The 72,089-nt window shown below is 37.8% G+C and overlaps 1 protein-coding gene across 1 annotated transcript; it reads left to right on the top strand.

The window, feature by feature from the left end:
- The first annotated feature begins 14,478 nt into the window (after window positions 1–14,478).
- minar1 (membrane integral NOTCH2 associated receptor 1) lies at window positions 14,479–64,981 on the top strand. The gene is made up of 4 exons (XM_073859016.1): window positions 14,479–14,840; window positions 15,606–17,884; window positions 27,304–27,558; window positions 63,667–64,981. Exons 2-4 carry the CDS (start codon window positions 15,644–15,646, stop codon window positions 63,862–63,864), a joined length of 2,694 nt encoding a protein of 897 aa, XP_073715117.1. The 5' UTR covers window positions 14,479–14,840; window positions 15,606–15,643; the 3' UTR covers window positions 63,865–64,981.
- Window positions 64,982–72,089: the final 7,108 nt, after the last annotated feature.

Below are 72,089 nucleotides of genomic sequence, written 5' to 3'. Positions count from 1 at the left end.
ACAGATGTCGCACATTTTGAGGGAGCGTGCAATTGGCATGCTCACTGCAGGATTGTCCACCCGAGCTGTTGCCTGTGAACTGACTGTTAATTTTTCTACCATAAGCCGTTTTCAAAGACGTTTCAGAGAATTTGGCAGTACATCCAGCTGGCCTCTCAAACGCAGACCACGTGTAACCACACCAGCCATCGTAACTGACTTGATTGGGCAAATGCTCACATTCAATGGCGTCTAGCACTTCGGTAAGGTGTTCTCTTTATGGATGAATCATGGTTTTCACTGTACAGTGTGTGTGGTGTTGTGTGGGTAAGTGGTTTGCTGATGTCAATGCTGTGGATCGAGTGGGCCTTTGTGGGGGTGAATTTATTGTATAGGCAGGCTTATTTGGGTGGGAGCAGTTTTCGTGTGTACCTTTAAATGCAAATGAGCTACTGCCCCTCACTCGTTTCACCAAGAGACTGTGAGCGCTTTCAGTTCAAATAGATCTGATTCTTGTGAAAACAGTCTGCGGCAATGGTATCGTTAGCTGCATTAGCGTGACAATGTGCTAACAAACACATTTAAAAAAGCTTTTTGGGGTAAGATTAACCAGTCAGTCAGTGGCAGTGGGTGGGGCTTTATCTGTGTGATGTCACATTAACAAGAGAATCAAAATAGCATGTATAATGAGACTGTTGTTGTTTAGTGGGGATTTTAAAAAAGGAGTCTGCGAATTCTTCATTGCAGGGTGGTTGTGTTCACACACACTGCCAACACAAATGTATGTCCACCTTGTAAAAGTGGATTACAGGTAGCCTTTAGGTTCAAACTATTTCATCTGTGCTTCAGCATTATTGTATAATTAGTGGAATCGCTCAGTGACAATCAAAACCAAATCAGGACAATCTAGGAAGTAAACATTTTATGAAGCTCTTATACTGTTTCATGTGTTCCCTGCTGTTCTTGTGATTAAAATTCAATGTTTTCACACCCCTGCAGACTGGTTTCCTCTCACAGTCAGAAATTTTGTTTTTATTGAATTTTCCTTTCATAAAATACATCTGCTGGTTTTAGTTTGCTGGTTTGCAGTTTGTTAAATTCAAGTCCAGTGATTTTATTACACACAGATAAACATAACAAGAAAAGAAAAAAATAACCTATTTACTGACATGCATCTACATGAGTATTGCTGGTCTTTTAAATTGTTCATGATTCATCTGTGTACATCAAAGAAAAGAAAATAATTGTCTTCTAAATAAAAAAAACATACTCGTATGCATGCATAAGACAAGATTTCATTAATGCGCTTTTTTTGTTTCCCCCATGCATCGGCCTGTGCGGACCGCCCTTGAGGTTCACAAGCTAAGTTTCCATCCACTTGTCAATCGAATTATCTGAAGTTCGGTTAAAAAACTTATGCGAGTAAAGCTGGTGAAAGTGTGTTTCCATCCAACGGCTTTAAAGCGAATAAAAACCTGTGCGTAATGACGTCACATGCTGGTTTGCGATCAAATTGGTATATCGAATTGATTTGAGACATTTGAAGGTGTTTCCATTCATTTTCGCACTGAATCGCACAATATTCAAGCAAACATTTGCGAACAAAGCTTTGCTAGACAAATTTGCGGCATTTCACAAGTTATAAGTGCTTATGTGCCAGCTGAGCTGATAGCGACATATCAAGCTATAATAATAAGAAAATGACGTTAATTGCTATGACGACAACGGAGGCATTAACGTTAAATGATAGTCCGGATCAATTCTTATCGTAGCCTAAATGAGAACGAAAAAATATCTTTAGAGTTGTTAATATTGGAAGCCAATGAAGCTACGAGGGTTCTTTGACCGAGGATCCATCTCATCAAGGTCAAATTTGCTTTTATTTTCCCTCCGGCACCGTTGCGAGATAACTCTCTTTTTTGAAACACGTATCGCTGTTTGAGCGCCTCATTTACTCCGGAGGACGTCCCACGTCTTGACATTTCCTTCGCCAGTTCCTGATAAATTATGGCATTTCTTAGATTTTTGCTATCTAAAATAGAGCTGTAATCGGGCCTGAAACGACCGGAGCCCGACAGAATGCAGCCCGAACCCGAAAGTACATTTAGATTGACAGCTTTTTAAAAGCCCGAACCCGTTTACAGCCATACATTATTTAAATTTGCGCACACAAACAGCTTTTATCAAGAATGAGTAATTTACACAGGTTTTAACATTGTTTATTAATGACTAACTGGGCTACACGTCACTTGGAAGTTGAAACAAAGAAAAAAAGTCATCTGTAACATCGTAACATCTCGTTCTAAATAGGCATATGCAACATTATAGGCCAACATGCCAATAAAAACAATTATTTCTTAACGAATTAAATTAAGATAATACATTCTGAATAAGATGGTTATTTGGGAATAACGAAATTAAGATAAAGGTTCCGTGGTATTTGCTTCGGCACTTTCTTTACATTAATGCCAACATTAGTCTATATCCTCTGTCTAAATTATGTATTTAAGACTAAGTAATATTTAGTTATACATTAAAAAATCTTTACTCACCAAGATTAGGCTACATTTTTGTTGAGGAAATTATTAAATCCACTGTAAATGGCTTCAGCGTGGTCCTGCGCTTAGGCATTCAGCAGCAGCATTGAACTTGACCGCTCATTTAGCCTACCGTGCAAAGGCGGAGCACGAGCCTGTGTAAAATGTTAGAAATGAAGCCCGAATCCAACCGAACCCGTTGGGTTCGGGCAAAGATCTTCAGCTCTAAAATAGCCGTTATTTTGGTAAATTAAATTTAAAATGAATCTCGTCTCGTCGTTTGTCTACTTACATCTGACTTTGTTGACACACGCCATGTGTGCTACCAGAGCGGAAATGACCTAAAACTTTTTCTTCTTTGCAACCATAAGGACCTTAACCTTAATTGCAAATTATTATTTATTCGGCAAATAACGTTTTCATCAGGGTTTATCGAGTAAGCCATATATCGATCAAGATAAAATCCGATGAGATCGAACGTATTTCTTTTGAGTCGATATTCATGAAATTCAATCGAATTTTACTGTTTCCATAACGCATTTTTCATTCGATATCACTTAATTCGGATAAAAACATGTGGATGGAAACATGGCTACAGTCTTGCTCTGGCCAATAACTGTCCTTGACCCTATTATCTCTTTGCATATCATTAAGAAAGATTAATTTAATCTTTAATTTTTTATCATACCATTAATAACACACTGAATTTAAATGGGACATTAAAGGATCCCAGTACACACAATATTATTGAAGTGAATTCTCCAGTCAAATATAATAAAAACTGCCCATACACTCGGGTAGAAACATTGTCATTCTGGTGTGTAACCGAATATAGTACATACAAAGGTAAGAAAATGCTGGCCAAACTTAATAACCCAGAGTTCAAAAGAAGCCATAGGTCCTGCATGAAAAAAGGAAGAAAAATGACAACATCTACGGCTACTGAATTATTTAAAGGAGTGTATTTCAAAGTCCCCCATTAAAATGTTCTGGTGCTTAGGTGTGCAAGTATATATTCAAATATCTTTCTTCAGGGGAATATCATCACCTTGATGCAACTGTATAAAAAATCTTGATGGCAATGTATTTGAGAACATAAAGTGTTATGAATACCTGGATTGTAATGACATCCTTAAATGTGTAATAGGTGATTATCAGATAAATATTAGGTCTACAAAATGTACCTATGAGGTACTAATATGAACTCTTTAGGTGCAAAAGTGTAGTTCTTAACAGGGTTTTTTATAGGGACCGTTTTTGACCATCTTTTTGACAGTGCATGCAGTGTTTTCCTTACATTTACATTCAATGATCAGAATTATTCTATTTTTTCTCTAAATTCTCTAAAAAAGCTTACAGGAACATCAAAAATAAGAGCTGAAATATTGAGTATAAAACATGATGTCTGAATGAGACATTAAAATCTGTGCTAAATTACACAAAATTATTGCATATTATTCTCATAGGATAAGCGGAAGCTCAGGTATGAGAGCGCGAAGACAAAGAGAACGATTTAAGAAATTACATTCTCATCACTCAATGATACAAATGTTCCATATTGTGAAGAATTATGTGTTTGGCTCATTAAAGCAGCTTTCATGCATTTTAAATGACAATATGCTAAATTCACCTGATTACCTGAGTGTTTCCTCTCACTGCCGGTTTATGGCACTTGGCATTTGAATTACTTCACTTGCAGCAAATCATAATCAATTGAAAGCGCATTTCAATAGACCTGAGCTCTAATCCAAGCAAAACTAGTGATTTCCCAAAGATTAGTTCTGAGATGTCTTCTCTGAGCACAGTAATTAGTTTAGTGTCAGATCAAATCACAACTTTCCAGTCCTGTTTGCTTTACTCTTCTCTTGTCTGCTAATGATATAAACAGACATATCGAACTATGGGTCAAAAATGTTAACCAGCAGAGATGTTTGATTTTCACACCAAAATAAGAATTGCAGAGACAAAACGTGTGTTATGGCAACCATTCAATTAATGTTAAAAACTTTTGATTTGTCAATGTTAATTGTATTGAATCAATATCACATTTCCACCCTCCATTAACGTTGAAAAATATTGAAATTTCAACATACCACCATTATGTTGATCAGTATTTGAAGAGTTTGGTTCCAAAACGCGATAAACGCCATTTTTGAAAAAAATGAGTTACTGCCAAAATCAGTATTATATCAGGTCAGTAGTTAAAAGTAAATAATTAATTTTACGCAAAATCCAATACCCGCCGTGATATTCTGTCATCTTTTCTTCCTTTTTTCCCAAAATGCGACAAACGCCACTCCTCCTTTTTTACAGAACGCAATAAATCCATTTCTGATATTACAGCGGACCATTCACGCAATGTAAACAAACATGGCGGCGCGCTGAGTACACGGAATCCTAATTTTCCTCATCTACTTTGTACTTCGTGATCAACAAACAAAACAAAATAATACTTTAATAGCATTGCCAAACCTGTGATGGTTTTCTGTGACGGGAAAGAAACGTACGCCATCAACATCTAATAATTTCCGCGAGAGGCACTCGGTTGCTTGTTCTCCAGACAGCATCAAGCTTCTCATGCTAAAACATTGTGTTCTTAATATAACAAAGTAAGTGTTTTGGTTAATGCCATTAATGTTTATTTTTTAATCATTGTATACCACTAGTCAACTAAATAAATATAAAATGGTAAAGATGAATGCACATTTATACATTGATTTAATAGATTTATAGCATTTTGAAATAAAAAACTGTCATGGATTTATTGCATTTTGTGGAAAAAAGAATTCGTTTTTATAATAAATCTTTGAAAATCAAGTTATGGATTTAAATTTTTTATGTTTTTATAACCTAAAGATGCTATGTGAAAGTTTGTAACAGAAAATAGTGGTTTTCATCTTGTCACTTTCTTGGTATAGAAAACACGTTTTTACCGAAATTTGTCAAAATGGATTTATTGCGTTTTGGAACCAAACTCTTCATTTGCTTTAGTTAGGCCCATGATTCTTTTGTTTTATTGTTAAGTTTTCTTCGGCTTTTGAAACAGTGTTTTAAAATACATCTGTTGTTGCAAAGGAAACTAAGATCTAATGGGATCTGGTCGATTTAATCATTGTGGATAAACCTTAATAATAGTGTGTTGTGTAAATGATATGTAAATATTGTGTGATACTATAGTGTTAATTGGCAGCAGTGTTATGGCTGTTATACTCTTATGAATTATAAAAATCCACAAAAAAGTTACACTACTGAATCAATATCTGACATTATGAACTCAACAAGGGTGACAATAAAGAAAGCTTCATGCTGCAATGCAAACTGCGTATCAACATAGTACTAAAATCATCCATGACTCCAACATGCAGTTAAATGGTTTATCTGAATTAATTTGATGAACAATGTCAACATTGTTGAGGTTTTTACGATAAGTGACTTTATCTAAGTATGTTTTCTTTGTCACAATGAATTTGCAAAGCACAACATGTATAACAGGTACAAAAGAACAGAGAACAGCTTAATTATATTTCAGCTTGACACCTATCATAAAAATCAACCAACCCCATATTAAATTTGAACAATATTTTTCTTTATCAGCACACATGTGTTCTTATTTGAACGCATACAAGCACTGAAAAATAATTAAAGGTAGGGTTTCACATTTTGAAAAATGCTAACGGTAGCCGCCTAGCAATGAAATCACGATCCCACCCTCAAGTCAAACCGCCATCCAAAGTCACGCTTCTTTCAAAACACATAAACATGCATAGATCAGACGGTCACATCTCATGTCTCATTCACCAGTGAGAAAACTTTGCAGTACAAAGTGAATAAAATTTCCAAAAAAACCAACATAAACAACTGTTTTACATCAGAATTTAGTTAAAGCGCATTTTCGGTTGTGTAGACGTAATAACTATATTGTTACGCTAATCCGTAAACGAACACAAATTTCATAAGCAACACAATGTTTCATCAAAGTAGAATATCTGAATCCATCTCAATACAAACATATCGCGTACCTACCTTACCAAAATAAAAGTGCAATGACCCTTTCAGACCCTTTGCCTCCTGCAGCTGTTTGCATCTCATGGTAAAGCAGTAAAGTTGGGTTTTTGTTCTTTGATGATCCAGACAGTTTTTGCTGTTGTTGTTATAAAAGATGTCTTTTGTTTTGTGGCTCCTATGCAGGTTGTCAATTCAGCAAAATAGTTTGCCATTCTCGCTGTTTACAGACAGGAGGTGAGCGCACATGAACACGCCTATGATGTATGGTGTCTGCGTGGACTAGCTGCGTGGTGGGCATTCAAATTACGCTTACGGATGAGGGACAAAAAAGGCAACGTCCGTTCGGACCGAAATCTATGATTGGTTGAACATTTTTTGGTCCTACACCTTTCACAGATGACATAAATTTCTACAAATACATTTTAACAACTTAACACAGTGATTGCTATCAGGATGTGAGGAGACTTTTAACCAGCATAACTAAAAATGTTTCAGAATCAAATGTGTTACCCTACCTTTAACTTAATCAAAATCAAGAGCCCAACTAAAGCAGACACTGATCACCATAATGATTGTTGGTTGAAATGTTTTATATTTTTTATTTTTACATAAATGGAGGGGTGCAAAAGAGATATTGACTCAGTGCAATTAACAATGACAAATCAATCATATTTAACATTGATTCAATGGTTTCTGTCTTGTCCCTTGCTATCTGGGAAATTACCTCTTTGAACAGAATAGCCAAAATAAATCACAGAAACTTGGTACCTTAGGTAGCTGTTTATTAACCAAAATTAAACCTATAAAGTGTCATAACACAGAGGATTCCTGAGATTTTAACAGAGGTCTTTTGTTGCACATCAGAGAAGACCATTCTAACAACTATTAATTGGTGAAACATTTTGGTACATGTACACACACGTTTTAAATAATTATTCATGAGATGTGTGTTCTTTTCCAATGAGAAGACATTTCTCTTAATTATTCATGACAAGGCATAGTGGCTTCCAACAGATGCTTCACACTGTAAGACTGTCAAGTAGTTGAGAGAGGCATTAATGGGTGGCTAGCATTTGTTGCAATGGAATTAAGATGAATCTAATAGTTTAAAGCAGTGTTGAATATTTACGATTTGCGATCGGAGCGGCCTCGACGTGCTTCCGAGTAGATTCAGATGCTTTTAACACACCACGCACCACAGGAAAACTTTACCTAGGATTGTCATAAGGGGGAAAATTGGCCCAAATTCAGCCTGATTATTCAGCCTGATTATCTGATTATCCAGCTTTAGCAATGCAAGATGTGAGGGACAAATATTGAGTAACTCTTAACACTGAACTATATAGTATTAAATATATTTGTGGTCTTTAAATAGATGTAACGTAAACAAGGGCATTTAATACTAAGATTAATATATCCCATTGCATTATGGGATTATGTGAGTATATGTAATGCTGGGCAGAACCTGGTAAGAAGGTTTATTCTGTAAAAGACTTAGGTTTCATCTTTAAGTTTAAGTAATTTAAATCATTTTCATTTGAAGTCTAAAATGTAAGGCCGCTAAAACAAGATAGCCACCTGCTGTTCCTGTTATTGTAAAGATCCAGTAGTCCTCAAATAAACAACCTTTTTGTCATGGATCATGTGGCACTTTGACGTGTTTCCCCTTGGAATTAGTTAACATCAATTGAACTTGTCCTCATTTAACACTACCACATTTAGTCAGCTGGAAAATTACTTGGAGAGTTTGCCAATAGTTTTAGTTGGCCAGTTTAGCACTGCCATTTCTTCCGTGCAAATAAAAGCAGTACTTGATGACAGCTTTCTGTTAATATATTCCTTAAAGGACATGTATTAGCAGACATAGCATGCTATGAGTGTGTGGCTCTCAACTAGATCTAATATAAGGGCCATTTAATCAAATCAGTGCCATTTGCATGTTGTAACTTGTCAAATTTGAAGTTCATTTTTTAATCTTTTTTCAACACTTAGTCTAATATCACTTATATTATACTATTCAAATGGATATTGGTATATCAGGATACCTGGGGACATGCCTGAAATGTTTTTATCTGAAATATTATGCTATCTGAAGGATTATATGTTTTATATTTAAAGGTAAAGTACAGAGATAGAGAGCTAAAGATATTAAAGTTATTGTTGATTGCTATGTAGGCTACAATATACTATACACTGACAAAAATGATTCATTCAATTTACTCAACTTTTTTAAGGTAAGTGGTTGCAATTAATTTATTTAAGCTACATTTAAACAACAACAAAAAATAGAAAAACAAAACAAAAAACTTTTGTTTAAATGTAGCTTAAATAAACTGATTGCAAGCACTTACCTTGAATTTTTTTTTAAATTTAATAAATAATTTTTTAGCCAATATGGCTAATTATATTAGGAGCAACTAATTACTAGAATTAAAGGTCACATTCTTTCTGATCCCATTTTTTTAAACCCTAGTTAGTTTGTAATGTTGCTATAATAGCATAAATAATACCTGTAAAATTATTTTAGGTTAAAGTTCACTGCCAGGCGATATATATATAACAGAATTCCCCTTTCAAAGACTACAGCAAATTTCCAGTTTGGACTACAGCCCTCTTCCTGCATTAATGACATCAGTAAAACAGTTTTTGACTAACCTCCATCCACAGGAATACGTCAGTCGCTAACGGCAAGCTAAGCCGCTATCGAATCATAACACATTAAACAAGCTACACAATCAGAACTTGATACATATTTCTGAAGGAGGGACTTCATAGAACAATGAAGACTTCAGCCCGTTTTAAGGACAGTAAAAACAGCGCTATACAGATAAGTAAATTGTGTGAAAAATAACACGTTTTTTTACACGTGAAACATGAACACATGTTATATGGCACACTGTAAACACAATCAAAGCTTCAAAAACACAGAAAGAATGGGACCTTTAATAAACCTAATGTAGAAACTAAGTCCCGAATGTGACATTTCCCACGTTTTTGTGTAACAAAAAGTGTATATTCAATCACATTAAATAGTATCACTTTTATATCTTAAAACGGCGCTGTCTCTATATGGACTTGTTTTATTTTTTAATGGGTAAAAAAATTTATTTGCAACAAAAATGCCTTGTGTATAAATTATAGTAATCAGGAAAAAGCAGTAGGTCTACATTTAATTTTAATTTTGACCAATACAAATTAGTACATTTTTATTTATTCATAAAACATCTTAAATTTATTAAGCACATTGCTTTAACGATATAAAATGATCAGGTGCCTTTAATTTAATAGTTCAGGAAATTACACTTAATTTATTTAGGTATATTTCAATCTTACAAACTACTCAAAAATAATGGGCCCTATTTTAACGATCTAAGTGCATTGTCTAAAGTGCACAGCGCAACGTCTAAATGGGTGTGTCCGAATCCACTTTTGCTAATTTAATGACCGGAAAAATGGTTTGTGCGCCGAGCGCATGGTCGAAAAGGATTGGTCCTATTTTTTAAATGAGTAATAGGAGTATTTTGTGTGTAACTTGCAATAAACCAGTGAGAGTCTCAGCTCTCATCCCCTTTAAAAGGCAGTTGCACTGGCGCTATGTCTAATCCATATCTAGATGACGGACTTTGTAAACTGATAAACTAAGCGGAGGAAGAAGATCCCCAGTTTAAGATTAATGTTAAATAATTGTGTTGTTTTTAACTCTTTTTTTTTAAAACCTTTAAAACCCGTTTTCTTTTAGTCATGGTAGTAAAAAAGCAGGATTTTAATTGCTTTAAATGTATGGCTATCCAATATCATCAAAAAATAATTTACAAGTATGTAAGAAACGGTTTGTACTCTAAAAATACTTTATTTGTAACAAACAGGAGATAAAAAATTTACAAACGGCTCTCCGCACGTTTCAGCACTTGGACAGCGTCACAAGTTTTTTTTAAGCATTACTTAAGATTCTCATTTCACCATATCCACAGGTACAAAGTCATCATATACAATAAATCCGTGAGGTAGCATTAAAAAAAACATTTCAAAATAGATGCATTTGTTTAAAGCAAGGCATTTATTTACTTACCAGGCTACATGTGAAGCAGCTCTTTGTGCCTTTTAACGTCTCATAATCGTCCCTCATTTATGTCCAAGAGACGCAATAATAATCTTTTACATTCAATCCTTTAATCTTTCATATTTAAAGGAGTTTTTGTGCTGCTGGGCATTCATGAATGTGATAAGCAAACCCACGTTGTCGTCCTGTTTATAAGCGCATATTACTAATGCACTCTTTAAATAACAAAAAACATATTGCGCCATTGACTTTAGACTAGGTTTTTGTTGATCAGTGGCGTAGTCTATTTTAGTTGCCTCAAAATAGCAACGCGCCAACAATACTCCTGAACACAGGGGGCGCAAATGCATTTGCTATTTAAACAACGTGGCGCTAAACGTGAAAATGATAATTGCGCAGGGTGGAAACTAGCAAAATACAATTGCATCGCGCATTGCGCTTCATTGTGCCGGGTGTAAGATAGAGCCCAATATGTGTAATATTGTTACCTTAATTATTGTTACCTTAATTTTGACCTTAATCTTAACCATTCTGTATGTTAGATCGCCATTTGATGTCCGGTGTAAAAATATGAAGCAAAACTACATTTATGAATGACTAATTCATTCTATTATTTGTTATTGAATCTTTAATATTTTAAAGAGCCCCAGGAAGCTCTTTAGGGAGATATGACCAAAACATTGAATATATATATTACCACTCATATTTTACAATGATGAAATGATGTCATACTGTAGCACATTTTCCCTGCTGTAAAATGTGACCCTTGCGAGCATTGCACTTCTTTAAGTCTTTTCACTGATTGGATTTTTGTGTGTTATTGCTGTCTGGACACTCCCACATTTGTGACTGTCAGCAAAAGGCAAGATCCTTTCCATAGCCACACTAGCCGAATGCTAACCAGCAGGTAGAGCAATGCTGCAAGAACGATAATACATTATTGATTTGTCAGGAGCTGATACTGATGCCGAGAGAGTCACATGCTGAGAGAGTCCCTCATAGTTCAAACAGGTGTAAACCAGCCATCAAATGAATCTAATAAAAACACTTAAGGCAGGGTAAGAACACATTAGATGATAAATCCAATAAATTATTATCCAGAAAAGTGTGTGATATGTATGACATCCTATGTTTTTGCATGCCATTTTAAAAGCACTGCTTTTGCATACAGTATTGGAATTTACCAGTCAATTAACCTTGTTAAGCTACTGTGACAAAAGAAGGTCAACACGCTAATGATTTAGAATTTGTATATACTGTATGGAAATTATACTCATTTATATAAGTTATGCAATTTTTTAATAAATGATCATAAAACATAATTATTATCTGGTTTATTTAAAAAACTGTATCCTGATTAAATATGCTACAATCTCATTGATTCATCTTACAGAGCATCTCAGTTTGCAAACCCTAGGCCTAGACTATTAAAGCACATTGTCCGGTAAGATTGCGATCATGTGGGTGCAGAAACCCAATCATATGTTTTATTTGGCTCACGGCTCATGGGAAATGCTTCTCAACATTACAAAGGCACCATCTAAAAATCACCTTGCAGATTGGTTTCCTAAAACATAAATAGGCCTATAACAAAATGGATGGTTTTGTGAAATGAGCATACATTTAAAGACTTAAATTAAATTAAATATTTTATAGCATTAAATATTAAGCAATTGTAATATAAGCCAGTGTATTTGCCCTTTTATTAAGCCAGGTTGGTTAATTTGGTGCCTTTAAATGAAGACATTAAAGGCATTTTCACCTTCTTTTTTAATTTAAATGATTCACAGACGTTTTAGTGACTTCCAGTGTATTAAACTCCTATATGTTTTATCAATTTGTGTTTTTTACTCAGATAAATGAACTATGGAGGTCCAGTTTGTTCCTAGGGGAACAAAACATTTAGCTGTACCTTTAAAGGTACAAAAAAGGTCCTTACGGTACAATTATTTGCCCAAAACAAGTCATAAAGGTCCAAATGTACAAAACGATACCAAAGGGTATACCCCAGTGATGACAGGTTATACTTTAAAAGGTACAGTTTTGTGTTTTTTTCCCTGATGGTGTACCGTATATGAAACTAATGACCTTTTCATTGCAAGCATCACCAGTTAAGGTTCAGAGTGCAATGCGGCCCCTACACAAATAGGATTTAGTTTCTCTTTTCCCATCTTGTCCTCGAACCCAAGGACACAGAGATTAACAGATCCAGGTCCTGCTGCCATGAAGCTCATCACACCACTGATCTACTGGGCTCCCATTATTGTAATGCTCAGCCGATGTCTGCCCAGCAACAACCGCCAGCTTACCTTTATTTTCTAAATGTTTAAATTATCATTACATTTTATAGTATACCTGTAGTACTTAACATTATTTAATATATAGTAGATTCTCTATAGGATCAACAATATGTTTTTTCTCACTAGGACTTTTTTCCCCAAAGAGTTTTTCTCCCATTATTTCAACTCTTTGGGAGTCAGCTGACATTAGCTTAAGTTAGACCTTTCTTCTACGTTACATTATTACTCCAGTCACTAACAGTTTAATTTTTAGCCACTGTACTTTGCTACTTTTGTTGTCCTCTGATTTTTCTTTTCTTTTTATTAATGTAAATCTGCTTGGAACTATTGTGAAATGCGCTATATAAATAAAACTGAAATGAAAAAAAAATTCATTGACCTTGCATTCATTATTTCCTTTTGTATGTTTATATTTTTCATTATTAATTAGGAAGAAATCTGAAATGTTCAAGTTTTTCTTTGCATTTTATTCAGTATCTTCTCATTCAGTCTCATAGGAAGAGCGATTGTGAATGCCCATGTGTCTATTTGTATTGTATTGACCTTGCGTTCATTATTTCCTTTTGTACCTTTAATCAAAGTCCAATTAATTTATATTTCTAATTATTAATTTGACTCACAATGTCATCAAGTTGTAGTGAGACTACAAAAGTTTGGGTTTGTAGTACATTTGCTAAATTATGTTCAAATGTTGCCTTATTTTGAGCATTTTTGTTTGAAAATCTATTCGTAATTTTAAAGTTATATATTTATAATACTATGAGTTGTATATTTAGGTGTATTAGAATTGTTTTGGAGGAATATAAAAAGTAAAAACATTTTTTCAAAATGTTAAAAAATCAGCAGAATAAAGTTAATTAAAGTTATTCTTACAGTATATACAGTCAAACCAAAATTTTTCAGATAATTAAATATAGCCGATAGCAAAATAAATTAAATTGTGACATTATAAAATTCTTCATACAGTGAACTACTAGCTAAAATTATTCAGACACGTTGACCTGGCCATGTTTTGCTTAAGTGTTTTTCTTTATTTGCTAATGCGACCTTTTTACACCAGAGACTGAACAAAATAAAGCATTGCTTAACTGGGTGACCTAAATTTGTATTATCTAATTGTGTACTTACATTTAACAGCTGACAGCTATCTATTGTAACTCATTTTGAGACAGTTTAACAGAAGGTGGGCAATTAACACCAGTAAAATGTCAAATAGTTTATAGTTTAAATATAGTTTTTTTACCATTATTTGAACAGCGAATAAACTGTAATAAAGTGAGAAATGTTGAAGGTGTCTGAATACATTTGGTTTGACTGTACATATTAAACAAATAATCTTTAAATGATTGCATGTTTTACATAAAAACTAAACCAATAAAAAAATCCGAATAACAATGATCAAGAAATAGAGACGAGTGTTAGATGCGCACTTTGAGCTTTGCTTAGGAGTTTTCCCGCATCCCTGAGCCTAACGCGTCATTCTGCGCATTAATAACTCCAAAAACATATAGCGCGCATAATGCGATTTCACTTCGGATCGTCCATTCCTCATCCTGTCTCCAATCGATCCAGGTTGCTGTTAAGGTGAAATTACGTCATTCTAGGTGGAAACAAAGACGAGTTGAGCATGTGTATGTGTGTGAGTGTGTGTGTGTAAGAGAGAGCGCGAGAGAGAGAGAGAGAGAGAGAGAGAGAGAGAGAGATTATCCTGCTCACCACACTCTCCCCAGCAATCCGGATGAGATGTAGATGAAGAGAGAGGCCATTCCACAGCAATCCCAACTGGGAGGAGAATACATCGCGCGCGAAAGGATATACATGATGCTAATGATGTGCCACGCAACTGTGAAGGAATCTCTGTGGATTAACGCGGCACTTTACAGCGCGTTTTTTGTAGTTAAACGATCTCCTTCCAGTTTTTCAGTCTCGTTCCAGAGGACAGCAGATGGGACCGAATAGGTGTGTGTATCTGGATATATGTTTATATTTTTCATTATTAATTAGGAAGAAATCTGAAATGTTCAAGTTTTTCTTTGCATTTGAATTCTTATATTTAGTTAAGTTATTCAGTATCTTCTCATTCAGTCTCATGGGAAGAGCGATTGTGATTGTGAATGCCCATGTGTCTATTTGTATTTACGCATCAAATCCTTCAAAGAGACGCGGTTTTATCCCGGCATAATCGCAATTCAAATATATTTTTCGTGCTGTGCAACTTAAGCTGCACAATTGCATCTGTAAAAAAACTGTTAATTCAGAAATTCTTTAAAATTAGCATTTTCTTCGGTATGACAGCCTCTGTTAATTAAAAATATTAAATCTGTTATTTTGTTATCTTCTTTGTTTAATTTACGGTTTCTTCCTGTTTTCAAGGACATCAAATATTTAACGTTTAAATTAATTTTTGCTACAGTTACACTACAAAAACAGTATTTATTTGTGTTTGTGTTTTCTAATGTTGCTAGAAAGAGTTGCACAAAATATTTGAAAAATAAATAGCACACTGAAAATTAGAAAATGAAATATGCAGCTGAAAAAAGGCTGTGCCATATAATTGAAAATATGTACCGTATATCATTAAGCTATATGGTTCTGTAAAGAATTAACTAAATTTCTGCCCTCATTGTCTATGGTTTATGATTCTGCATGTCCATTTTTTTTTTCAGAAAACTTGTACATTTTGGCTGCTTTTTTCACCACTAATCATTCATCTGTCTCCTGCAGGCTGTCATTTTTTGACAAAGTTAACAACCAAAACAGCAATGGATGCCATGCCAGAGTATTCCCTCTTCCTCGTGAGGATTTTGGAGGAATTGGATACCAAGTACAATACTGTTTCATATCAAGATCTTTGTAAATCCCTGTGTGCCAGATTTGACCTGGTCCATTTGGCTAAGCTGCGGAGTTTGCTATTCTACACAGCATGCTTGGATCCAGCTTTTCCAGCAACCTTATTCAAAGACAAAATGAGGTGCTCTGTAGAGGACCAGCAGTCCAAGAAGCTGATGGTGGCGGCAGACATTGTCACCATGTTTAACTTAATCCAAATGAACGGAGGTATGGCCAAAGACAAGCTGCCGGTGGGTCAAAGACCTAAATTTCACAAGAACCAGTCTTTCGAGTCCTGTCGATCTGACAGCGACGTATATAAATTTAGCGACAACGACAGGGCGTACAATCTCTTGGACACCAGGGGTCATCATGTGTCTCGGAATTCACCCCGCCCTAAGTCCGACTGTAACAACTGCCAGCGGTTCGTTCCAGCCTCAGACCCCAACTTCCTCTTGGGAGTCACCAAGGATCTAAAATGTAGGGCAGCATCACTGGATAAGCTACAGCATCTGCCTCAGTACTCCAATGTCAGTCCTCCATGTGAGATGCAGAGTACTTACTTTCCCATGGACATTGACAGTGAGTCCACAACGGACCAGGACTCTCTGCGTGTTAATTCGGGGATGAAGGATGCTTTCGTGTCCAGAGGAGAGCCATTTACTGTGCACTCGTGTGTTCAAAAGCGGAATATTTTCAAAGAGGATTTTCACAACCTTGTTGCCTTTTCACCCAATGTGATCACCACAGAGTGCAGAGGAAAATCCAAAGTGGGAGGAGATTACCATCGAAGGGAGCTGAACAAGCCTCCCACCTTCTTTAATCACAGTTTTGAGCTGCCATACAGCAACCCTTACTTTGAACCCGTCAACTCACCCATTCAGAACAAAGGGCGTGTGAAGCACGAGAGTTTGGATGACTTGCAGGCATCCACTTATTTTGGACCTACAACAGTCTCTGAGTGTGTGAGCAACAGGAGGACTTCTAGCAAGCATGGCAAACAGCCAGCCTGGCCTGTAAAGAGCTTGAGCCTTAATACTGAAGAAGCTCCTGACTTTGAGAGGTCCTTCTTGAACGACAAAGTGGCAAAGGACAATCAGCGCCTTAACATTGGCGTCATGAACAACGATCAACAGTTTCAGTGTGCAAAAGAAAAACCCACTGCCTCTCCCTCAGGTTTCTCCAAGAAGTCCAATGGAATCAAAACAAAAGAAATGACTTCGGTGGCTTGTGGTCCCAGTGTTGAGAAAAGAGAGGTTGGGAAAAGGTATAAGGACAAGAACATCAACTGCCCATTGTTTCAGCCAGATAATGTGGACAATGGTATGAGTGTAGGCACACAGACCGAAAAACCTGAACACAGGAAAGTGAAAGATTTCACCAGTCACACCAAATATGGAGAGAGGCCCCCCTTCAAACACTCAGATGAAGATTCTGAGATTGTCAGTGATGATATTAGCGACATCTTCCGCTTTCTGGATGACATGAGTGTGTGTGACTCTATTGGCGTTGTGCAGTCATCATGCTACAACAGCAATGGCTCACTGTCTCAGGTCACAAAATCAGATGGTGACAGCTCACCTGAACATAACACTATCAAGCTGGGCAAAACTGGCATCAAGCTCGACCACCTCTTTCAGACACTGGAAAACTCAGACGATGAACTCAAAGAGAGTGTTTTCAAGCTGGTCCTCAAGATTGGTGAGATTGAAAAGAAACTCGAGTCTCTTTCGGGGGTGCGGGGTGAGATTTCGCAGGTGCTCTCAAAGCTTAACAAGCTGGATGAGAAGATTCAAGAACCGGAGCCTAATGGGAAAACAACCGATAACGGCATTGTGGAGCAGATTAAGACTGATGTGAACCTCTCTCCTCACGTATTCCAGTGTCACACCACAGGACACAATATGAAGGTAGAAAAAAGTCCAGAATGGCGTTGCTCAGAGGCCGACGAAAGCGAAAGTCTAAGGGTAAAAGCATTAAGGAAAAGCATGTTCACACGCAGGTCATCCAGATCGTTGACTGAGGAAAACAGTGCTACCGAGTCCAAAATAGCTAGCATTACTAACTCACCTCGGGATTGGAGGACTGTTTCTTATTCCAGCCATGCAGGGGAAGAAGGAAAAGAAAGAGAGCGACATAGTGAAGGGAAAGACAGACACAGGAAATCAAGAGAGGTAACCGCATCTGTACTTGTTTGGTCTTGCTGTGTTTTATTTGTAAGCATTTCTTGTTTCATTTGGCTAATCAGTTGTGAATACAGGGGTCTTTGGACTGAATTATGGACTCATGGGATTGTCTTTAACTACACACGTGTGATCAGACATTATTTAAAATTTAAAACTTTTACTGTAGATGGGGGGATATTGTTAGCTTGAAAACTCCTGAAACTCTAGAGATTGTGAGACACGTTGTGTATAATAAGCTATAAGAGCTTTTTGAAATCTACATACATGCTCTGTTAAAAACACATCTCTAACAGTACAGCCCCCGGTGGTACGATTATTATGGGTGGAAGAATACATCGATATGCATCGATGCCACACATAAAAAATCCATTTGAGGTACCTTTATTTTGACACTCTCCACGTCCTAATTCCTTGACATAGCGTCCATCTACACATTACCGCCAAAGCACACATTTTTGTTATTTTCATCTGCTAGCATCAGCAAGTGAATGCAATGCAGCAACAAAGCGATTGTAGCAGCGAAAACACAGCGAAAGAGACAGAAGACGAGCGTGTGTTTAGCACTGTGGGTGATATTGTCCATGTCTCTCACACATGTTGATCAGTTGATTTTTTTTCAAATGCTTAAGTTTAACAGCTTTATTTTTTCTTTTATTTTTCAATTCAATTACATTTTTCTAAAAATGCCATCTTATGCTTGATTTTATGTGACATTTTATGTGACATTATGTTCATGTTATATATTTTGGTTGCGTTTGTAAGTAAAAATGTAACTGGCACATAATATTAAAATATCGATAAATTAATCGAATATGATTGAATCGTAATCACATTGAAGAAGCGTTTAATGTATGGCCCAAAATTGAATAGCTGGTGGAGAAAATCAATATTGTATTGCATCGTAATGAACTGTCCGATTTACACCCCTAGAAATTATCACACAATACATTAATTCTATCCTACATTTTAGTCCAGACAGGGGCACAGAATGAGCACAGGGCACAGCGGAGAGTCAGACAAATAAATTCAAATTAATCCCACCAGAGACACAGGGATTTCATTGTAAATTGGTCCTCTAGAGTATTTATGGGCTCTCAAGTTAATTTTTTCAGTGCTCGTCAGCATTGAAAGACATGAATGCATACCGACTCAATGATTTAATGAAACATGGAAGGACTCAAGGTCTCTGAAAAGCAAGTAAAAAGTGATTTATTTTGTAAATACATTTCTAAAAAATAATACTGACATGAAAGAAAGTCATAACCAATGTTTTAGTAAGCAAACTAGAAAGTGTTAATTGTGTGAGTAAAGTGACTTCCGACTCCTATTTCTACAAGGTATTTAGACATCTCCATTCTATTCTATTTGTTCTGATGTATTGTTGTCTTTTCGTTTTTTGACCAATTTTTATTGTTTTTGTTCACTTTTATTTTCTGCTGTTTAATTCTATTTTATTCTGCTCTATTTTTTTCTAACAAACTTGTCTGCTTGGCTTATTGCCCTGGGCAAGGTTGCCAGTTCCTGTATCATCCCCTCTGATGTTATTAGGGAATTGACGAGTGCCCAGTTCCTGTGTCTCTAGGGCGATTCAAGCTGTAGTTAATTTTAGTGAATGGCAACACAGGGAATTGACAGTTAATCAAACGCTATTCACACAAATGAAAAATCCCAAAACATGTAGAACCTGGTCTGTGTTTCTGCCTCTTCTGAGATTTTGTTGTAATTTGAGTTCAGATGCAAAAGGAAAAAAAATATCAGCGTCTTAGGTTCAGTAATTTCACTTTAATGGAAAAGGTTATTAGTCAGTGATTGACGTTTGTGAAAATAAGGCATTTCACTTTAGTCATTTTCTTTGTATTTAACAAATTTGAGTGTTTTTCGCTGTAAAACTCTAAGTGCATACAAGCTTTTTTGGCATTGTAAACAGTAAACGGTTGCAAAATCACTTAAGATGCAAGTAGGAACATTGCAAATAATGACAGTATGTAAAACTAAAAAAACTGAATCACACATTAGAAGGAGCTGTGATGCATGTGACTGCCATATACATGGACCTGGGTTGTATTAAGGTCCAAGTACTCACAAGGGATAGAGTCTGAATGTGATTCATGATCATTTCACAGGCTGTGGTTCATCCATTCTGCCAACAAAGCTGTATTTCTGAATGGCCTGATCAAGGGATTAAGCGAATTTAAAGCAAATGTATTTGATGAACATGTAATAATTGCCGAGAGCATTCGGTCAATATCATTATCTAATATTTGACAGAGGTGACGTTTAGCGGCTTTTGCATCTGAGCTCCTCAAATATTATTACAGAGGTGTAAATTATTTACTGTGGAATACATGACCTGACTACATAAGTCACACCACTGACAGTAATTTCTAAAGGTCAGGTTAAGTAGAAATGTCTCCATAAAGGAGAAGTGTGACATTTCTGCATTACTAGCTTCATCAAGTCAAATTGCGCAAATAATACGTTTCCTCAACAAATAATACTGCCCTATACTCACACAATTGTTTGAGGTAATGTTGCTACTCTACATCATGCTAACAATAAGAACAATGATTTGTAACTTGAACAATATTTGAATGAACCAATATTTGAATGAACCAATTCATGCATATTAATCTAGGATAGGAGAAAGTATTCAACGCACATCTCTGTTGAAGTAACAGCTGCCGTTTCACTTGTTTTGCTGTGTACAAGGTTGATACGTAACCATTTAAAGGCTTTCCTGTTTATCAAAGCTGTCAATGGGGTTCTAACTAAGCAAACAACTCAATTTCTAGACATCTGTTCATCTGGTAAATGTGTTTCTGGGTTAATGCATGTCTTTTAGTATGCATCCTGATGCTCTGTATCTGTGTCATACTGTCTCTGATTCACAGGAAAATGTTACTCCTTTAAGTGTGATTTCAATTTTAGAGATCACTGTCGAGGAAGCACACAGATCTGAACTGTTAATGGGTCAGAAAACCTCTGAGACCAGTCATTTCCCAACAGGCTCTTAGCATAACATTTTTGCTTTCGCACGAAGTACCCTTGATAAAGGGTAATGAAAACTTTTCCTTGAAACTCTGATAAAACTGCCAGCCTGCCAAGTGATAAGCTGAAAAACGCTTGTTTATTTACAGGCAGTACATTATTAGTCACTTCATTTGAAGGTTACCACTTGTAAGAATTAAATAAGACTACATAAGTGTACATATTCAACTTAAAGGTGCTGTAGAATGTAAAACTGTATTTAAGCAGGCATAGATGAATAATAAGAGTTCTGTACATAGTAATGACATATCATGAGCCTTAAACACTATTGTTTCCCCCTTATGTAAACTTCAGACTTAAATGCATCAGTTCTTAGAAAAACATGGTCTGGACTTAAGTTTCTCACATTAGACATTGGGCAAAATGGCCTCGGACTAAAAATATCAGGTGAAATGGACTGTTTTTCTGAGAACTGATGCTTTTAAGTCTGAGGTTTGTAATGCCGTTTTATCTGATGCTGAGTACTGATGCTGAAATATGAGGATGTCCTAAAATGTACACCAATCTCAACATAACACTGACTGTGACGTTACAGTCAAGATGTACGCCCCAACATTAAATTAATTACAATCAGGGTTCCCAAAAATGAAAGTTTTGAATCTGGGGGAAATAATTTAAGGCCCTGGGAAGTTTTTGAAAATAAACATACATAGATACAGGTCATTGAAAGTGCTTGAATCTATTTTATGCAATAAGTTTTCTGGAAAAAAATCCATATTATTCCTTGTGTAGTGTAGGATAATATCCTAAAATTTCTAGCCTTTTAAGCACACGTGCTGAGAAAGGGAACGACACACTGCGTCTCCCTTGCCATACTTCCTGCGTCTCTGTAACGCCGTCTTCGGCAATATTTCAGATAGCGATATACTTCCTGGCTCCCGAGTCACCCTGTCTTTGTCGTAAAGCCTCACCATTGGTTGAATTTGTTATACACATTCAGACGCACTTACCCCTGGAAGCGTCACCGCAGTGACGCAGCGCGAGTTCCCTCGATAGGGAACTGTAACAATGTATCTTTAAAGGTAACACAATGTAACCTTGCTTTCCCTTGAAATGTGTCCCCACATTAGTCCTTGAATTTGAGGGTATTGGACCTGGTATTGGAAAGTCCTTGAAAGGCCCTTGAATTTGAAGTTAACTAAGGTGTGGGAACCCTGTACAATGTTGTTACAGTGCTTAAAACAAAGTTGTGACTGCTGAGTTAGCGCCATAAGCTACTTAATTCTATATGCTAGCGTTTAAACTACAGTTCTACGATTGACGTTGCAATTAAGTTTTGCTGGTCCATACTGAAAAAACCCCCCACAAACTTACCACTCAGACATTAACCACCTCCAAACAATTGACTTTCTTATTCTGTATCTTTGTCTAATACAGGCTCAAATATAAGTCTGTTTACACACACACACACACACACACACACACACAGAGCTACTAAAAGGAGCTGCTCTGTAAAACAGCCAATCAGAGCACAGCTCAACAATATTATTCATGACTATTTTAAATAAGGTCATAATAGTTGTTCTTAATAAAAACATGAAAGATCAGAATTTCTGTGTTATTATTTTTAGACACATTAAGTTTGTCAATACCCTTGACATTTTTTGACAAATTTATTCAGAAAACTATGAAATTCCAAAAGGTTCACATAATTTTTCTTACAGAAAAAGAAATTTCTTACATGTAACAAAACTGTATACATTTCTATGAAATGTAATAGTCAATTTATTTCCACATGTTATTATAAACAACGCATGGAAATTAAATTAAGGGCTGCTAAAATTTAATTGGGCTGCCATTAGCTAATTTTAAACAGGTTATACGCTCTTAAAATGTTTGTAACCCAGTGATGGGTCAAAGATGGACAAACAAAACCCAATCTCTCATATACATATAGAAATATCATATAGACATGCAAAAGTTTTCTATGATGAACAGATGTGTAGACAGGTGTTTAAAACACTTGCTGTGCATTTGTTGAATTCCCCACATCCTTTGCACACTCTCTGTGTAAGCCATATGTTTAAACATTACTGCTTTATTAGCCGCAGGTAGTGTCTGCATTTTCCCCCTACAGTTTAGTAGTTCTTTTGAAGTTTTCTAATACAGTGATGAAGACAGAATGCTGTTGTCTGAGTGAACAGCAAAAATGTGTAGGGGTGAGCGGGGCACAAACTAACTCAGGGTTAATTGTAGTCTCAGCCTCAGACGTCACGCCCACAGAATGTTGGCTTAACGTCTGATGTTTTTCGTACACTTTTCTGGAAACCCTGTGGCAATGTCGAAGTTGTCTTTGATTGGTTGAAATAAACCAGATTTCCAGCAGACGCGAGTGTCACGATTAGTTTCGGTCCCTGGAAAACAAAGCTCTGATGTTCCGTTGAGGAAGAGAATCAGTCGTGTTCACATGGATAGTAAAGACCAGTTATCATCATCAGCTAAACATTGGATTCTCAAAAATGTGCAAAGTTTGCGGCATAGACTCTCTAAAAGATTTCCAAGAGTTTTGCTTGAGGCAGTTAATGGAGTCAAAACGTTTGGTTCTCCTGAATCGCTTAGGTGTTAAAAAGTGAAGAGATATGCTTCAAATGTTTAACGGGAGCGTCTCATTGGTGTGGCTGTTGATAAAGTGCACAATGTTGTTCTATGGTGAGTAATGTTGTTTATTTAGATGCTATTCAGTTGGCTTGTCATTTCAATATCTGACTTGTTGCCATCCGGCTCGTTATTGTGACCCCAGATTTCCACCGACTGCGGAGCGGCTGCAGATCGGCTCCGCTGCGTTACGGCTCCGCACTCGGCCGTCCGTCAATACCCACCGGATCCGTATTTGTTGCAGAGCGGCTGCGTGCTGAAGTGACGAGGACCAGTGAGTTCTCGCAAATTCACATGAAGATCACGTGATATCTAGTTCTGTCTCCGCCCATTATGACGTTGAATTATGACGTTATTACAAACCAGCCCAGATCCCAACACGAGATCTTGCGAATTCAGGTATGATCACGCGATAAAGTCATGGCTCCGCCCTGCGGAGCTGTCCGGCATCCGTCAAAAATAGAAGCTCGGCGTATTTGTGAAGGAGAGCTGCGGATGGCCGGAGCTGTGACGGATTCGGAACGCAGTCAGTGGAAATACACACATTGACTTGAATGGAAACCGATTGACTCCGCCGCCGCTCCGCAACGGATCCGCAGCCGCTCCGCAGTCGGTGGAAATTGAGGGTCAGGAGTCCGAAACGCGACGCTAGACGAAACAAACTTTGATTGGTTGTTTGACATGTTGGTCAAACAGCTCGAAATATGCAGAGTTTGAATATGCAGTACTTTCTAGAATGAGGTGACCTTTAGTATGTTATAGTACAATTTAAATTCTGGTACTGATATTAGGACTGAAATTTCTGAGCTACCATACAAGGCAAGAGAAATGTTAGGGGTTAAGAAGGTCAAAGTTTGGTTAAATGGTGTACTCCAATTATTGCTGCTATACTATACTACATCTTTCTCTGGTCATTCTGCTGAAAATAAAAAAAGATTACATCCAACATATTGAGACTGTACAGTTTTGTGGTGCTATTATGTGCAGTGAATCAAGCATCGTCCTGACATAATTTTCCTGCTGCTTCAGAGTAATCAGTCACCTGTCATTTACGGCTGAGGAGATTGGCTAAAAAAGTTGAGATGGTGACTGCAATTGAGATAAATAGGAGAGACAGCTGAGAGAATAAATAGAGTACGGCTCTGATATGTGTCTGGATTGTTTTGGTAGATGTCATGAATGAGCTGAGCCATTGCCTGATTGAAAACCTGAGCTGACGACCCTAAACTGATGCAATACTCACTATAAATTTCATGAAGATAATGGTCTTTCCTCGTGTGTGCTTCATATACCGCGGTTCATTTTCCGAGGCTGTGTGTGTGTTTGATTAGTTATTTCCAGGCTGGCAGTAGGGGGGTGTATCAACATTATACTCCCTGCCATCATCCCTCACTCCTGTGGCTTTTTTCATTTTCACCTGAGCTCAGGCCAGCCAGACCAACACCTTTATTTAAACGTAAGCAGTGAGAGAAGAACAAGTGTTGTTTCTGCACAGAGGGTTGGATCGAGAAAAAAACATGAAATATGGCATACAATTCAATCTTGCAATTATTCTGTGGATTATTATTTATATTATTAGAGTGCCACCTAGTGATAAAAGCAAGTGTGTGCATGGGATTTTAGAGCATCATACTATGTTTTGGGTCTCTGTAATTTATGGCCTGCTGTTTTAAGAAAATCAGGACAAATGCAATATGGCATTGCTCTTAATAGCACTTAGCTCAGAAAAATTACAACCGGTTCATAATAATAAAATCATTGAAAATCTAGGCTGCAGCACTTTGGTGGCCCTCAGGGAAGGAGTACGCTCTCGACGTAACATATTACAAACAAACATTATTCTTTTTAATCGACAAAAGAAGGATGCGCATTTTCTGCATGGCAAACAAGACCTAAATCACTCCTGCAAGCACAACACTAAAATTACAGCCTCATCGTGTTTATAGGTAGTTGGACACATGCAGCGCCAGCACAGTTTTTTTTTAAGTCCTGCGACTTATAGCTGATGCAGTCAAATTAAAACCTGCGTTCAGTGTCCCTACTGGACTTCTCTGATGATGATCGTACTTGAGTGTAATTGAAGAAATTTTGCTGCAGTGTTGTGGGTGCTGGATAGGGTTTCATATGAGATTGCTGAGGTGTTTCTAAATCTACACCCATGTTTCTAAAATATTCTAGCCCCTAAATACGGTATGGCTCCGGTCCCGTCTTCAAACTAAGGCCTGGGACATACGGCACGATTTTTGAATCTTAAATATGCAGTAGAATGTAAAATTGTATTAGGCATTGATGAATAAACGAGTTCTGTACATGGTAATGACATATCGTGAGCTTCAAATAAGATTGTTTCCTCCTTCTAATGTAAACCTTGTCCATGCAAAAGAACGCTAGAAAACAGGCCAATCTTTACATAACACCAACTGTGACTTTACAGTCGAGATAAATTACAATGTTTCAATGCTAAAAACAAAGTTGTGACTGCTGAGTTAGCACTATATGCTAGTTAATGATATATGCTAGCGTTAGGCTAAGGTTTTACTTTTGTAGTTACAGTTACATTTTGCAGGTCCATACTAAAAAGTAACTCAACACAAACTTACCACTCAGAAACGTCCATTAACAATTTCCAAACAATAGATTTTCCCTTAAATTCCATATCTTTGTGTGAAACGGGCTCAACCATAAGGTCTGTTTGCAAACACACAGAGCTACTGAAGTAGCTGCTCTGTGAAACAGCCAATCAAAGCAGAGCTCAATATTATTATTCATGACCCTTTCAAATGAGGCAATAAAGGACCATTTCATTCTAAAGGCAAAACCTAGGTTTGTAAATTGACATGTATAACCGTCTCTGGATAATTTTTGCATGTATTAAAAACAAAACCCTTCAATGTAGATATCAGAGAACAATTTAACATATTATTTATGCATTCTTTGGCACCTCTAAACAATTTTAAATCCATGTGTGACCACAGAGATCTTACAGAAATGCATCAAAGTTGTCTTGAGCAAAACAATGTTGTGGTAGTTCTTGCATGACACAATTTAAAAGTACTTATAATGTTGCCATAGTTGTACTTCTGTTGCCAAAGTCGATATTCTTTCTCAGTACTCCTCTTTCATGTTTGTGGGTGTCTTGTTTCAGCTATAAAAGCATGCAACATGGACTGTAGTCCAAACCGGCCATTCTCTGTAATACATGAAAAGCGAATTCTGTTAATGAAAATATATTGTTTGGCATTGACATTTATAATTTTGCAGGCATTATTTATGCTCTTACAGCTACCTTACACACCAGCTAAAATGGGATCATAAAGAATGGCTGCTTTAAGCTCAAATTGTGCTAAAAAGCACCCTTTCAATGTAATTTCAGCTACTGTGCATGCACACAAATCAGCAAGCACCTTATGTGACTCTGTATAGAGCCCATTTCCCAGAGAATCATCAGTTTTTATCGATTGATGATGGATTAACTGGAAGGCGGGACTTTCGTCGCCAGAGCGGCCATATTGAGGTCCCCTATTTTTAGTAATAGAAGTGCTCAATCTTGTTATATCCAATATCTTTGGTACAGAGTCTTTAGACATTTTTGTTTGTCCTAAAAGAAAGAAAACAATTTAATTATTTATGTTTAAAATGGTCCTCTTTGTTCAGATAGTGTGTCCTGTGGTATCAGACTCGAAATCTCACCTACCGTTCTCATCACATCAGCAGAAAAGATAAGCTGCTCCTCTGTGACCTTTCCTCCCATTTCTCTCCTGCAGACAGATCGACAGTATGAAGCCCACCAGGCACACCGTTCCTCAAAGCCGCCCAAGGACTCCTACCTGGTTGAGCAGGTGTTCAGCCCGCACCACTTCCCTTCCGCAGTCAAATCTCACGTTAAGGGCAGCCCTCTCTACACGGATCTGCGGCTGACCGGCCTTGCTGAAGCCAAGCGTTCCCAGCCCTCCTGGACCATAGAAGAATTCAAACGCAACTCAGGAGACAAGAACAAGCTCAGCGCATTGGACTTACAGGTCAGAGCTAAAATAAGCGGCTTTCTGTTTTGATTTCGACCTTGTCAATTTGTCCTAGCCCTGGATGATTGTGCGGAGGTTGTGTGTGGTGGGTTGTTTTATTTTCAAATAAGATGGGATTAGCTTCAAAGACTAAGACATATGGGATTTGAGCCTTTTACAATGTTTTTTTTCAATCAGTGCTTCCTTTGCTTCATACTTGCAATATGTTTTTTTGTCATCAGTACTGCAGGTGACCTTGAGTAGTGTGAAATTGAACCATATTAGAATAATAATACATTTATTAATTAAGAATTCGTTTCTTAGGGTGATAATAGATGATAAAATCAATTAGTAATCTGATTTAAAACAAAACCACAAATCACTCCACATTCTTTACTGCTCAAATATTGCCATACTTAAATTACTTTTCAGAGTTTTGGGGCAATACTTATTAATGTAGTAAACTATCAACGTTATCAATGTTGCAAAAAAGAGCCGTAAGGATGATTCAAATTTAGTGAATTCAAATATATCCACATTTAGTGATGTGGTTCATTTTAAAACAGCACAAACAATGTACAATGCAAAAAACAACATACACCCCAGTACTATACAAAAATATTTTTAATAGAGTATAATTATGGCAGGGGAGTATAACTTTATACACACATGTCCATATGTTTTTGTATTTCGATATATGAAGTAATGTTGTGGAACGGAGTCAATAGGCATATAGTGTATACACTCTCAGAAATAAAGGTACAAACGTTGTCACTGGGACAGTACCCTTTCAAAAAGTTACATCCTTGTACCCAAAGAGTGCATATTATTACTTCAAAGGTACATATTGGTAGTTCAAATATACATATTTGTACCTGAATGGTACATATTGGTGTCATGGTCCTGCCAGTCTGTCATAGGTATTCATAGTTGTTCATAGTCATGTGGCAGAATCGTGGCGGTACCCCTGTTTTGTGTAGTAGCACATGGCCTTTGCTGTGTGCTGCTGTGTCTTGTCTCCCGCCCCCTTGTTTCCTTGTTATTTATTTATCCCAGAGTCGGCCCAAGGCATAAGGAACTAAGTGGTTGCTTAGGGTCCCCAAGCCACGAGGGGGCCCCCAAGAGCACATAATATGACAGTTTCATATTTAATTATTATTAGTTTTTTTAATGTATTATGTCAGTCGTGAACAATAGTGGTAATTATCCAAAAAGCCACATTAAATTGGAATTTTTTTATGTTAACTGGCTGGGTGCTGGATGCAAGGAAATTGGCAGCAGGTGTGCGGGAATTCGGGTCAAGTGGTTTGTTCTCCAAACGTCCACAAAACTAAAGGGGACTAAAGGATTGGGTCAATATAGGTGCCCTACTGAAACAGGATGAAAATAGCTTTGATCATTGCAATAACATGGTGAAATGGAAGGATTTTGCACTTTCAAAAGGGAAAACTATTGATGAGGCCTGAAATGGCCCTTTTGGAGGCAGAAAAGACTCACTGGAGAGATGTTCTTACACGCTTAATCAGCATTATTCAGTCCTTGGCAGAAAGAAATTTTGCACTCAGGGGATCTGTTGATGCATTACATCAGGAAAACAATGGGAACTTTCTTAAAGAAGTGGAACTGATTGCTAAATTTGATCCTGTCTTGAGAGATCGCGTGAAACGAATTGAGAGTGGAGCACAGCATATCACATACTTGGGAAAAGCTATCCAAAATGAACTGATAAGCTGTGTCAGTGACAAAATACTGGACAAAATGGTGGCAGATATCAAAGATGTTAGCCACCAAGAACAGATAATATCTGTTGATAAAGGAACACTTCTTAGGATTTCTAATAGGATTTCTAATAGCTCCTGAATCTACTGGTCTTGTCCACACTAATTTTTAACAGGCTTGAAGAATTAAACATCCCTTTCCAGGACTGTAGGGGACAATCGTATGACAATGGCGCAAACATGAAAGGGAGAAATAAAGGAGTGCAGGCTAGGCTGTTAGCAAAATAAAAACACATGCTTTTTTGTGCCTTGTGAAGCACATACCTTAAATTGAATGGTTCCAGATGCTGCAAAAGCATCCAAGGATGCCAGTTGTTTATTTGGAAATGTGGAAATACTTTACAGACTCTTCTCAGGTTCTCCTCAAAGGTGGGCCATCTTGCAGAATTATGTGAATGTCACACTCAAGTCCTGAAGTGAAACGCGATGGGAGAGCCAGGTCAACAGTATTGAACCTTTTCGCTACCAAGCAGGCAAGTTCAGAGAAGCTTTATTAGAAGTCAGGGAACAGGCTCATGACTCTACAGTGAAAGTTGAGGCCCATTCTCTTGATGAAGAAATTGGATCTTTTAGATTTCAAATTTGCTGTGTAAGCTTCTTCAATCAACCAACATGCAGCATGATGTCGCAGTGAGCCTCATAAAGAAAAACAAAGACAATTTAGTCAGTTATAGGACAACTGGTTTTAAGGATGCACAATCACAGCAAAAGAGATTTGTGAACAAATGGACACTGGTGCTGAAGGAGAAGGCACTTTGCCTATGGCTGATCACACATTTCAGGAATCCAGTAGGAGATGCACAGGCAAAATTAATTTACTTTAGTTAAGTTGTTTATGGATAAATAAATAAGCCTACAATTAGTAAATGTAAAATATATATATATATATATATATATATATATACGAAAACAAAAGATGATTTAAAAACTGCACGCCAATACAGTATGCTGTTCATAAACACCAGTTGCACATGTTTGAATTAAGTTTTCTTAAAATGACATTCATTTTAATTTATGTCATTTATTTCATTTTAAGAAAACCTAATTTAATCATGTGCAACCGGTGTCCAGAAGTTTTTTTCAATGCATATGTATGTATATGTAATTTAGGTTATAGCGTTCATTTGAATTAGAGAATCCTTCTCTAATATATCTTGTACCAATTTCGCTTGAGTCGCATAGATCTTGTGGCGGTGGCCCGCCTCCTTTTCACAACAAAACAATTGTACATTGTTCCAAACCAAGCGAGATACCTTTTTGATACAATTTATCAGGCACGGACATTAACTTACCGGTCTTACCGGTCTTTCCGGATTCTTTATTATTGTTTGCTATTTCTTTCCTGAACTCACCACTTTGTTTTCATACCTTTTAAACTTTTTCCTGCCAGGCTCGATTTGACAGAATGAGTGACTGATGGGTTATAGCAGCTTTGGAGAATTTTCTTTTTGAATTTTGGAGTTTTTTCTATTTGTGAATTCTTTTAAAAGAATTGCCTTTTCATCCTCTGTCCAGGACTGTCTGTCTGTTATGTTTTTATGTTTGTACCTTCCATAGCACAAATACAAATGTGGTTTTAGCAAGGGTTTGGATTTGTGGTTCGTTATGTCCAATTTACTGTTAGATGTAGTAACTATAGCAACCGTGGCGATCTTTGCCGAATGTTGTCAGAAACTACTGTGAAACGCTTAGCATAAACACTTAGGTAAGGGTGACAGTTAAGAAGTTTGTTGCAATGCTCTTAATGAAATTCCTTTCCTCACTTAAAGTGGAACTCCACCCTAAAACAACATTATGCTCCACTATATTTCATCACATATATGTATGTGCTGCCATCAAATGTACTAACTCCATAAAAAAATTTAAGCTTTTAATTGCTACAGTAACGGTGATTTGACGCGTCTTCAAATCACCCGAAGAAAAATACACGACTACATATTCTGAACGTTCTGAATGGGGGCGGGTCTTGAGGCGAGATAATTGACAGTAGATGATATGGTTCTTTGATTGACAACTGCAGAGGATGAGCTTACGTTAGCTTGCTTTGCTCGTGTTTAATAACAATAACTTTCTATGTAGTATGTTTACCGTAGTTACAGTACACAAAACTAAGCCAAATGATGTTTTAGATATTTTGACCATTTTACATTACCTGCATCCGCAGAAAAACTGGGCTGAAAAACAGTACTCAAAGTCCTCCTGACGGAAGTGCTGGCTGCATATTCTGATTTTTGAGTAATCTGTTAGTGGTGTGTCAACTGATGGTCGCGTTGAAGTAAACAATAAAAACTATCTCCCAGTGGCTTGAACTTGTTTTCCTTACATCCACATACTGCACAGGTAGTCATCTTTTATCAAGGGTTTTGGTGATTTCCCCTTCAGAGACGGTGAAAACAGTTACTCTTGGGTTGGGTTCTGCTGGCTAACTTCAAGTTGACTTGAATTGATTTGAGGGCAGGTTGAGCGGTAAAAGAAGATATTAGACTTGTCCGACTTCATGCGGCGCTTCAAGAATCGACAGTCGGATGACGTCAAAGTACCGCGACTGTCTTGCTGCGCCTCATGAAGTCGACCAAGCCTGAAGGCTGCATCAATCTGTGGTTAGTGGGTGGAGATAATGACTCCGTTTTGCGCAGTGCATTCTGGTTAATTTAGTCCATCAAAGACGATTACGAAAATTCCACTTCAACACACTATCAGTCTAATTTATTGAAATCGTGCAAATTTATTTTTTCTCTCAAGTACAATGCAAAATAGAAATAAATTACCTGTGATAACAGGCTAGAATGTCTTGGGTTCAATTCTGCTTTAAGGAGTTTCATGCATCCGGCCCTGGTCAGTATGCAGGAAAGAGCCGCATTCAGATGAGCTTGATGCGTTGTCATCCAAAACAACCATAAAAAAACTAATTTCAGGGGTACAGTTAGGAGAACGATTACATATATGCTTTCGTTATTGAAAAGGAGAGCAATTTAAGCTATGAAGCTTGCAGGATGTATTAATTATTATACCAAGACCTGCTATATGTCAAAACATCATAGTAATTCCTAATATCACGACCCATTTAAAAGTCATTAATTTGATTCACTCAGGGTTTTGAAGTCGACATGAAATTGGAAGACTCGTTTTAGTTTATGTACTTGATGTTTTTCCAATGAGAAAGAAAGGTAGGGTGATTTTACACATAGGATCTTAAAAAGTGGGCGGGGTTTAGCAAGCAATCACATTGATCGAAGCAAAACGTAAATTTAGAGCAAACTATTTTGCGCAGGTGAAATATTTATCTTATTTTTGAAAATTTACAGTCATAAATAATGTGCAATTAAATTATTTTAAAAGTCTATTAAAGAAACAGTTGTTATGTTTTGTAAGCATTTAGTGATCAAAATGTTTGAATGTGTTTGAATGTAAATACATCTAGATAAAAATGGCGGTGTGTTGGCTTTACTTCGTTCTTTATGTAACATGATTATTGGTTCTCCTAAAACTCGTCATATGAAACAGTCACAAGACAAAAAAACAATGATTGTCTTACATTCTGGTGCGGAGCCGGCATGTAGGGCTGTTGAATATAATAGTTTTTACGATGCATCGCTATGCCACTTTGAACGATTACTTCATCAATGCAAAATTAAAAAAGCAATGCTCTCTATCTCCCTCACTCTCTCTCTCTCTCTCTCTCTCTCTCTCTCTCTCTCTCAGATAAACAAAATACATTTTGGGATGGTCTTCCTTTGCATTTTTTCAGTGGGCGGCAGAGAAACAATGGCAGTTACTGCCGATTATCATGTAGACCTAATGAGTCGCGTTTAATTACTATTCTTTACTTATTTTAATGTCTGACAAAACATATGTCAATAAGACTGCAGTGTATGATAGAGACCATTAGCAAAAGTGCTAACGACAGTCTGACTTTGAGCGCAAATGTGAGGTAATGACACAACAAATATGCTAATTAGTAAGTCAAGAATCAATTCTGAATTTAATCTGGACCCTAAGCGGTAGGACACACCAAAGCTTTTTTATGGGGCTGAAAACGCCTGGAGGACGCCAAATGCCAGCTGTTTTTTCAGCTGAGCACTTTGGTAGCTGTGATACTTGAGCTGTGAGCTGGTTGGTTGTTGTTATACTTGTCCCACCCCTCTTCCACTGTGATTGGAGGGCCGTGTGAGAACTGACATTGATAAGCGGAACTTTTCACCCCAAGTTAAATGTCTTTCTACTCTCTGTGCTCAGAGCTAAGCACGAAAAAACTGCAGAGTGCCTGCTTTTAGCGCGGAAAAAAACTAGCTGCTGGCTTATTATTTATATTGGAAACAGTTGAAAACATGCACCAGCTGTGGGCGTAAAAGCTTTGGTGTACACGCCCCCTAAGAATCGATTCTGAAAAGAATCGTGAGGGTCAAAAGATTCCCCACCTCTACCAGCTTGTTTACATTCAAACGTGACCATTTGTGAATTTCACGAATTGTGATTTGATGTTGTTTTTATCTTTTTCAGAATCCTGCCTTGCACACATCTCTAAAGTACAGTCACAGTTGTTTTGTTTGTCTTAGACACTGTTTATCTTTTGCTTAGCTATATTTAAACATAATTGTGTGCTCTTGAAAAAGCGATGGAAATTAAAGGCTGTAGTGTAGTAGACACCACTCTGCAAACATCTTTTATAAAAAAAAAAACATAATCTATGCTTTCTGTTTTATTGACTATCTCTAGAGAGATATTCTTCGGTGTGCATGAGAATAAAAAACCAGTCTGAATTAGATAGTATGGCATAGAAAATGACAAAATTCTTTGCAGGCTTGTGATATATTCTGCATTTTTGGGATAAAATCTTTGTTGCAAGGTCAGCCAAGTGCAATGAAAACTAAGTTATCTCTTATTTTGCCCATTTGCAAGACTATAGGCAATACTAAAGGCCTGGTTATCCAACCATAGCATGAGAGGTGCAAGAGACAGAAAACATCACAAAAAAGCAAACACTGCTTGAACAATGCTCGTTCAAACCTCGAACAAAGAATGGTTTATTATTTTCAGGCCACAATGCCAACCAATTCCAATTTTTTTCACAGATGTCCAAGACAAAGTGGAATTTGTTGCAGCCAGGTAAACAGCAAATACTGTACCTTCGATGTTTGTCATTTCTTAAATCTTTGAACAGTACTACTACAGCATGTATTATTTATTACTATTTATTTTTAATTTCAACGTTTGCTAATACATTATTGAAATAGAAAATATTTTATAGTACCTGTTAACATTATTGCAATAACGCTAGCATTAATGTTAATACAATTTTGTATTTGTATGAACTGACATTAATGTCATTAACATGAATAAATGCTATTAAAACTAAAAAACAAATATGAAAGGGATAGATTTGAAATTTGGTGGACCTAGATGAAATACTGTAGGGTGAACCTTAATGCCTACTTTCAAATTTCATAATATAGTAGTGGTTTAAAGAATTACATTATGTTTTTTGAGTCATGGATCGAATCATTTTCGGATCATTAAAAAAGGCGGATGGGGAAAAATAAAGCATATAAAAATAGAAAAGAACAAAGTTACAAATAAAGTAAGGTCTAAAAGTTGTATTTAGGTACAGAAATAGAATGAAGTGAATAATAAAACTGTCTTCATTCTATAAATGAAATATAATGCATCTTTTTAAAGCTACGGAAACGATTTTCCTGTTGTCTTATGTGGTTTCATTAGCATAATGACACAAACATAAGCTGATTTTTTTAGGGTACTGTCACTTTAAAGGTGGTGTGTGTAAATTTTAAGAAGTATCTAGTGGTGAGAGCTCACCCCACAATTTAAAACGCATACGGTAGCTGCCACATGACAAACACATTGTTGTCTGAGACAACGTAGGGACGAAATGCACTCTGTAAAACAGTTTGTTTATTTAGAACTACTGTAGAAACATGACAGCAACGTAAGGGGATGTAGGGGACCCGCAATGTATGTAGATAAAAACTGCTAATTAAAAGGTAATAAAAACAATAAAAAAGGTAATAAAAACAATACAGATCATTATGTAAGGTCTTTATACACCATTAATAATATAGTTATGTATATTATATAGCATTTCTGTCAAGAGATCCTTCTAAAAGTTACGCAATGCACCTTTAATACCAGATCAGCACGGATCCATAAACTGACACACATCTGATTTCTTTCTAAACTGTTTTTGTTACTTTAAGACATAACTTACTGTTTTTATAAAAATAATTCCCAAAACTGTGGTATTTTGAGATATTTTTATTTGCTCTGTCAATCGCACAGAGATTCTGTGTTTGCATACTTTTTGAAACATGCGTCTCTGTGTGTGCACTTGAGTGTGCGTCCATTTAAGTACACTGTAAATAAAATCTGTAGAAATTACAATGGTATTGCAGCTGGGTTGCCGCTAAATTATCGTAGATTTAAATTTATGTTATTTACTGGCAAGAGTTTGTTCAAAGTTGAATAAATTTTAAATATCAACAAGGCTTTATCTTTACAGAATAAAACTATACAATAACAGCCTCATGCAACGCATTCTGGGAACCAGAAATCATCATCAAACCTTTTCTGTTTTTTGCTTCAAATTTTGTTTCCCAGAATGTTTTGCTTGATGCTGTTTTTCTAGTTTTATTCTGTAAAGACAAAGACTTGTAAATGTTTAATGTTCATTTAACTTTGAACAAAATGCTGCCAGTAATAACATAAATTAAAATCTATGGTAAGTTAAGCTTTTTTTCGGCTGGTCATTTTTGACTGGGAACACAAAAGGTGTTATAGGGTTCTGAACACAACCTGAGGGTTAAATAACTTTAATTCATATTGTTTACTCATGGCATCCTCATTTTCAGCTGGGAACTGGCTTATCTACTGCTCAGAAGCTGCTTGCATAATATTTGCAAAGTCTATGAATCGCTGTGTATACACAAAAGGCTAATATTTTAACTAAAAAAAAATGTTGGCTTGTAAATAGTTTGACAACGGTATTATCTGAATAATTACGTTGCTAATGCTAATCATTAATAGGCTTTCTCTTTAAGTTACCTGTTGTTGTCACTTTTGTTTGTCCTCTTGAAAATAAATCTGTAAGTTTGGCACATTTGGCAGCATCCTCCTCCAATGGATTTTTTCTTCAACCTGTTGTTACGCCCTCCTCCTCTCAGACACGTATTGTTACGGTAGGGCCGGCACAGCCTACCGGAGAAAAGTTTTCTGGGACGTGCTATGGACCGAACCAACTCTATGGGAGGGGAGGGGAAAACTCCCTCACATGGTACAACCCATGCAGAGGCTGCGCGCTGTCAATGCGAAACGTGTGAAGTGTCATTTAAGAGAAGATAGACTCACTAACGTGACAAATGTAAAAAAAAAAGTGTATGTGTGTGTCTGTGTGCACAGAAAACCACTCACTTTAGCATCTTCTTGCGCTAAAATTGTTTAAAAACGCTTAAATGTTAATATTTAAAAGGTTTAGAAACACATGCAAATGATACATTTTCGATACAAATACTTATTTCTCAATTATGCGTATTTGAATGATTATTATTAAAGAAATTATTATCATTTATGCATAATTTTTTCTGCTGTCCCACAATTTGTGGCTCTTTTGACTGGGTGGACAAGCCGTCAATCTGAGTGGGCCAGTGTCACCCTGGCCCTCATGTAGCATCTCCACTGTCACTAAAAAATGTATAATTTGCTGTTAAGTCAGCCAATTACCAAGCAATACTTACTTTTGTTCAGTCTGTGGTGTAAAAGGTTACATTACATTACATTAAAGAAAAAACACTTAAGCAAAGCCTGATCAGTTTAAAGTTGTACTTGTAGGCGAATTTTTGATTATTTTGCTATCTTCAATTGACTATATCTTCCTGTACGCACTAGTAAAAACATCAAAAATTATATCTGGTGCCTAAATAATTGTTGGTTTGACTGTATCTTCGATGGTCTGAGGGTCAATTAAATTCGTATTATCTGATTGTGTACCGATTGTGATTTAACCGCTGGCAGTTATTCAACCTACAGTACTGTAATTAATTTGTGAGACAGTCTACTACAGAAAGATGGCCAAAACCAGTACAATATAAAATAGTTTAACTCTGAGTTCTTGTCATAATTTATTACCATTATCTAAACTAGCAAATAAACTGTGATAATGTGAGAAATATTAAAGGTATCTGAATAAGTTTTGGTTTCACTGTATGTGACTTTTTTTAGTAGAACAGTAACAATTTCAGCTAAAACCATGGTCCTTGGTGATTCATAAAATGATTCAAAAAGTCCTCGGGTACCATTTCTTCGAGATACAATAAAGCAGTTACAGGCTATACTAAAGTAATCTCTGTGGCTCTTGACAATCTATTAAAGTCTTATGAAGTGAAACGATCGGTCTGTACAAGAATGTGAAGGTTCTTTATAGCCTTATTACCTATAATTTGTAGCCTCAGGCAAACAATCTAGATATCTTCGTATTACATTAATGATGTATGTGCATTTAAATGTCAATAATGCAACAGGACGGTTGGCCTGATGGTAATCAAATGAACAGCAAATTTTCATTATTTGGTAAACTATTTAACTCATGTTAATGAATGAGATATTACTGTAAAGTGTTATGGATTTATTGTTATATTGTTGAAAACAAATTTCCCAATATTTGGGGTTATACATTTTTCTTCAAACTTAAAACCCATGCTGTTTGTCTTTCATGCTTGGTGTTTTGTCCGTGGTTGTTTGGTTGTGTTCTGTGATGGAAGCACATGGCTCTTGTTTGTTCTCTTTGTGCCATTTGCGGCTCTGTCATGTCTAATCACATCCCTTTGTTTTCTTATTAATTATCCAATGACTTGATCATGGCACCTGTTGCACCTTTTATCCCTCTTCAGACCTATTTAATGACCTTGTGTTTGATGTCCTGTGCTTGCCCATCGTCTTAAGCCTGGGGTAAACCTGACAATTTTTAAATCTTAAAGCAATGTTAAATTTATCGGAGACCAAATTCAAAATGAAAGTTTCAATCCACTTTTAACATTAAATTCTCAGAATACATTGACTCGATGATCAGACCAAATCGGCACCAAACGTTTTTATTTATTAAAGTCCATACTTTACGCAATTTCAGCTTCTTTGGTTATATTCATGACGAGAACCGGTTAATCTAAAGTTATTTTACACTGTCCAAAATTATAAACGCAACACTTTTGTTTTTTGCCCCCATTTATCCAACATCATGAGATGAACATAAAAATCTAAAGGCATATTCGGACGGGATTAGTTTTACAGGGGGACCTCGAAAATCGTGCTTCCTCTGTGTTTTTAATCCCGTCCGAATCAGCCATGTCTGTGTTTTTCTCTGACGACCTCCATAAAAATGACCTACTGTTTTTCGTCAAACTCAGAGGTCCTCTGAGAAATTTTGTAGGATTTGTAAGTTATTTTGATTTGTTAAAATTAAATGAATAAATAACATTTTTTGTAATAATTTTACATTTAAAGCAAAATATCAAACATTACAAACACGTTTATTCAGAGCAAGTGATCTTCTGGAACGCCCAAATGCATGAAACAGACACTCCCATCTCTGGAAGATTTTTATCACAGACGTTAATAACCTATATTATAAAGCATAGACTCATACTGTGTATTCATTAATATTGCCTATTTTATAATTTAATTAATACCTAATTACATTAAAACTGTGTACTTTTACTTGAGTAAAACTACTTTAATGTACTTAAATATTTAATGTAAAACAAAAACTTGTATTTATGAAATGTAATAGAGTAAAAATTAATTATTTTTCCAAAGAAAAATAAAATACAAATACTTGAAAAAATACTTTTAAGTAGAAAATAAAACCTCTGCTTGATAGTGACCCTAGCAACTTGTCAACCCACTTGTGGACATTGGCATCAATGATCTATTTATTTCGCCTTTCGGGTTTTTTTGGCGGTCTGTAAAACAGCTCAGAATTCTTGTTAATCTGTTAGTACAGTTTATCACACAACAGCTTTTTCCTATTTAAACGCATTTTCCCCATGTTTTTGCTGATTTCACACTGTACACAAATTCTGCCACTCTGTCTTTTGCCACTCAATGGGCGTAACCGAAGTAACTTTCTCCAAAGGTGATGTCACGTGCATACCTGCATCTATAAAAGGCTACTCTAAAATGTGTAATATTGACAGTGTGCTTTACATCATGATGGTTGCATCCTTATAAAGAAAGCATGAAAAAACATTGTTGGGTAATTTCCCCGACAGGGCTCATATTGGTCCAGGACTAGGCCTTGGTTATGTGAGGAAATTTATGTATTTTTTACAATTAAACCCTACAAAAAACAATACTGGTGTGCATCTTGAGACAAAACAATGGCATTTATATATGTTAAGATATGTCAGTGCAAGATGTTTTTAAATTAAGACAGCTTAAACATTTTAGTCCTGTCAAGAAAACCGCCCCTTTAAGTACAAGCCTATGAGGGAGTGTGTAAAAGTGGAGAATTATGCTAAGATAGTGCCATGCCTACAGTAATGTGAGTACACCCTAAAATATTTTATAAAACGGTTAGTTCCAATCCTTGATTCTGATTGGTCAATCGGTGTGCTTTATTCATGATAAAACACGGCTATGACCGCTTCACCCAACGGTTCTGTTGATTACTGTGCCCTTAGCAACACCCTTAGCAACCACACGTATCGGTTTGTTGTTTTTATTTGAGCTTTCATGCATATTACACATTGGAACATATTTTTTTCATGGTCAGGGACTATTTTTTTCAGCGGAAGGAATGCTTTTTTATTGATTTAACTTCATGAAAGTTTTATAAAAGCAATAAGGTACTTGAGGCAAGTGCTGTATCGTGAATAAGTAATGGCTGAAGGGTTTGCAGGCACTCCGCTTTGCGTCGTGCCTAACAACGCCCTTCAGCCGTTACTTATTCACGATACAGCACAGCCTCTCGTACCTTATTGTTTACACATAGCCTATGTAAAAATTCTGACAAACACCAGCCAATGAGGCTGGTACCTTTCTAAATTGTTTGTTTCATTTTTTCTTTCATGTACATGCATATTTTCAACATTATACAATGATAGCAATGATTAATAAGTTATTTTTTCAAGAATATTTTTACAATATTTTAAGAAACCAACCATTTTATGACTGCTATACTAAAATAATCTCAGTCATAGTTACTGCTAACTGTTTATGTAGTGTCCTAGAGTTAAATATTAGTAAACTAAATATTAATTTCATATCTGAAAATACAGAACAGTATAACACATTAATGTGTTGATTTTCTCAGCAACAATGCAATTCTGTAGACTTGACAGAGGTTTTCCTGAAATTTTTTGTGTAATGTTTGAGACCTGACAGGGTGTAAGGATGTAATTTGTCTTACCTCCCTTAAACTCATCATCTCTCCTTTCTGCTTCCCTTTTCCTGCTCTGCACAAAAAATTGTTGATGTCCACAGAAGCCAATAGTGATCGAGTCAAAATAAGATTAACTTTATAATTTAGAAACGTACTTTAGTTTCGTCATGTTTTCATGAGCTAACTCAATCGCGTGGCGTCAACTGGACTTTTGAATGCGGTTGTGCGTGGATGAACGCAAAGACGCCCGGACATGGATTTGTGCGTGTAAATTTGTCAGTGCGCCTGCTGCGTCGCTTTTAGAAGCGTACGTTGCGTAACTACATTGAATATAGATCCTTTTTTGTCGCTATTATCTTTGAAAAGGAATACACTAGTTAACTGCTAAAATTTTAACTTGAGATTTACACTGGGGCACAAAAGATTTAGACTGGGGCACGTCCTTGTGTTTTCTGATAGACGCACTCCGTTCGTTTTCACGGTTTCTCGCGCTGGTTTCACTGCAAACTGCACGCAGCAAATAGGTGTATGAAACATCATCACGTACAGTAGCATTACGGTACAGTGTTCATGGGAAATGTAGGAAGTACTGCCAGAGGGATACATTTCAGAGAACAGAGCTTTATGTATCATGCATCCAATGCCTCATGCATCACCTGCCAAACTGGCTAGCAAGTTTTTATTAACATTTGCCAAAATGAATTTTAAGCCGCATTTGGCGGGTTGGTGGGTGTTAATTTAGAATCCTGCTGAAAATATCTTAAGACATGTTTGTATAGCGATAATGCAGTGTTTTATATCAGTCTGCATGATTTTTGAGAAACGCTTTGGAATGGGGGTCGGGCGGAGTACCAAAACACACCAAAAAAAGGTACAGATTCTATTGGGGTAGGGGCGTGTTTGTTTAGGTCATTTCAAATGTCAACATTGGCTTTCAGGGATCATGGATCCCGCCTTTAAGGCACAAGTGCATCCAATATCACCGTCTTATTTTCATTTAAACAAAAAAACTCATTTGCACTGCTCATACTGCTAGTAGAGTCGCTTTGCCTTTGGTGTAGAAGCGCCGTCTGTTTGTTTCGCTTTATCACTTTGAATTCAATGTAGAACTTTAGAAGCCCACTAAGACATTATTTGACCCTGGGAAGATTCGAAGAAAAAAACTATCTCTGACATTAAACAGTTGGAGGCAGTGCAGGAGATTGGAATAGGAGCCCATGTTTTTAAAAGTTTAACTCTTCTTTTCTGACGCTAAAAAGTTGTGGCAGTTTGATTTCTACCGAAAAAAAACAGCTAAAATCAGCCTACACTTGTTTTCTGCTGGTTAAGCTGGTGTTGCAGGATGGTTTGACGGTTAATCCGTGTCATGTCTTGTCTCTGTTCCGATTGTTGTCACCTGGACATTCATTGATTAATTACCTGCCTCATCACACCTGTTTGTCATTTAGTCTGTGTGTATATATACTCCTGTTTTCTGTTTGCTCACTGCTGGATCATTGTCATTACTCCCGTTTGTTCCTGTTGTGCTTACCTGTCCGTTGTTTCATACTCGTGTTTTATTTTCCTGTTTTATATTAAATGTTATTTATTTCATTGAACTCTGCATTTGCGTCCTCACTCTCCTAACCAATCGTGACAGAATAATCCAGCCATCAAAGGACGCAGCGACTTCGCGATGGAGTGCTTCACCATATATTTTTTGAGGGGGAGTAGTGGGCACTGGGATCTGCAAGCTTCGAATTCCCGGTGCCCCTTGGAGCTTACCGAGAGGGAATGCTCGAAACTCCAGGCTAAGCTCAAGTTACCCGTCGCCATGCCCGATTCATTCCCCCGGGGTGGCGGCCGCGACACTCGAGCCGGCTCCTGTGAGGGTCGAATCGTTTCTGTTGGTTCCCCTGCTCGTCGAGTCTTCTACTCCGATTCCTGGGAAGTCCACCACCGTGCTCGATTCAGGGCTCGGAACGGACGCCACGCCTGATTGTTTCCCCGGGGTGGTCGCCACCGTTCGTGAGCCCGTTTCCCCAAGATGGTGGGAGGTGACTTTTGGGGGGATCGGATCCTCGTCGATTCCCAGGAGGGTCAAGTCATCTGCCTCGGTTCCTGAGATGGTTGTTCCCGTTTTTCCGGCTTCGTCCCGGCCTCCTACCCTGCCGGTTTCACCCCGGTTCCCTGCACTGCGGGGTAATCCCGGCTTCGTGCCCTGCCGGCTTCCGCCGGCTCCACCTTGGTCTCCAAGCCCTCCGTCCCTCCCCCAGATCCTCCTTCCCAGACTTTTTTTAGTTTATGTTGGAGTGTCTGGCAGCCACTCCATGGGGGGGGGGGTAATATCACGGTTAATCCATGTCATGTCTCTCTTCCGATTGTTGTCACCTGGACATTCATTGATTAATTACCTGCCTCATCACAACTGTTTGTCATTTAGTCTGTGTGTATATATATACTCCAGTTTTCTGTTTGCTCATTGCTGGATCATTGTCATTACTCCCGTTTGTTCCTGTTGTGCTTACCTGTCCGTTGTTTCATACTCGTGTTTTATTTTCCTGTTTTATATTAAATGTTATTTATTTAATTGAACTCTGCATTTGCGTCCTCACTCTCCTAACCAATCGTGACACTGCGGTTACGCCCACTGACTGGCAAAAGACAGAGTGGCAGCATTTGTGTACAGTGTGAAATGAGCGAAAACATGAGGAAAACGCGTCTAAATGGGAAAAAGCTGTTGGGCTAATAGATTAACAACAATCCGGAGCTATCGTTTTACAGACTGCCAAAAAACACCAAAAGGAGAAGTAAATTGATTGTTCATGCCAACGTCCCCAGACCACAGGTGGGTTGAAAAGTTGCTAGGGTCACTATAAAGCAGAGGTTTTACTTTCTACTTAAAAGTATTTTTCAAGTACTTGTATTTTATTTGTGTTTTTCTTTGCAAAACATACATTCCAAAGCATATTGTCATAATTTTTATTCTATTACATTTCATAAATACAAGCCGCAGCCGCTATGAAAACCAGCCATTTTGTTGAACATTTGCTACTCGACAGGGTGAGTTCCAGCGTGGTCATGTGGAAAGTAACGTCAATGCATACCCTCTATATGGTGAAATGCCGCTACATCCAAAAGCCAGAGGGTGCTCTCATGCAGAAACTTAATATGCGCTGCAGACGAACAATCATGCACACGCAGCTTTAGGAAATGGTTTAAGGATATATTTAAATTTCTGTTCTTAAAACCACTCAGGTATTTTCATGATAATAAAGAATATATATAATGATTATGTTTGACAAGTGTTGCTTTTTCAAATGCAGTCTTACTGATTCAAAAGCCATAGTACATGAAATAGCTGTGCATAATATCTGGGTGTGATAGCTACAGTGTCACACAGGAAATTTTTAAATAACTCGTTTTATTTTCGGACCAGGAATACTCTTAAATCTAAAAAGAAAAGAAAAACTAAACAAATGGTTCTTGATAGGAGAACTTTGGATTGATCTTCCTAACACACCAGCAGTATTGATACAGTTTCAGCATATCAGAGAGGGAGACTGGTAATATTGTCTGTGGACATAAATCTATACGCTACATGAAGTGGTGTTTACAAAACATGTCCCTGCTAAAATATCCAACATAAACCAGCATGAATTCCAACGCATCATCTGTGTCAGAGAGGCTGTTTCTAAATTGTTTGGGTGGCGCAACAAAGTATAGGTTTTACATTCAGATAACATATTTTTGCCAGACGTGTATTCCTTATGCAAATCAGCCTGAGGATGGCAGTCTGAGGTTGACCGGCAGAATCTAAAATTATACATCACCATGTAGTAATTTTGTATTTGAATATTCCTTTTAAAATGTTACGAGTTGTGGAAAATTCAAGAGAGGTAAACAATGGCAGTTTTACATGGAATTACACCCTGGGCAAGACCCCCTTCGATTACCCCCCAACCCCACAAAAAAAACCTCACTAAATTCAGCACAAACAGTTAGGGGTGGAAAATGCACACAAGTAATGTTTTTAGTAAGGCATGTTTGTTAAAACTAATTATATTTCCTAATTAAACTAAGGCCTAGTCCTGGTTTAAGGTAAATCCCTGTCCGGGAAACCACCCCATATATTTTATGTTATTAAAAAACATAGATGAAAGAGAAATATACTTTTCAATGGCAAAAATCATTAATTACAACATTTAAAAAACACACTTAAGAGAATTGCAGATAAGACAGAAAAACACACTTTTTAAGGTGCACAATCTCCACCTCCAACAATACATAAAAAATGTAACAAGAGCAGAGAGCAACAATAATATAAAATATTAAGAATAATATACAAATAAAATATAGAATAAATATTCTAAATAACACAACTCCTTTATCACACAAATGTGTCTAATTATTACACAATTGCACTACGAACAGAAAACACAACCTAAAACTTGGCTGACCTCGATCCTCAACAGATTTCATAGTTGTTGAATTAAAACCAAATTACTGTTGTATAGACATAGCAAGCATCATAGCAAAAAGGCTAACAAACTTACCCTCTAATAAAAACCGCTCTATGCATTTTTGGCGGTTTTTGTCAAACAGCGACCCCTAGAGTCCCTGGAGAATACTTGCAACTGTCGTATTTTCCAACTCTCTAGCACACCTTTGAAGATAATGACCAGGTAATGTTTCACAATTTCATACAAATATAAGGCTACTGCATAGTCTACCAAACTACAGATGATGGTAATAGGATAATAAGAAGTTTATTCCAAGTGTAGCGTTTGCTGGCTTATAACGTTTTTACATGATTGCAGATAAATCACAAGTAAACAGTCTATAGTCTATGTTTACTGTATCATTTCATTTGTGTTCTTTTATTGTAATGTAAACATTACAAAATGCCATGACAAAGTTAATTGTGTACCTTGCATTATTTCATAACATTGGTCTTTATAATGTTACTTTACATGATTATTGCTATTTATCATTATAGTTTGCAAATTGTGAATGTTCACGTTACACTATTTACAACATCTAGGCTTTATTTATGTCCTGATAATTATGTGAGATATTGACAACTGTTGTCATGATAATCGCATGACATACTACAAGCAAGCGCAACAACATACAACATAGACCCGGGTGTGCCTCATAAGCCTTGATAAGTGAAGCCTCTGGCTCTTTGATCGCCCCCTGGTGGCTGGCTGCAGTACAAGTCATAACCCCGCCCTCTCCATTCAAATGTATAGGACTTTGCTCTAAATAAAAAAAATATTTACACTTCCAATAAAAGTTTTCGAAAGATGGTTTTGGTCCTTTCAAGTAGTTGTTATCACGCTGATATATGTTCAAGTGTTAATTTTTGTGATAAGTTTCATTTTAGCTTGTAATTTGATGCTATAGAAACGGGGCGTGTCGCTATGATTGGAGTGATTGAATTGGCCGCGCGAGCGTTTGGGCGGAAGTTTGATACCGCGGCTCCGCCTCTGGCTTCACGGACGATTCCTTCTGCGCATGCCTCGGCTCCAAACTGACGTTTTTACGTAACATGGCGGCGACCGTCAATAGCATCCAGCTGCAGCCCCGCAGACTCACCTATGGCTAGACACCAGTGGCTGGACACCAGTGGATAGACAGCCTACGCCATTTCCGTTTCGCCGCCAATTTCCGTTTTCACCGCTGGATGAACAGCAATTTTATTTCATATTTTCACCTCTTGATAGACAGCATATTTTTTATATTTTCACTTCTGGATAGACAGCATATTTACTTTATATTTTCACCAGTGGATAGACATTCTTTGCAGGCTTAATTGCACACGTCTTTTGCGTATTGTCATTTTACTTTAATGACTTAAAATATATAATAAAACAATTCTCAATAATATGCTTAATATTATAACATCAATAATTCATGCAAACTGCATTCACAAGAACCACCTTGAAAATATATCAGATTATTTCACTATTTTTTGTGACTTAAATTCAGCCTAGATCAATGGACTATAACGTTTTGTCATTACAACAGACTTGTACATGTTAATTGACCACAGTTTTTTTTTTTTGTAAATGTAATCCACTTCTGTTTTTAAAATATACGTAGATTCACACGATCAGACAATTTACCAAACAATCCAGATCAAATTAACACTTCGTGGTTTTGCAAAATTTATTGGAAATTTCACACATCTTAGTAAAATTAGACAAATCTGACCATCAGAATGAAGATGCAACAGTCAGGCCCGTAAGGTTGTGGGGGAAGTCCGGATTTCAAGAGAAAATAAAATATGAACAGTTTCAAATAAACTATTGCACACTGTGCACACCACCTTCCTTCCCCCTAAAACTGGCTAGCTAGTTTGTGCATTTGAATTCTGACATGACCGATAAATCAACGACAGTTTATTATTTTTTCTTACCGCTGACATGTGCATGCCCGCGTCAAATTTGAAAAGTGAATGACGATACGGAAATGACGTCAGCTGTCCATCCACTGGTGTCCAGCCACTGGTGTCTAGCAAGAAGTGAGTCTGCGGGGCTGCAGCTGGATGCCTCTCGCGACCGTGGTCGGACATTTTTGGCTTCAATTCATTACAATGGTGGGAGGCGACGTCGCGTCGTCCATCTTTTTTTACAGTCTATGCATAGACCGCAAACAAGCTTACAGATAAGAGATTTACTTACTCAGGGCTTAAAGTTTTTCCGGCACCGTGCCGGATCTCCGGCGTGCGACGTTGGGGACGAATGTAAAAAAAATCAGTTTAAGTTCATTCGTTCGCCTACAAATAGTATGAGAGCCACACATATTTCACGCTAACAAACTAGCCAATCATAAGTAGGATGGGGCGGGTCTTTGAAGTGTGGTTGAGAGCCAGCTGCAGATGCCGAGCGGAGACCGAAGACAATTGCTTGCTGCTTTGACCATGGTATGGCTTTGACTATGTAAATATAAGGAGTGTATAAAAGCGTTACAGGAATTCTCGTCGAGTTGAAATGCTGTCTCGCGCCTAAAGTATAAAGTTGCGTTTGTGTCAAAATGTTTGCTTGTATTATATTATTCTGTAACGCGTTAACGCACGCATCCACGCAAACCATCACCCTGACGAACACACGCATACATTCGCGCCTCTTGATGGTTCGTTATTCTGGTGCGTGCATGCGTTGGTTAGTGCATGTGATTACAGAATAATATGATGACAAGAAGCACGCGGAGCACTTGATGCAAAAGACAAGTGCACTTGACTGGCTTTCCAGACACCTAGGAATGTTTAAGTCGCAACATCATTTGAATTAAGTAACTTTAATGTTACATTATCCACTTCAAATGAAGGGTGCAAAGATTGTGTAATAAATATTAGATCAATAATTAATATTAGGGGTGTGACGAGATCTCGCGAAATTAATTATGTCACAAGATTTTTCGTGGAGGTGAAATGCTGGGCGTTTCTCAAATTAATTAGTAGACTGTATATACGTCATAAAGACTGTCTTATTAGGGAATATTAAGAATTATAAAGTTTACTAAATGTATTTAGTTGATCACGTTGTTGTAATATGCTTATGACTTGCGAATGCAATGCTCAGTTAACCAGTTAACATTAATAAACCTTGATGACGTATGCATGCATACGCGACGTCCGGAGAATGCAGCTTTTTGTTTAAACATTTCACAGTGCCTGTATTATATATGTCTTTTACTGCATGTGCTTTTTTGTTTGGGTTTCCAATAATGTTCGTTTGGGAAATCAAATCGTATAAAGTCTGAGACGCGTTGTGATTGTCTGTTGATCATATGTTGTCTCAGTCAGGAGATTAAACCCTTATCTGAGTTTATATAATTTAATGTCTGCATGCTCTTGCTCAAGAATAACAGTAAGTGTATCATTTCTAGTGTAAAGAATTTGACAAATATTAAAGATTCAAATGAATTTAAACATTGGCTAAAAATAAGCATGTCTCCGTCTAAAGTGAAAGTGTAGATAACATCCGCGAGACGAGTCTTCTAGCGCCCTCTGCAGGCATTTGTTATAATACATAAAGCTGGTTTATTACACAGGCTAAATAAATGTAATGTGTTTGTTATTGTAATTAGGGCCCGAGCACACCGGGGTGTGAGGACCCTATTGTTCTTCAAGGAGTTATTTTTTTTTTTTCTTTTTCTCCGACTTCAGCGGGACTTTAGAGGGCCTAAACATACTCGAAAACTCATGAAATTTTGCACAGATGTCAAGAGTGATGAAAATTTACATGTGGTGTAGGCTTTAGAATTAGGCGTGAGAAAATGGCTCTATAGCACCACCTACAAATTTTCAACGAAGCAGCCCTCGGACTGTGTTTGACGTACAATTACGAAATTCGGTACGCGTCTGTAGCATGACAAGACCTACAAAAAAGTCTCTTGGAGCGAAGCCGTAAACCAAACAGGAAGTCAGCTATTCGGAGTTATTTTTGTGATTTGGGCGCAGTTTTTGTCATTTCCAGACGTCATACTTTAACTAACTCCTCCTACAGTTTTCGTCGGATCATCTTCATATTTGGTGAGTGTCATCTTAAGGCCTTTGTGATGCTAAATTGCGAAGGATTTGACTCTACGTAAAAATTTGTGTCGGTTCTGGCCCGACAAAGTTTGATGTTTTCCAATGAAACAGGAAGTTGCTGGAACTCATGCATACAATGTCCGATCTGTCCCAAATTTCACATGATTGCTAAGAGTCCTGACCTGAACACATCTACATAACAATTTTCATTTATAGCCATAGCGCCACCAGCTGGCAACCTGAAGGAACATGTTTTAGCGCCACTGTCAAATATTGAATGAAGCAGCCCTTGGACTGTGTTTAACTTACATGTACGAATTTCGGTATGCTCATGTATTATTACAAGCCCTACAAAAAAGTATCTTGGAGCAATGCCCTAAACCAAACAGGAAGTCAGCTATTTTGAATTATTTCTCAGATTTTGGCTCAGTTTTTCTCATTTCCAGCAGTCATACTTTAACTAACTCCTCCTACAGTTTTCGTCGGATCATCATCATATTTGGCGAGTCTCATCTTAAGGCCTTTGTGATGCTAAATTGCGAAGGATTTGATTCTATATTAAAATTTGTGTCTATTTCGGCCAGCCAAAGTTTGATGTTTCGCTATGAAACAGGTTGCTGGAACTCAGGCATACAGTGTCCGATCTGTCCCAAACTTCACATGATTGCTAAGATTCATGACCTGAACACATCTACATGTCAATAGTCACTTATGGTTATAGCGCCACCAGCTGGCAACAGGAAGTGACATGTTTACAATGATTATCCAATGTCTGATCTGTCCCAAACTTCACATGATTAATAAGAGTCCTGGACTGAACACATCTACATGTCAATAGTCACTTATGGTTATAGCGCCACCAGCTGGCAACAGGAAGTGACATGTTTACAATGATTATCCAATGTCTGATCTGTCCCAAACTTCACATGATTAATAAGAGTCCTGGACTGAACACATCTACATGTCAATAGTCACTTATGGTTATAGCGCCACCAGCTGGCAACAGGAAGTGACATGTTTACACTGATTATGCAATGTCCGATCTTTCCCTTACTTCACATTATTAATAAGAGTCCTGGACTGAACACATCTACATGTCAATAGTCACTTATGGTTATAGCGCCACCAGCTGGCAACAGGAAGTGACATGTTTATACTGATTATGCAATGTCTGATCTTTCACTTACTTCACATTATTAATAAGAGTCCTGGACTGAACACATCTACATGTCAATAGTCACTTATGGTTATAGCTCCACCAGCTGACAACAGGAAGTGACATGTTTACACTGATTATGCAATGTCTGATCTGTCCCAAACTTCACATGATTAATAAGAGTCCTGGACTGAATACATCTACATGTCAATAGTCACTTATGGTTATAGCGCCACCAGCTGACAACAGGAAGTGACATGTTTACACTGATTATGCAATGACCCATTTTTCCCTAACTTTACATGATTAATAAGAGTCCTGGACTGAACACATCTACATGTCAATAGTCACCAGTGTTGGGCAAGTTACTAAAAAAATAGTAATTCGTTACAGTTACTAATTACTTCTTTTAAAAGTAACTGAATTACTCTACCGGTTACTGTATATCAAAAGTAATTAGTTACTTAGAAAAGTAACTTTTAAGTTACTTTTATGTCTGCTTTTTAAATGTAAATATGAACAGTACTGAACAGTCAAACAGTAAAATGATATGGATGGGCTATTTTACACGTAAGACTCTAATATATCACATACTGTAGGAGCCTATTTTGCTTTAGATTCAACCTTTGAATATTTTTGTTAGAAATTATCTTAATATGTAAACTTAGTTTATTTATGTATATCATTTAGACCATTTAGACAAATATTCTGCATGTTTACAAAAATATAAAATGTGTTAAAATTGTGTAGTGTCTCTTTAAAAATTTGGAGACAATTGTTTCAACATGTCAAATTTTGTAAAATAAATTATAATTTTTCTGATTTCATATTTATTTTATTAAGTTAGAAACGTCTCCGCTGTGTCCTGCTGACAGGCACGATGCGCGTGCAGCAGATGAGGCAAATTATGGGTCCTCCGAAGGTTAGACCGTCTCATTTCAGTTCTCTTCGCGAACTTCTGAGCGCCTTGAATGGCCGAGTGCTCACCTTTTATTGCATGCTTAGTAGGGTGCAGCCCTTGAATTGGAACACAGCTTGTGAAGCTTGCCGCAGGGACTGCGCTCTTTGGTCATATATTGTTTGTTTTCTGTTGGATTTAAATGATACACAGGATTAAAGGAAGATATTTATTCAGAAAATGGAGTAGGCTACGTGGATTGTTTTGTCGGACGGACACAGAGCGAGTGGATTGTTTTGTCAGACGGACACAGAGCGAGTGGATTTTTTGTTCGGATACGGAGAGACTGAAACTAAAACTAAAAGCGAGCTCACACATACTATGGAGTTTTAACACGGGTGTACACCGCAGTGTGAATATTTTAGTGGAAACAACAATCGCGGATCGTTCTCTTCCATGAAGCCGATGTAAACATCTAAGAATATATGAACATTTCTTAGATTTATTACCTTTGTGGACTACAAATGCAAGTTGATGTCATACTGCGATTGCTTGGTGAAGATAATTTACAAACATGAGACCGGATGGATTATGACTTGCGCACAATTTTTAAACAAAGGTATGTTGTCCCGTTTAGATTTTTCATGTTCATTCTATATGCACTGTCAGCTATGATGAAGTGTAATGAATCATTGCGCCGCCAACTACGGTCCTGCGACGTCAGATATGTCTTGTCTATTTTTTACAAAATAGAGTAACGCGAGTAACGAACTCATTTAAATTTCAGTAATTGTAATTGCGTTACTTGATTTAAAAAAATAGTGGAGTTACAGTAACGCGTTACTCCCATCACTGATAGTCACTTATGATGCCAATAGTCAGTTACGGTCATAGCGCCACCAGCTGGTAACAGGAAGTAACATGTTTACAATGATAATGCAATGTCGGATTTGTCCCAAACTTCACATGATTGATAAGAGTCCTGGACAGAACACATCTACGTGCTAATATTTACATGTAGTCACTCATACTCACACACACTCGCTCACTCACTCTCTCTCTCTCTCTCTCTCATGCTATCTTACATGATGCTACCTCGCTGTCAATTGTAATTGGCAACAGGAAATGTGGCACATTATACTCCACTTTATGGTTCACCTATGTTTATATGCTTAAATGCCTTTTTACTACTGTTCCCTTTAATTCTTATGCCATGGTGTGGCGTTGTCATGTGTGCGAGGGCCCTTCCATCAATGCTTGCAGTTTTAATTATTTATTAGGGCCCGAGCACCGAGGAGCAGGCCAGAATGGCCTGCACCGAAAGGTGCGAAGCCCTATTGGTTTTGCTCGGATTATTATTTAGGGCCCGAGCACCGAGGAGCAGGCCAGAATGGCCTGCACTGAAAGGTGCGAAGCCCTATTGTTTTTGCTCGGATTATTATTTTTTTTATTTTTATTTTTATTTTTTTAGGGCCCGAGCACCGAGGAGCAGGCCAGAATGGCCTGCACCGAAAGGTGCGAAGCCCTATTGTTTTCCTTAGGATTATTATTTTTATTTATTTATTTTTTTTTTTTTCAACACTTGACCTAATTTGGGTCCCTTAACATACTCGAAAACTCTTGAAATTTGGCACACATGTCAGAGTCCCATACCACTAGGCTCATGCAAAGGCTGAAACACGGGCGTGGCACAGGGGCTCTGTAGCGCCCCCTGTAATGCAAAAACAAACATTGGTGCACAGATTGGGCAAGCATGTACGCACATGTACGAAAGTTGGTACGCATATAGATCTCATCGACCCGAACAACTTTCGCCCTCTAACATTTTAGCCCCGCCCAACAGGAAGTCCACCATTTTGGATTGTTTAAAAAATGCATGCGGTGAACTTTTGAATACTCCTCCTAGGGGATTCATGCAAATGACACCAAAAGTGGTGATCATGATGTCAAGACATTGGACTTGCTAAATTGCGAAGGGATTTTTGATATCTCGAACGGTGTTGCCATGGCGAAGCGGCAAAGTCATGGCGAAATCAGAGAAACAGGAAGTGTCTAATATCTATGGCAAAAAATGTCTTATTGTAATGACAAGCGGGGTGTTTGTTCATCTGAAGATTCCGATCGCATCGATGCGCCTATTGTGACTCCCGGGTATAGCGCCACCACCAGGCGGCAGGAAGTGTGTCAGTTACAAAGCTGGATTTTTTTGACAGTTCCATGCAATGTTCTTTTAAATACTCCTTCTAGAAAAATCATGCAATTGACACCAAAAGTGGTCAACATGATGATGAGACATTGTAGATGATAAATTGCGAAGGGATTTTTGATATCTCGAACGCTGTTCCCATGGCAACGTGTCAAACTTTACTTTCATTTTAAAGGCATATTTAAGCCTTACAGTTTCATGCAGTGAACTTTTAAATACTCCTTCTAGGATATTCATGCGATTGACACCAAAAGTGGTCAACATGATGCTGAGACATTGTAGATGATAAATTGCGAAGGGATTTTTGATATCTCGAATGTTGTTCCTATGGCAACGCGACAAATTTTACTTTCATTTTAAAGGCTTATTTAAGCATTACAGTTGCATGTGATGTTCTTTTAAATACTCCTTCTAGGTAAATAATGTTATTGACACCAGAAGTGGTCAACATGATGCTGAGACATTGTAGATGCTAAAATGCGAAGGAATTTTTGACATCTCGAACGCTGTTCCCATGGCAATGCATCAAAGTTTACTATTATTTCAGGCATATTTAAGGCTCTTGGCGTGCTTAGATTAAATTTAAATTTGGCAAACACATCAGAGTTGTCGGCTGTTAAGTGTTGACAAAAACGTCAGATAAAGGCGTGTCTATTTAGTGTCTCACTAGCGCCCCCGTTTGTCCAAAATGTGGGGTTTCTTTTACCTACAGTCCCCAATTGGGTCAGTAACAACATAAATAGTCCACTGATATTTACCCACTTGATGCACTTGCCCACCGTTCATTGTTTTCTCGGAGGCACCGTGTAGCGGTAAAAATACGTGCGAGGGCCCGCCATCGCTGCTTGCAGCTATATTTTTTATTATTATTATTTTTTTTTAACACTTTTGGGCACTTTGGGTGCCTAAACATACTCGAAAACTCTTGAAATTTGGCACAGACGTCAGAGTCGTCGGCCATCAGGTCTGGGCAAAGGCTGGAACACGGGCGTGGCAGGGGGGCTCTGTAGCGCCCCCTGTAATGCAAAAACAAACATTGGGGCACAGATCGGGCAAACATGTACGCACATGTACGAGAGTTGGTACGCATATAGATCTCATCGACCTGAACAACTTTCGCCCTCTAACATTTTAGCTCCGCCCAACAGGAAGTCGGCCATTTTGGGTTGTTTAAAAAATGCATGCAGTGAACTTTTAAATACTCCTCCTAGAGGATTCATGCAAATGACACCAAACGTGGGTAACATGATGTCGAGACATTGTACTTGCTAAATTGCGAAGGGATTTTTGATATCTCAAACGGTTCTGCCATGGCGAGGCGACAAAGTTGTGGCGAAATCACAGAAACAGGAAGTGTCTAATATCTAAGGCAAAAAATGTCTAATTGTGATGACACACGGGGTGTTTGTTCTTCTGAAGCTTCCGATCGCATCGATGTGCCTATTGTGAGTCTCGGGTATAGCGCCACCACCAGGCGCCAGGAAGTGTGTCAGTCACAAAGGTGGATTTTTTTGACAGTTGCATGCAATGTTCTTTTAAATACTCCTTCTAGAATATTCATGCGATTGACACCAAAAGTGGTCACCATGATGCCGAGACATCGTAGATGATAAATTGCGAAGGGATTTTTGATATCTCAAACGCTGTTCCCATGGCAACGCGTCAAACTTTACTTTCATTTTAAAGGCATATTTAAGCCTTTCAGTTGCATACAGTTAACTTTTAAATACTCCTTCTAGGATTTTCATGCGATTGACACGAGAAGTGGTCAACATGATACCGAGACATTGTAGATGATAAATTGCGAAGGGATTTTTGATATCTCAAACGGTGTTCCCATGGCAATGCATCAAACTTTACTTTCATTTTTACACATATTTAAGGCTGACAGTTACATGCTGTGAACCTTTAAATACTCCTCGTATGGGATTCATGCGATTGACACCAGAAGTGGTCGACATGATGCCGAGACATTGTAGATGATAAATTGCGAAGGAATTTTTGACATCTCGAACGCTGTTCCCATGGCAACGCGTCAAACTTTACTTTAATTTCAGGCATATTTAAGGCTCTTGGCGTGCTTAGTTTAAGTTTAAATTTGGCACACACATCAGAGTTTTCGGCTGTTAAGTGTTGACAAAAAGGTCACACACAGGCGTGTCTCTTAAGTGGCTCACTAGTGCCCCTGTTTGTCTAAAATGTGGGGTTTCTTTTACCTACAGTCCCCAAATGCCTCAGAAACAACATTAAATAGCCCACTGATATTTTACCCACTTGATGCCCTTGCCCGCTGTGCATCGTTTTCTCGGACGCACCGTGTAGCGGTAAAAAAACGTGCGAGGGCCCGCCATTGCTGCTTGCAGCTATATTTTTATTATTATTATTATTATTATTTTTTTTTTTTTAACACTTTTGAACATTTTGGGGGCCTTAACATACTCGAAAACTCTTGAAATTTGGCACAGACGTCAGAGTCGTCCGTCATTGCAAACGGGCAAAGGCTGGAACACGGGCGTGGCACGGGGGCTCTGAAGCGCCCCCTGTAATGCAAAGAAAAACATTCATGCACAGATCGTGCAAATATGTACGCACATGTACGAGAGTTGGTACGCATATAGATCTCATCGACCCGAACAACTTTCGCCCTCTAACATTTAAGCTCCGCCCAACAGGAAGTCAGCTATTTTGGATTGTTTAATAAATGCATGCGTTGAACTTTTGAATACTCCTCCTAGAGGATGCATGCGATTGACACCAAAAGTGGTGAACATGATGTCGAGACATTGGACTTGCTAAATTGCGAAGGGATTTTTGATATCTCGAACGGTTCTGCCATGGCGAGCCGACAAAGTTGTGGCGAAATCAGAGAAACAGGAAGTGTCTAATATCTAAGGCAAAAAATGTCTTATTGTAATGACACGCGGGGTGTTTGTTCGTCTGAAGATTCCGATCGCATCGATGTGCCTATTGTGACTCCCAGGTATAGCGCCACCAGCAGGCGCCAGGAAGTGTGTCAGTCACAAAGCTGGATTTTTTTGAAAGTTCCATGCAATGTTCTTTTAAATACTCCTTCTAGGATTTTCATGCGATTGACACGAGAAGTGGTCACCATGATGCCAAGACATTGTAGATGATAAATTGCGAAGGGATTTTTGATATCTCAAACGCTGTTCCCATGGCAACCTGTCAAACTTTACTTTCATTTTAAAGGCATATTTAAGCCTTTCAGTTGCATACAGTTAACTTTTAAATACTCCTCCTAGGATTTTCATGCGATTGACACGAGAAGTGGTCAACATAATGCAAAGACATTGTAGATGATAAATTGCGAAGGGAGTTTTGATATCTCGAACGCTGTTCCCATGGCAATGCATCAAACTTTACTTTAATTTTTACACATATTTAAGGCTAACAGTTACATGCTGTGAACCTTTAAATACTCCTTGTATGGGATTCATGCGATTGACACCAGAAGTGGTCAACATGATGCTGAGACATTGTAGATGATAAATTGCGAAGGAATTTTTGACATCTCGAACGCTGTTCCCATGGGAACGCGTCAAACTTTACTTTAATTTCAGGCATGTTTAGGCTCCTGGCGTGCTTAGTTGAACTTTAAATTTGGCACACACATCAGAGTTTTCGGCTGTTAAGTGTGCACAAAAAGGTCAGATAAAGGCGTGTCTCTTAAGTGGCTCACTAGTGCCCCTGTTTGTCTAAAATGTGGGGTTGTTTTTAACCTACAGTCCCCAAATGGCTCAGAAAAAACATTAAATAGCCCACTGATATTTTACCCACTTGATGCCCTTGCCCACCGTGCATCGTTTTCTCGGACGCACCATGTAGCGGTAAAAAAACGTGCAAGGGCCCGCCATTGCTTCTTGCAGCTATATTTTTATTATTATTATTTTTTTATTATTTTTTTTACATTTTGGAGCAATTTGGGTGCCTTAACATACTCGAAAACTCTTGAAATTTGGCACAGATATCAGAGTCGTCGGCCATTAGGACTGGGCAAAGGCTGGAACACGGGCGTGGCAGGGGAGTTCTGTAGCGCCCCCTGTAATGCAAAATAAAACATTGGTGCACAGATCGGGCAAACATGTACGCACATGTACGAAAGTTGGTATGCATATAGATCTTATCGACCCGAACAACTTTCGTGCTCAAACCTATTAACTCCGCCCAACAGAAAGTCGGCCATTTTGGATTGTTTCAAAAACGCATGCGGTGAACTTTTAAATACTCCTCCTAGGGGATTCATGCGATTGACACCTAACGTGGTGAACATGATGCCGAGACCTTGTAGATGATATATTGCGAAGGGATTTTTGATATATCGAACGGTTCTGGCATGGCGAGGTGACAAATTCATGGCGAATTCTGAGAAACAGGAAGTGTCTAATATCTAAGGCACAAAATGTCTTATTGTGATGACATGTGGGGTGTTTGTTCATCTGAAGATTCCAATCGTATCGATGTGCCGATTGTGACTCCCGGGTATAGCGCCACCACCAGGCGCCAGGAAGTGTGTTGGTCACAAAGGTGGATTTTTTTGTCAGTTCCATGCGATGGTCTTTTAAATACTCCTTCTAGGATATTCATGCGATTGACACCAAAAGTGGTCAACATGATGACGAGACAATGTGGATGATAAATTGCGAAGGGATTTTTGATATCTCGAACGTTGTTCCCCTGGCAACGCATCAAAGTTTACTATAATTTCAGGCATATTTAAGGCTCTTGGCGTGGTTAGAATAACTTGAAATTGGCACACACATCAGAGTTGTCGACTGTTTAGTGTGGACAAACAGGTCAGACATAGGTGTGTCTCATAAGTCACTCAGTAGCGCCCCCGTTTGTCTAAAATGTGGGTTTTTTTTACCTTCAGTCCCCAAATGTGTCGGTAACAACATTAAATTGCCCACTGATATTTACCCACTTGATGCCCTTGCCCACCGTGCATCGTTTTCTCGAAGGCACCGTGTAGCGGTAAAAAAAAGTGCGAGGGCCCGCCATCGCTGCTTGCAGCTATATTGTTGTTTAATGTAACTTGGTTTTGATACTTTATTTACAGTTATTATTGGATCATAATTATTATGTAATTTTAAAGGTTATTGCTCACTTGAGTCTATTTTTATTACGAAAAATATCAAATTACTTCACTATCAATTAGCAAAATAATTGTCTGGGACAGTCCTAGATTAGTTAAATTATTTAAAAGTAATGTGATTTCAGTTTCCCATTTATTTAATCACTGAGGATTTCTTAAAAAAGTGTAAAAATCTCGTCTCCTTCTCATAAACCCAATCTCGTGTCTCGTCACACCCCTAATAAATATTTATTAAATGCTTACTCTATTATATAAACATTAAACATGTTTTGACCAACAATGAATCTCATTTAACATTTAACAATGAATCTCATTTAACATGTGTATGTGGCTTGTGTGCCCTATTATTACCATACATATATGCAACCAAAGATTTTACTAATAGAGCACAAAATTGTTAATAAGAACATAAAATCCCTCATAGATCTAGCAACTTATTTTTACTCTCATAATGCACAACATTGATGTATTTACCCTTAAATGCACAAAGTGACTGATTTTGTTCAGTCTGATGGTTTACTTTGGGGCATATAGTAAATGATGACAAAAAAGTTAAACAATTTTTGTGTTGCACCATATTTTATTGAAATATATTTTGAGTAACCTTTCTTTTGTATTGGTGTTTCAAATAGCCCATCATAATCTGTATTTTAAGTTTGTCAAGTGTTAATGGCAGATACGTTACTAGTTAGTTTCAACAATGTGTCCGCCCCCGGCAAAAGTTCAGGCTCAGGATTTTTTTTTGCTTTAACCCCTGCTTACTAGTCCATCAACAAGATCGCCAGATCAGCATCCTATCCAGTGCTGTCTTTTAGCTCACGCCAACGAGTAAAAACCTGACCGAGTAGGACTCTTGTACGGTTCCTAACGCGGTCAGATTCTCTTTTCCTTTTCCTACTCTCTTCCGAACGCGCTTTTAAATCGTAACTTTTAAATCGTTTAGCCATACGTCTCAAATTCGTGCGTGCAGTTGTTGTTATACGCTTGATTGACTTCATGCAGCGCTGCAAGAACCGACAGCCGGATGCCAAAGTGCCGTCTCGGATCATTCTCGTGGTACTTTTACATCATCTGACGGTCGGTTCTTGCAGCGCCACACAAAGTCGAACAAGCCTAACGTGTGTGACGTTGTTGCCGTAAAGCAAGTCGTGATTCTCGCGAGATTTGTCAGGGGCGGTTCTCTCAAGCTTGCATTGCTGATTTTGCTAAAGGCGTCCTCCCCGAGCTTCAACAGGAGGATGATTCGCCCTACTATGACTTTGTTTACCACCAAAATTACTTTGAAGCTGTTATATTAAGGTAAAATAACTGCATAGTCTGTCTTTAACATTAGCACTTTATTCATGACATGGATACCATATTAACTCATTCACCACCATTGACTAGTTCATTTATGAGTTCATATTTAACTAATAAATATGCCTTTCTGGACGAATTTCAAAGTGAAAGTGTAATACCGCTTTTATCCACCAGATGGCGCCAAAACGAATTTATCAAAAACGGAAGTTAAAAAGATTTAATGGTTATTTTAACTGCCTTTATGTTTGATAGTCATTCTGAGTCTGATCTCTAACATAAATTTCTTTACAAAAACGCAATTTTTTAAGCTTTTTGCTCAAAATGTTGTATTTTTGAAGAGAAATATCCATATTTCAGTGGTTAAATTAAGTAGAAAAAGTAAATATATAATGAAACGTTTTTTCCCCATTTTGTTTGTTTGTTTATTGTTTGTTTGAAAGCAGAGGGTGTGTTATTTAATTTGATATAATTTGTATGTTTATATATTTATAGAAAATAATTTTTCCTGCAAGGAATTTTGTGAAAATTTTGTTAAAATCACAAAAATGCAGGTGGGCAACTTTTTTCAAAAAGGCTGGTGGTGAATGAGTTAATCATACCTTCATGTTTTGCTTGCGTCTCCTCTTTTCTTCTAAATTAAGCACTTGATGATTTTGACATTTTCCTGTCCCTCTCTGTGTTTATTTGGCAGTCGGTTATCAACTGATTCCCATCTCCGCACCACTTTGTCACGACCAGACAAAACTAAACAAATTCACCTTGGTGACCATAATTGTTTTGTAATACCTATTTTTATTATTTCAGATTATTCTGAAAACTATAGGCCTGTATTCAGAGAGAACTGTCCCCTGCATTGCACCCCACCCACTCCACTTTCCCATCTTCAAAGTTTCTGTGTACATAGTGAAAATTGTGTCCCATCTCTCAGTGCTGAATGTAGCCGTTTGGGGCAACAGAAAAATTGCCCATCTCGGATCAGATTTGACTACGTTGATTGGCTAAATTTTATGATATATTATCATAATACGTGTTTATTTCCTAAGCCAATATATTCCAAAGTCGGTTTTCTATGCGATTTCACAGATAAGTCAATTTATATAATTTACCATAGTTTTTTCAATAATTAATTATTTTGTGTGTGTGTGTGTGTGCGTGCGTGCGTGTGTGTGACCCAGTACTGACATTGTACATGCTCATACCAGTAATCTTATTCTCTGTTCACATAACATTGTACCAGTAAATTACTGGTGGTCTTAGAACTTCCCTTACTAGAAAATTGCCAGAACTGATTTAACAGTATTGTTAAAAAGGTGGTCTCCTAATGGTAATTTACCAGTAAAGACTGTGTGTGAAAGCACTTTTTAAAGCGTAACTAAACCCCTGGTCAGAGCCTGACTCCACCCACTGGCAATATTTGAAAAATGCAAGAAAAGTGGGCAGATCCCAAGGGACGAACTAAGTGTGTGGTGAGATCGTAACAAGGGCGTGGTGATCTTGAACCTGTTTACGTCATGAGTCATTTTTTAGAACCCACCATCCAATAGGAAAATTCAACTGCAGTAGCCACCGTTCAACCTGAAGAGGGCAGCACTCAGATGTTTTACACCCTATATTGTAGTATTGAAACACTTTATATCCAAATGTCAAAAAAACTTACTTAAATCAATGAACAGCACTAATAAAGCCCCATTCTTACAGATCATTAACTAAAAAAGTTGGTTTGGGTTTAGTTACGCTTTAAAATCAAAAATGTATCTTAAAATTTGTCTTCTGGAAAAAACAAATATGCATTCCTGGGCGTATTTACATTTTTATAAAAAAAAATGAAAAAGTGTGTGTTTTATGATTTTATGGCACATTTTTATTGCAAACCTTTTAAACTTCTCATTATTAATATATCATTTTTGAGTGGCTTTTTGCTCATTAGCTCTGAGTCTTGATAGCTTGACATTAAAGTGGTAGAAATTAAGAGATACAGCATTGCTCACAGCTCCTATATGTGCACCCAATTAAAGTCTAAACAGTCTGCTCAAGACAACATTTTTAATCGATGTGCTGACCTTCTACCACCAGACATAGATTTTCTGACCACATGAAATTCATGAAAAAGCAGGGCATTCAGCTGAGATGTGTTGCCAGCTTTGGTTGTGCTGGTTTAAAATGAACACTGACAGGAGTAATGTTTATAGTCGATAAATGTCTTGTCTTACCTTGTTTTATCGGAGCTCTGCTTTTGATGACCCGTACTGACTTCAGAAAGTGAGAAAGCCAGGAAGGAAAAGCATTGATGGATAATGATGGATGGTTATGTTATTTACCTCAGGCTGTATGCCATTACTATGGCCTTTGCTGAGCATAATGCAGTACCATTACTATTGCTTGTTTTTAGGATTAGGAATTTGAACAAGCCCCCATGCCGATGTATAAAATTTCAATGTGAACCTTGTTCATCTTCCAAGCCAACCTGGGACCGGCTGTGGCCACCCCAACACTACCAGGAGGGGCTCCTCAAAGAGATTAGCTCACACTGGCCAGTCTCGGCAGGTTAAATACCCTGGCTATTGCTCAGCATAGGACCATTACTATTGCTTGTAATTAGGTTTAGTGATTTGAACGAACCCCCATTCTTAAGTATCAAATTTCAGTGTTTACCCTGTCCTGTAACCGTTTGTGGTATGGACAGGAATAACACAATTCATCTGGTCACCCCAATGCTTCCAACCCAACCTGGGACTGGTTGTGGCCACCCCCGGCAGATTGAATATTCGGGGCAGACAGATCGGACCCCATCTGTTTACCATTTCATGGTTTCACGCCCTGTTGAACTGTCTTTTTCAAGTTCTTTTCAACTTTCCTTGTCGACTATCGGTCTTGTGCTGGTATTTAGCCTTTGAGCCTTGGATGAAGTTTACCACCTCATTTGGGATGCACTCTCAAACAGCCATATTCTGAGAAGTCCACACTGCGGGACAGGCTTCCACTGGGAAAGCATCCAAAAGGACTTAGCTTACAGTCCACGCCAGGGTGGAGCGGACTTCCACACGCCTCATGTCCCTTGCCCGCTGTGGATTCAGCTCTGCATCTGGCTATTACTTTTCCAAGTATTCCCACTTACAGTTTTTGCCTGCTGGATCTGACTCGTATCTAGTGCACAAAGCACAATTGCACCACAAAGCCTTAGTTATAATTATTTTGTCATTAAGGGTGTAGAAGGTTTTTTAAACAATTTGTTGAGCATTATATTTGGATTTAATCTCTGGGAAATACACACACTGATTAAGATGTACAGTAACTTGAATGCACTGTAATTCTCTTTAAAAAAAAGCTTCAGAATTCAGAATGACAGCCTAGAGACCAACAATCACCTTGGTATACTTAAGCAACCACTTAGCAATGCCCTAGCAACCACCCATAACACCCTAGCAATCACCAGGCAAAATGTAAAATCTAGTTTTGGTAGATCTCACTTGAATTGTCTAGTTGTCAGTCATTCTTGTCTCTAGTTACTTTTGCCTTCCTGTTTTAATCTTCCTCCAGGATACTCTATGTCTCCCTTATTCCACATGTATTAAAATGGCGATGTGATGAACAATCTCATCTCAGTAGGATGTGTTGCTTCGGTAATCTATCTGCAGTTAGTTTGATGACTAGACCGGAGCTCTATTCATCATCCACAGTCTTTATTTCTCACCCGTGACTAGAACACTATAACGGCCCACTTAGTTTCCAGTATCTCATCAAAACATCTCACCTTTCTTTCCATCTGCAGGTCCAGGATTCACTCAACCCCAACAATCTGGAATACTGGATGGAAGACATCTACACTCCAGGTTATGATTCACTGCTCAAACGCAAAGAGGCGGAGTTTCGCAGGGCCAAGGCATGTAAGATTGGCGCGCTGATTGCAGCGGCTGCCTGCACTGTGATACTGGTCATCGTAGTGCCCATTTGCACCATGAAGTCTTGAGGTTTCTTGTATTCTGTGGATTTGTGTTTGTATAATTTTATCTTTACTGGGTAAACCTGGGACACTAGAGAACTTTTTGTCGAGTTTCTCGATTTAATATTATAGTCTGTGATTAGGTCTAATTTGAGCCACCGGCCTTAGACTTTTTGGGAATGTCATTCAAGGTATATTATAACAGATAATTCATTATGAAATTTGATGTTTGTCTTTTTTATTTATAATAGTCAATATTTATACTTTGAATATAGTAGATAACCTTACTAAAGGCTCAGAGATGCACACTTGTTTTATAGTCCAATATATTATGTACCAATATGTTTTATGTCTGCTTTTTCTGGTACTGCAATAGAAACTGGAGGGAAAGCTTTAAGTTTAAGCATATTATATTTTTTACTGTACAATGATTATAAGAATTAAAACAAACGTTATTTTGACTACGCAAGCAGAATGTTTCAGAGCAGAGAGACATTTATCTTTGGAGAATACTGGAAAGGCTGGGTTGTGCAATGTCTTTTTCTATAAAATCTATATAATTCATTGCCACATGCATTCAGTGAGACCACAGTATGTATGCGAGAATACAAATGTAAGTGATTGTATTGAGGGGTGATCAAGAGTTCTGAGGTACAATAAAATGATGTTTATTCATATCATTTTATTAGTGACATAGTTTTGATTTAGGGATGCACTGAATGTTCAGCAACTGTCAGGACTATCACTAGATATTTTGGGGGCGTATAAGAGAATATAAGGTTGGGCACCCTACAACACCCATTTCGCACCAAGCCAACCTAGCTGTCCAAAATCTTTGTCTGCAATTTAATAATACAAACCTACTACTTTTGCTACTGCTTTTGACCACTAAAACCAGTCTTCGGAAACTGAACCGAAGACCAGAAAGCTTCTTTCTCAGACACTAAAATGCTTCCCCTGCTGAAAAACCAGCTAAAACCAGCCTTAGCTAGTTTAACTGGTCTCCCAGCTTAGTTTAAGCTGGTTACGCTGGTGTAGCAGCTAGGTTTTAGAGGGGTTTTAGACACTTTTTAGCTGGCCTGGTTGGGAGACCAGCTGACCCACCAGCTTAAACAAGCTTGACCAGGCTGTAAGTTGAAGTAGCTGGTATGGTCAAGCTGGTGGGTTAGCTGGTTTATTTTTTCATTGTTTAGTATTTATTTTAGTGTTTTACCCCAGCGAGTTTTTTTCCAAAAGAAATCCTTTGTTGTGTGGTGTCATTTGCATTTATTTGACTGGTCCTGATATTTATAAAGCATGCAGGCTTCTCACTCTACGTTGGTTGCTATTTGATCGTCCCATCAAAAACTTTATTGTTTGATTAAATTTAAACAGTGTTTGCACTTATTCTGCCAAATGCTTTTTTACTGTTTTTAGACAAATAGTTTCGGTTGCCGAACATTAATTGCATCCCTATATTATGAGGTCTGTATCTAAATGCAGCAATTCAAAAACTTAATTGTAGCATAGCTGCTTACATTTTGATTGTGATTATCTTTTGCCTTGTTATATCATATATAATCTTAATATACTTGAATTGCTAAATTACTTTTAGCTAGCTCAGTTTGTTTTGAAAGTGAAATGTTGCTTTTTGCACTTACTTTATTAAAATTGAAATACTGTGAACTACAAAATGATGTTCATGTAGTAAGAGAGTGGTCAAATTGTAGGACTGTGAATGAAAACTGTCTGTTGGTCAAAACTAATATTTCATTGTGGCTCTGTTCCAAAATGCTGTTTACTGCCTATATAAGCAGCTGACTTCTTAAGCAGAATCTCAGAAGTCACTGATTTAGAATGATCACCATGGGCAGTGACACCATTCGCTCCCAAAGACTTGACCTTTAAATTATTTCATCTGAGTTTGGTGTTAGCGTGATGCTAAGCTAATATCACAACATGCAAATAAGCATAATGGTACATAGCGCGCACACACAAGGTACAATAGAAAAGATGTTTATTATATTATCATAGAGAATTATTGTATATTTTTCAGTATTAAATGAAAATGCTTTTACAATCAACATTTGCCACCTGCATTGCGTTGCTGCCTTGATATTTGGCTCCAAGATCCTATTGTAAATTTACATTTACGCATTTGGCAGACACCTTTATCTGAAGCAATTTACAGTGCATTACATTTTTATTAGTATGTGTGTTCCCTGGGTACAAACCCATGATCCTTTGCGCCCATATAAATGGTCAACCGCTGAGGTTTACAGGATTAAATGCAGCATTATTATATTTGATTTTATGGGAGTGTCTATGATGCGTTACATTGTTGCTGCCCACTATACTGTAGGCAGCTCACTAGGATTTGGAAAAGAGTCACAAAACATTGTAACATCCACTTAATATTTACAGGTTTATTTAGTCAATGTCATAAGGATACTTGGCTATACAATCATTTCTGAAGCTACTCACTTCCACAACAACACACTGACCTAATGTTTCCTTTACCTGATCAAAACAATTGTACAGTGTTTATTGTATCATGGCGGGTTTGATACCCTGAAATTTAAAGGTGAAGTTTGTAATTCCCTTAATGATTAAATATTATACTTTCTCTTGTACCAGTATAATATGCAGAAAGAGTCTAAATGGGTGGCACAGTGGTAACATTGTTGCCTCATAGCAAGAAGATCCTTGGTTTGAGCCCTGGCTCAGGTGGCCTTTCTGTGTGGAGTTTGCATGTTCTCCCTGTGTCAGTGTGGGTTTCCATGGGTACTACGATTTCCTCCGACTGGCCAAAAACATGCAAGGTATGCCGATTTCAGACAGCACGGTTTTCAAAGTAGTCGGCACACATTTTTTCACACAGCCTATCTGGGGTAGCGTTCAGTCGCTGCTGTATTGACACTGTATGATGAATTGGCGACAGTGGGTTTCACACTGCATGACTTTACCTTTAGGAAGAATCGCAGACAACTTTGTCCCAGTCCAAAATCTACGTCTCACAACCAAATGCATATGAGAAGTGACAAGGAAACAACACAAGGTCAGGCACGCACAACTTGAGTTCTCTTGTGAGACTGGGATTATTATTAAAAATGGTAGCCCGCAAGAAGCTTGCAATACAAATTGCATGTGCGCTCATTTGCAGTGAAAAATAAGAAAAGATTGTGAAGGAGGAAATGGTTGGGGAGACTCCTCCCAAACTTCCAGCTTTGTTGCTCTCTCATTGGCTGTATGTCTTTGCTAATGTTATTTTTAGTCAGAACACATTTCACTTGGCGATGATCTCAGATCATGCCTTAGATAGTTCACACTGTTTGATTGTCACTCGCGTAAACGAGCACTGATTTGCCTGTGATTAGGGGTATTTGTCGGCGATTTCCCAAAACCTGCCAGCGGGCAAAAATCAGGGCTAAAATCGTGCCGTCTGAACTAGGCATTAGATGAATTGGAAATACCAAATATGTCCCTCCCCAACCTGGTTCTCACCATGAATATAGCCATAGATGCTGGAATGGCGTAAAGAATAAATCAAAAAGAAGAGTCTAAACACTGTGGCAATTGCAAGACTTTGACACAACAACTTATGGCTGAGCAACGATGGGATTGGGACTGGGATTGGTACGAGTGTTTGAAAACATCCATAATTTTTGCTTTTCCATTTAACGGTGCTAGTGGCTTAAAAATTACAGACTTCACCTTTAAGATACTTTGGATATGCACATGGAGTGTTGATATTACAACTTGTGCTACAATGCTGTTTTTCATCATAGAACAGATTGCAAAATTTACACAATAGACTTCTGTGAAATGTATTTTCATTGTAGTTTTGCAATATTAGAATAAAAATAATATTCAGGTTTACCCAAAAAATTAAATTCTGCAATGATTTAATCACCATCTGGGTTTTTTCACCGAAACACACATACACACAGATTTCTATTAATGATTAAAGTGAACTTTCATTTTTGGTTAAACAACTCTTTAAATCAGCCTGACCAATATTTAGGTCATTGAATGTGACCTTTTATTTAATCTGCTGGTGACCACGCCTTTGACACAGGTACTGTGTGTAGTAGCACGCTGTAGGACCATGTAAATAATTTCAGGTTCAAAGTGCATTGTGTCAATCAAATGTATTCTAATAAATCTGTTACTGTTCAGACTGATGAAAGTGTGCCTTTTTCCTTCTAGATGTTGCTTTGCATGATTCATGGTTCATTTTTCATATATTTATGTTTAAAGCCACTCTTCCAGTGTAGATGAAAAACGATGGCTGATAAACCGGAAGTCATACATTCCCTATGGGGAGTTGCAAAGGGGCTGCAGGGGTGCCGACCATCTGTGGATGCATACATTTCCGATCCATTTTTAGCGTTGAATCCGTTAAAAAATAAAAAATAAACTTGTGTGACAGCGCATGCGATACGCCAACCAGAAGTGATCTATTTCAGTGTATTCCAATCAAAATGGTTTGTGGGGTGAAAATTATTAATCCTTTTTTGTTTAACTTTCAGTAACACTTGAATCCTTTAAAAAAACTATTGATTACTGATAAGTAATACATTACTAATTTAATATGTATATGTTATTATTTTAATCTTGTCTCCATATGTTCTCTCCAAAAAAATATTTGCAGTCTTTGTCATATATGAATAGCTGTTTATAGTTTCATTCATTTGCATTCATTTATTTATTCCACTATAGTGAATGAAGCCTCTTGCGCTGGAGTGAGCTTCCCTCTCATGTTGGCATGTATTAACAATTAACCGAAAACTTCATTACGACTGCCACTAGGTGGTGAACTCTGACAGTCGTGTCCGAATGTCGTGGAAAGGTGGCTCAAGTCCAGCCTGTGACAGGTTTCTAGTAGAGATGTGCATTTATGTCATTTTTTTCATTGTGATTAATCCATAGGTCTGAAGAACGAGTACTCAATGCGGGGCAATTAAAGGGGCCCACGTCATGGTGAAAATGAAAATAGTTTTATTAAAAACACTCAAATAAAACTTAATTTTGAGAAAGCTATGACAGAACAATAAACCCATACTAGATTAATGACTAATTTAATATGTTTTAAACACAAATCTCTTACTGGAATAGCTGCGTGATGAAGTAAAACTAAAGGTTTAAACACAAACCGAAGCGCTTTCTATATGACGCACTCTACATAATATTAAAGCTATGGTCTACGATTTCAAAGATTGTTCAATGTGAAGAGAAAAAATAATTTAAAAAATTCATTCAGTCTATTGGGTGTATTGTAGCAGATAAGTTGACCAATGTAAACTGTCCGGCCGGACAGCTTACATTGGTTAACTGCTCTCATCCAATCCCTGCTACATTTGAAATTCCACCTCGTGCTCGCGTCTCCACCCCATCGCACACCACCCCGCCCATCTCCTGCCTGCGACATGAAATTTGTGTCAGTGTATGGTAGCTAGCGAAGCAGCAACATCTCACTAATGGAAAAAAACTAAACGACAGCAGCTAGCAGCCCCTGCTTGTCCCTACAGTAAAGGTTGGAAGAAAAAGGAAGTCTGTTGAAGAAAAATTTGAAAAACGCCGGACTCTAAGTAGAATCAATATATGGTCCGCCATTGACTGTTGGAGGAAGCTTCAGGGAGATTTGGGGCTGAAAACCGACGCCGACACGGCAGACTTTTGTTGAACAGGTACGCATTTATTTATACTTTTATTGTGTGAGGTGTTACATAAATATCTTTTTATGAGTCTGACAACATGCTGTCGGTCAGCATCGGAATGTTAGCCGTTTAGCATCGCGTATCACGGGTCAAAGTAATTATATTTACAAAGATTGTGTGAGGTGTAACTTATATATTATTATCAATCTGACAACATGCTCATGCTGCTAGTCGGCATCGGAATGTTAGCCGTTTAGCATCGCGTATCACGGGTCAAAGTAATTATATTTACAAAGATTGTGTGAGGTGTAACTTGTATATTATTATCAATCTGACAACATGCTCATGCTGCGGGTCGGCATCGGAATGTTAGCCGTTTAGCATCGCGTATCATGGGTCAAAATAATTATATTTACAAAGATTGTGTGAGGTGTTACATCAATATAGTATTATCAATCTGACTACATGCTGATGCTGCCGGTCGGCATCGGAATGTTAGCCGTTTAGCATCGCGTATCACGGGTCAAAATAATTATATTTACAAAGATTGTGTGAGGTGTTACATAAATTTAGTATTATCAATCTGACAACATGCCCATGCTGCCGGTCGGCATTGGAATGTTAGCCGTTTAGCATCGCGTATCACGGGTCAAAATAATTATATTTATAAAGTCATTTCTTGAAGCTCAGGAGGGAAACGTATTCCAAACGTTGTTGTGAAAGTAAAAAACGTCAATTACAATCATAATTGTAATTGTTCATTCCTTCAAGCTTTTATGTGTTTACTGCTCTGTAAATCTCTGTTCTGATGTTTACTACCAATGATCACAGCTTGAATGAGTGACGTTGTTCAGGTGGTTTCCCGGGGGGAGGGATCAGGTAGCACAAGGTGTCGTCCCCTTACCTGTTCACGGTCAAAATGTAATGTTAATGCTCGTATGGCTCTCTGGTATCTCTTGACATTTGATGTTTAAATGTGAGATGATAACCCATTGAACTTTTGACGGCGCTGTACATTTTGCACTGACTGACTGTATTTCCTAATCACGGCACCCTTTTAAACCATAGTGCCTCAGTGATGTGAGGTGTGACTGGCTTCACGGGATCGGCGGGCTGGATCAACGGGTTGCGGGTGCGCGGAATTATCTGTTTGTTTTTGAATCATGCATGGCAATGTTACTGATGTCATACACGCTGGTCTGCATAGCTCAGTGCTTCTCAATTATTTTCTGTCACGCCCCCCCCTAGGAAGAAGTAAATAATTTGCGCCCCCCCAACTCTCCGCCGCGACTGTAAATAGTATAATTTGTCTATAAAATTACACATCTGCAAAACATTGTATCCTCATTAACATTAAAGAAAACACAAAACAAGAAATATCAATCAACTTACAACAAAGAATAACTTTATTAACATTGTTTTTTAGTCTGTAACAGAAAAGACAAAAAATGCATCAATTTGCCTGAAATAAAATAAATCAGTCCTTATTTACAGTATATTTTTTGACCATTTGATACTGAAAAATTTAATTAAATATAATCAATAAATAATAATAAAAAACTCAAGCTTATCAGCGTGTTTGGGTTGTAATGTCTTTAAGTGACGGTGCAAAAAAAACACTTCCTGAAAAAGTATTTTCCCCGGGTCTCGCCCCCCCCCGGGTGTCGCTTCGAGCCCCCCCTGGGGGTCCCACCCCACTATTTGAGAAGCACTGGCGTAGCTCAACACGAAGTCAAACATGCATCTCCAGACCCAGTCTTTACTACCACATGCGCTTGTAACGCTAACCAGACATCCAAATGCCGCCATATTCACAATAAATAAATAAATAAACCCACATGATCCTCGTTTCCGTGATCGATCATCGATGCCACATTCGAGTACTCGAGCAATCGAGTACTCGTGCGCATCCCTAGTTTCTAGATACAGAAAGATCTAATTAGGCTTGTGCCGGTGTTCGGTAATATGGTAAACCACGGTAGTAAAACTGCACGGTAGTGTTATTGCGGGGTCTTCAAATTACCACGAAAAGACGTGCATTTTTTTTTGCATTAGACCGGTTCAAATTACGGATGCTGCCTAGGTGTCACTCATACGCAGGTGCACACGTTACCAGACTCTCATGAAGAAGGATGGCGGAAGGATGATTGCTGCTGCTGACTATTTTTATACATTCTAAAAGTTTGTTTTGGCTTCGTGAAAAAAAAGAGGGAGTGCTGGTGATGGACAATTTCCCTATGTGTAGAATATGTGGACGGAATGGGTCAGCAAATTACGGGAACACTAACTTTATGCATCTTCAAGACAATCATCCACAGTTCACGGAGATAAAGGTAAGATACGTTGCATCATATCTCATATCTTGGGTCTAAATAAGAAGAGTTACGTGTCCGCTAGCTAACGTTACGCTGTTTAGTTTGTTTAATATTTTTACGTCTATTAAGCTAACGTTATATTAGCTATCCTACTGCTTGCTATCTGGTAAAACCAGTGGCGGCTCCAGAGATTTTCTGATGCAGGTGCTCAACACTTAAGAGAAGGTGCTTTAAATTTTGGGGCGTTTCATTAAGGAGGTCGCATCGGACCACCCTTTATACACGCGTACACGCCCGC

Source organism: Misgurnus anguillicaudatus, chromosome 21 (assembly GCF_027580225.2).
Source record: "Misgurnus anguillicaudatus chromosome 21, ASM2758022v2, whole genome shotgun sequence".
Classification (NCBI taxonomy): domain Eukaryota; kingdom Metazoa; phylum Chordata; class Actinopteri; order Cypriniformes; family Cobitidae; genus Misgurnus; species Misgurnus anguillicaudatus.
This window is presented reverse-complemented; position numbering and strand designations above follow the sequence as displayed.

Excerpts from the sequence above, each read along its gene's own strand:
- minar1 (XM_073859016.1), top strand. The coding sequence starts at position 15,644 with ATGGATGCCATGCCAGAGTATTCCCTCTTCCTCGTGAGGATTTTGGAG. Across the intron at positions 17,885-27,303 it reads GACACAGGAAATCAAGAGAG|ACAGATCGACAGTATGAAGC; the intron begins GTAACCGCATCT and ends TCTCTCCTGCAG. Across the intron at positions 27,559-63,666 it reads TCAGCGCATTGGACTTACAG|GTCCAGGATTCACTCAACCC; the intron begins GTCAGAGCTAAA and ends TTCCATCTGCAG.